Below are 71,403 nucleotides of genomic sequence, written 5' to 3' on the forward strand. Positions count from 1 at the left end.
TGATCATAATGAATATATATATTGTTCAGTATTTTCATAGAGTGAAATATGAGAGACAGAGCCGGACCTTATGTAAGGCGAGAGAGGCCATCGCCTCAGGGCCCGGCCCAATAGGGGGCCCATTTTTTTTATTAGATGTATATGTTGAGTTTGAGAGATGGGTTAACATGATTAATATTTTATTCCTTTTTCGGGCCCAATAGGGGGCCCATTTTTTTTATTAGATGTATATGTTGAGTTTGAGAGATGGGTTAACATGATTAATATTTTAGTCCTTTTTTGTATTGGTTTGAACCGTCAATTATTTAATATCATATGTACAATTCTAACCAACAGGCACTCCAATATTTTAGCCCCTTTGACCCAATTCTCAATATTTTTTTTAACTAAAATCTTCTTGATTTATTTATTTTATGTATAATTGCTTTGGCAACATAAAATTAAAAATTGTCGTGGTTGCATTTCATAGTCATAGTAAAATAATTTAGAATTTCTTTGTGTTCACCTGATTTTTTTTTTTTTTGAATTCTACATTAATCAATTTTTCTTGTTGGTTTTGGTAATGCTTTGAATTTAGTAATTTTTTATAACTTTTAGATGCAATATAAATAGACTTCGGGATTTTTGTTGAATTTTAAAAAGTTAAAAGAGTGAGTTTTTAACAAGTTGGATAAAGCCTTTTATGAAGTTTCATCAATTTTGAGTCATGCTATACGTTCATAAATTAATGAGGATGAGTTGTGTTTGGAGTTGATGTTCATAAAATGTTATTGAACATATTAGTGAAAAAGAGCAATTGATATGCTACCGTACGTGTTTGGAGAAACTGAATTGTTATTTCAAAATACTTATATTGCTATAATATTTTGTTAATCATATCAATAACAGTTGCATAAAAAAAACATATTGTTGATTAAGAGATGTTCCGAAAACTGGATTATACAGATTTGATAGATATTTTTCTTTCTAAAAACAGTTAGATGATTGTATTTATTTAATTATTTCACATATTTGTTAACAGTTAGATGATTGTATTTATTTAATCATTTCAAATATTTTTTAACTTGTTATTTGTGTAATATATTATCTCCGATATATCTATGTATTATTTGGTATATTTGTTATTTAAGAACTGAACTTTAAAACTATTTATCGCAATAAGAGGGCCCGGTCTTTATTGTTTGCCTGAGGCCCTATCGAAAACAGGCACGGTTGTGATGAGAGAGTGCTTTCGTAAAACATATAAAGGTAATATATGATATTTATTGTACATTTTCTTTATGCTATTGAATTCGCCCTCTCTCCTTTCTGATCAAAAATTCTGGGTAAACCACTACTTCTATGTACATTAATGAATGAGGAACAATATAGCAATGCACCTTCAATATTTTTGGCATTGAATTCCACTTTATCTTTTAGTTTACCCCAATTATTTGATATTGAGGCGGGATGATGGCATATGCTTGTGCATGAATCTACTTGTCCTTGTCTGCAAAATTAATGATCACTAAACTATAATGTTTCATATAGACAGGTTAAAATCAGGGGTTCATTGGTTGTATAAATATTCAATTCTACAAGTCCCCTTTAAACATGTTTCGGACTGTATGCCAATATAAGTAGAAGCTTGTAAAGAGGATAGAGTTTATATGTTTCTGTGGTTGGTTTCCTATGTATCTCACGACTTTATCATATATTGTAGAAAGTTGAAAATAGAGTGCGGATACTTTATGACTTGAGAGAACTTGCTTCATCTAAAAGTTCAGATTCGTTTACACTTGTTTACACAAATATTCTCGAACATCAACCTGACTGTCCTGTAAGTGCTAATGTATCTACAATTATTGATCAGTCAAGCCTATATAGAATTTTGACCTCTAAACATTTCTATTGCGAATTACTTGGAAAAATGAAAGACTGTTTGTGTCTATTTTTTAACCTTGCGTTCTCATGTATACAGCCTAAAGTAGTAGAAAAAATTGTTGGCTTACGAGAAGGAATACCTAGGAAAGATGCCAAAGAGGTGAAACATTACCTACCAATGTTTTCTTAAATAGTATGTTTGTTGCAAAGTTCATTTCTTGAATTGTCTTTTCTGATCCTGTTAACGGTAATAATATATTTGGTGTAGCGGATATGCGTGCTTAAAATCCATGTGTGATGTATTATCATAGTCACAGATCAAGGAAAATTAACTATATAATTGCGTCCATGCATGATTGTTAATTGTTTTGGTTGTGCTCCAAGAACTTGATTAGTATAGATTAATGCTTGAATTGTTGCTTTCCATAAGTACATAGTTTCACATAAATATCTAATATTAGTCAGTGGTTCTTAATTGATTTGGATCCAACATCATGGAGCATGTAACTTGGTTTAGCCCGTAAATAAATATTAGTTCTGCAAACCGTTGATGTTAGTTTTCTTTGACAAACAGATTGTTCACGAGTATAAAGAAATCTATGAAAATTCTCTCGTTGATGGGAATCCTCCAAAGGGCGGGTTTGTTTTCCCTAGAGCAAAGTGCTTATCTGCTGCAAAAACTTCTCTGTGGCGAAAGCTAACCTAGTCGGAATGCTTGTTGTGGTTCTATATTTTTTTGATCATCTACATTTATTAAATGTTGCAGATGAATTTGGTACCGGGTGTCTTGTTTTAACTTTTAGGAGTATGCATTTAGTGTATATTATTATTATGACTTTTGAACTAATTTTAAATTGAAATATTAATATATATGATGATTCTATGTGAGATGAATTATGTGTCGATCTATTAAATCGTAGTGAAGTTAAGCATCAAACCTTAATTTCCCAAGAAAGAGCAATTCAGGAAATATATTTTTCATCTGGCATTTTTCATGCATCTTATTTTAAAAGTCGATCTGTGTTTTAAACATAAACTATAATTATTAACATAGGCATGTGGGCGTAATCTATACAAGGATGGGTACGTACGCTAACACACTAACGTAAAGCCCCTCAAAGTTAGGCATGACCGCATGAACTATTCCTAAATGGATTTCTCCTCTTAAAAGTCTTGTATTCACATATGCTCTCTTATTCGAGGTAAACAAATAAATTTATTATGGTGAAAGTAACACTAGCAGCGAATATCTTTAGGAGGGAATTTAGAGGCTAAAACTTAAAGTAAGAAATGAGAAAGATACAGAGGCATTGAGGTCAACTCTTTGTAGTCGTTTTTTTAGTACACGCCCGTCATTTGTGATAGATGTCTAATGATTTTCGGGATTGAAAAAGAGAGAAAAAAACAGTGGTGTTATCATTATCAAATTTTTCAAAGTTTTTTTTACTCTTTTTTAGTCAAAAAATTAGTCGTATCCTTTCTAATCCCTACTTTATCTTCTTGCATGATTGCTTTAATACACATAAATAAATAAAAAGGAAAAAATAAAATGACGGGAACATCGTGCTTTATTTTAGATAGTGTTTGCAACCTCTAAATATAATTGATTATGGATTTTTTTTCACAAATTATTTCAAAAAAAAATTTCACAATCACTTATTTTTAGAGGTGACAAACATTGTCTTATTGAGGCCACTTAACATTATATTTGCAATATGAATGAACTGATTTTATCCGAATTTGAGCATGTGATTGAGTAGTTTTTTTTTTTGACCATGGGTAGTTTCGACCTTACTCGAACTTGTTTGTATTCAAACATATATTTCTATTATTATTATTATAATTATTATTATTATTATTATTATTAGTTGTATATATTAAATGTGAGAGGTTGGTACGTTGGTATGACCTCCTCTCATTTTTTTAACTTTTTGATAACTATTTAATTATGGAAATGTCACTTTTTTCTTTTTCTTTTTCTTTTTCTTTTTCTTTTTTTTTTATTTTTTCTTTTTCGGTGGATTATTATTTATGAAAACGTCATTTTTGTAATTTTTTTGATTAAAAAAACGAACCGTAAAAAAAACAACGCATGCACTCGAATATTAATATTTATAAGTATCAATGGATACACTAATGTTAGCCGACTGTTCCCAAACTCCCGAGTTCAGTAATTTAGTTCATGTAAATTTAAAATAAGAGTATTTTATTATCTAACTCCGGTCAATAATTTTTTTTTAAAAAAGACCTTCTCCAGTGTATTTCAAATACACTCCGGGAGGTTAATTTTTTTAAAAAAATGTTTGATAGAGTCTATTTTCACAAATATTCTTTTTTTTAAAAAAAAATTCCAACAATGATTTAGATTTGAGAAATATATTCCAGAGTCAGATAATAAAATACTTCGATACTAAACAATTGGCATTGAAGCCAAATTGATTGAATTTGGAAGTTCAAATTAGTATCACTATTTTCATGCTCGTTAGGTGTGTATCCAAATTCAAATGTGGATTGTAGTATCTAGAACAAATTGCTGGTTAGGTACTCTAGATAAAGAAACAATAATAGCACACATTGAAACATTAAAATGAAAGCACTCGTGACTCAATTAACAAAAATAGAAATCCTCTAGGAAAACCCACTAAAAACCAATTACTACATATATATATATATATATATATAATATATAATATAATATAAGACTCGTGATTGTATTGAAAACGGAATATTGACTAGGATTTGATGTTTGACCAAGTGTGGGTGTAGGGTGGGTCCTGATAACGGGGCGGGGTTTTGCTTGGACTGTCCCGTCACTTTCCACGACTCATTTTTTGGATATAACAAGTCACTTTCCTATTACACTCTATTATATTTTTGTCCAACACAATTTTAATTTCTTTTTATTTTTATTGATGGGCAACTTTTTATTATTTAATTGTTAATGTTTATATACAATTCACCACACCACACTATAGCATAGGCCCACATAACATATGGAGATATTATTACATTACACAAGTTTAAATATTATTATTGTTGATATTAATATTAGTTATTACTATATAATAATGATACTTGTAAGATAAAGTTGAAAAGGTGTTCGAATTGATTTATGTTAAATATAATGATAATGATATCTATCGCTTTTGTAATTTAAGTAGAAATTAATTACCTAAAATACCTTGGTTGGACTAATTAATTTGTTGGCATTTTCTATGTGCACGTGCGATTGTATTTTTTGATGTGACTTTTCACATTGTTTGGCTAATTAATTAATTAATTGCATCGTATTATATCATCTAATTTATACAATATACTTCACTTTGCTATATTGTTGCTATTATTATTATTCACTCCTTATCATTTAGGTTACTCCCCAATAATATTTGCCTATTTCTCCCGCAAATAAAGTTGATAAACAATGGGTTAAAGATAAAAAAAAAAGAAAAAAAAAAGAAAAGAAAAGTATTTCGTATTTGCTTTTGATCCATCAAAATAATTGACATATAAAAATAATATATATCATCATATATTCTTATATGTCATTGTATATTAAATCGATATAAGTTGAAATATTACAATCATAACGTATTTCAATTGGGGAGTCTCACTGAGGTATAAAATTAATCGTAGGAAAATTGAGATTGTAATTTTAAAAAAAAAGATTAGCGGGATGTTGAATTTGTTTCTAAAATAGTGATTAAAAAATAGTATTATAATAACTTCTCTAAACCTTTTAAAAATCTAAACAAGAAAGTTTAATCGGAAATATAGATAAATTATTTTCTCAAAATACTTATTTTCCATATGGTTCACATGGATTAAAGAGATTATAGACGTGTATTATAATATTTTGTATTTTCATCATGAAAAAAACTCTTGATATCTTAATTTGTAAGTAAAGCACAATTCTATCTTAGTAAGATAAATTTTCGATGTTTATATAATTTATAGTAATTAAATAGTAAGATGACGGCATAATTTGTTGAGTTTATAAATCTAATATCTAATTTAATAATGAATTGCATGTATATTTACACATGATCTAATTATTTATACAACTAATTAATTAGGATTAACAGTTAAGCAAGGAGTATTTAGAGAAAAAGATGGGGTGGAGGATTAATGGCATTGGTGGCATTCCCAGAGTCTCTTTGCGTAGAGAGCCAGAAGCCGTTTGATTTTTGCTCAGAACGCTACGGGCAGCATCTTCCCACCGTTCGGGCAGGCGACACACGCCCAAAAAGAAAAAAATAAACGATAATTATCCCACACATTCACATACTCTCTCACTTCCACAGTTCCCACTGCAGAGAGAGATTTCTAGAGAGAGGGTGAGCGAGAGAGGGAAAGGCAAAGTACATTGCAGAAGGTTAAAAGTTTTGCAGGAGTGCCATTAAAGGCTTCAAGAAATTAATAAAAGTGCCAAAGTACAAGGATTTACTATCTTCGGGAAACTAGTCAAGAAGCCCATTTCAGCTTCTTGACGTTGTGGGATGTGGGATTAGTTCTTGGAGAAGTGCAAGGTCGGGATGGATGGGTTGAATGAGGGTTAATGCATCTGGGTCTGGGTGTCTTTTATTTAAAGTTCCTGTCTTTCTTTATTTGGATCTGGAGTTTTTGTCTTTGGGCTGGTGAAGTTAGACTACTGTTGGATATGTAGATATAGTTTTTTTTAGATATATGTAAATGGGGATGAAGAACATGGGAAGAGAGGGCATGGTTTCGGTTGTAGTTTGGTTGATTCTGATTGTGCATCCGCTGAGGTGTATTTATGCTAATATGGAAGGTTCGTGCTTCTTTAAGTGATATTTGTGTGCCAATAGTTTTGATTTTTTCCTCGATTCTATTGGACACTTAGGTTTTGTACTTCAGGTTTCAGTATTTCATCTTGACTTTTTTGAATTTTTCTAAAAGTTGGGGCCTTTTGGTTGGGTGATGGAGTAGTTGTTTCTCAGTTCGATTGAAAAATGTGTGCTCAGATTTGTACTCGTTAATTATTTGCATTTTCTTACAGGAATGTTGGAAATGTTGGCGATGAGTTTGTACTCTTAATTCTGATTATTTCTGGGGAATGTTAAATTTTAGTCATTGATTTCTTTTGAGCTCACATTTGTGATGTATATTTGAACGATTTGAATGAATCTAAATTTTAGTTATCAATCCCCTTCTTGGCTCATTATAGTGTTCTTTTGGTAAAATTTTGTGCTTGATCAAGCACAGTTTTATTGGTCTTTTCTGCACAGAATGGAACGATTTTCTTTGCCAGCATTTATCTTCATTGTGATTTTAATGTTGCCATGGTTCTTGAGAAAAACTCGAGCCAGCTCAATGAAACTTTTCTTGAAATTCAATTGCACATGGTGTTGCAAGTATGGTATAAAAAATTGATCCTTCGTGTTGGAATCTGAAATATCCCCACATGAAGTTGAATTGATTTTGCATGTATTGTAATTCTAAAGGATTCCATTTGAAGTATCTTAATCCACTATATTTGCTTTGATTTAATTCAAAATTTATACTTTCTTGAAATTTTTGGATAGAACTTCATTTTATTGGGGAGTATTACTTGTAAGATCTAAGTTTTCCATTGGAATGGTCAAACAGGGGATGCTTTGCATAACCTTAGAGCAAACCTGGAAGATCCAAACAATGTGCTACAGAGCTGGGATCCCACCCTTGTCAATCCTTGCACATGGTTTCACGTCACCTGCAACAACGACAACAGTGTGATTAGAGTGTTAGCATCTACAACATAAATTTCCTGTCATGTTTTCTTGTTCCAGTTAGTCTGTTTCCAACAATAATTCTTTGCTTCCAGTGATCTTGGGAATGCTGCATTATCTGGTCAATTGGTTGCGCAGCTTGGCCTGTTGAAGAATTTACAGTACCTGTATGTCATGTTTGCATTATCTAAGAGTAGTTTTTGCTCGCTTTTCTAGCAAAGAATCTATACCTTTATTCTTCATTTCTGAAGTTTGATGTATATCAAAGCAACAATGGTAAGCTACAAAAATATTTTGAAAAGGAAACAATAAAAATTTCTTGAGCTTATATGACACATTTTGAGAATATTTACTAAGAGGTTGTAAGCTATCTAGATTTTGAGATGTATATCTGTTTCATCCAGCAATTAAATTTTCGCTTCCCGCGGGAAGATAGGAATGGCCATTTTCTGTGTCATTTTTTTTGCAACCAGTAACATGCACATAGACATCAAAACAAACTTTGAACATAATTATGACGAGATACTTTCCCTATCGTTGGCACAATGTGGAATCCTGCATCCAAGTAGTCCTGAGACTGTCTTTTGTGCCTATGCACTTCTCTTTGTGAACTAGAGCTGTTCACGTCTTACATTTTAGGAGGATTTGACATGCTCCAGTGTTTGTTGAACAAATTGGCTAAAGATTTTCTTTTGTGTAAACTTACACATCATTTCTGATTTCTTTAATGGTTTTACCTCTGACAGGGAATTATACAGTAATAACATAAGTGGGCCAATACCTAGCGATCTTGGAAATCTGACAAATTTGGTCAGCTTGGATCTGTACTTGAACAGTTTCACCGGCCCCATTCCTGGCACGTTGGGCAAGCTGTCGAAGTTGCGCTTCCTGTGTGTAAAGTTATCCTTGCATTATTATTAATTTACTGCATTTCATAGCACACTCCCCCAGCCCAGCCTCTGAAGAAACAACACTTAAATGAATTGTAATGCATCATATGATACATTATTTTTACGTAGGCAGTCGAGATTAGTGGATAATTAACTACGTGGGAATTTGGATTTTGGACAGAGGGTACGGAAACAAATTGAGAATGACAATCTCCTCTTTCTTTGGTTTTCCTGGCAAAAAAGGAATACCTGCCCATTTTGCTTGATTAGAGAAGGATCTTAGTCAAATACCTTTCCACGGACAAATATGATAGATGATGCCTTGAACTCCCTCAATTGTTTTCATTCTTGTTATATATCTTAACTAATATTGGATATAACTGTTTTCTGTTGTTATGTCATTGCAAGGATAGCCGGCTAAATAATAACAGCTTGACAGGCTCTATTCCCATGTCATTGACCAATATTTCATCGCTACAAGTATTGTGAGTGTTCATATTGGTCTCAACTATTTGACCTCCCACCCCCCCCCCACACACACACACACACACAACCAACAAAAAATTTTAATGCATACATGGGAATCGTGGAAGAGAATTATTGATTTCTTTTCATCACATTCTTATCCAGGGATCTGTCGAACAACAAACTATCAGGTCCAGTTCCAGATAATGGTTCTTTTTCTTTATTCACGCCTATCAGGTATTTGGCTGATGCGTTCAGTATTTTTCAGTTTGAATATAGACTCGTGGCTATAATAAGTATCTGAAATAGGTGCTTTGCCTTGTCACAGTTTTGCTAATAACTTGGATTTGTGTGGCCCTGTCACGGGACGACCATGCCCTGGATCTCCTCCATTTTCTCCACCACCGCCGTTTATACCACCTCCCCCAATTTCATCACCAGGTTTTTTTACTAGTTAGATGTTGTAGCTTGGTTTAGTCAGGAAAGAAAAATATGTTAGAATGCTTATTTGTTTTCACAGTTCAATTTTCTTTCTAATTGACTTTGTGAACTTATAAACTGTTGCTATCAACAGAGTTCACTTGTTCACTGTCAAAAAAAAAAAAAGGTGGATGAGTATTGTTGGGTTCCTTCAAAGGCTTGTGTCTGATTTTTGTTAATATGCAATGCCAGATAGTTGCATGTGAACAGATTTATTCTTTTTCTGAAGTTGCTAGTTCAACTAAAGTAGTGTGTACAGAGCTAAGCTAACAATAGTTGCAGGTCAAAACTAATAAAGAAGTTGTGTATTCAACAAAAAATGTTTATTCAAAGCAACCTGGATGATCGCTAGAGTTGAAATTTGTTTACAACCTGAGCTAGAATATTTAGAGTGCATTTATTACAGTGTCAAATGATAGGATTAAGTTATCCGATTTAAATTTTTTGAACCATCTCAATCTCTATTTTGTACAAAACATTATTAAGCTGTCAAAACTTTTTCCGGATTTTTTTGATTCTGAGCAAGTTTCTCGATCGTACTATCTGAATTTACCAAATATAACACAGGAGGAAACAGCGCAACTGGAGCCATAGCTGGTGGCGTTGCTGCTGGTGCTGCTTTGCTATTTGCTGCCCCCGCCATTGTATTTGCCTGGTGGCGCAGGAGAAAACCTCAGGAATATTTCTTTGATGTGCCTGGTTTGTGATTTGATTCTATACATACACCAAAAATATGAATGTTCTGTAGCTGCGTAGTAATTAGTAGTTTCCATGTCTTTCAGCTGAGGAGGATCCTGAAGTTCACCTGGGACAGCTTAAAAGGTTCTCTCTCCGGGAGTTGCAAGTTGCAACCGATACCTTTAGCAATAAAAATATTTTGGGGAGAGGTGGCTTTGGAAAGGTATACAAAGGCCGACTGGCAGATGGTTCCTTGGTTGCAGTAAAAAGACTCAAGGAGGAGCGGACACCTGGTGGGGAGCTTCAGTTTCAAACTGAAGTCGAGATGATCAGTATGGCTGTGCACCGTAATCTTCTTAGACTTCGGGGTTTTTGTATGACCCCAACTGAACGGTTGCTTGTTTATCCATACATGGCCAATGGAAGTGTTGCATCTTGTTTAAGAGGTGATTCATGCATACAAATTTTACTTGAGATCTTTTGGTTCCATGGGTTCGGCTAAAAATTGTTGAATATTTTTTGCTTCTAACGACTAAGTTCCAGCTTCAAGTGTAAACAACTCATCGATTATTCTATATGCAGAACGCCCACCAAATGAGCCGCCACTTGATTGGCCCACAAGAAAGTGCATTGCTCTTGGTTCTGCTCGAGGATTATCATATTTGCATGATCACTGTGACCCCAAGATTATTCATCGTGATGTGAAAGCTGCAAATATATTGCTAGACGAAGAGTTTGAAGCCGTGGTTGGAGATTTTGGATTGGCTAAGCTCATGGATTATAAGGACACCCATGTGACTACTGCTGTTCGTGGCACTATAGGACACATAGCTCCTGAGTACCTATCCACTGGAAAATCATCTGAGAAAACCGATGTTTTTGGGTATGGAATCATGCTTCTCGAGCTGATAACAGGTCAGAGGGCATTTGATCTCGCTCGCCTTGCAAATGATGATGATGTCATGCTTCTTGATTGGGTATGCCATAGTTTTGTCGTTGGTATTTTATGATAGCACGTGAGACATAAAAATTTATATTGTGGTTCCTGTTGAAGCCATTTCCAATTTTGGATAATAGAACTTGAAAAAGTGCTCGAAATCAGTTAGCACAATTAAATCAAACCGTATAGAAGATGCATGATAGATTTAATCATATCAAATCTGATTCTAGAATATCTTTATCTGATTTCTAACGCATTTAATTTTTTTTTCTTTTTAAAAAAATTTCTATTTCAGGTGAAAGGGCTACTAAAAGAAAAGAAATTGGAAATGTTGGTCGACCCTGATCTGCAGAGCAAATACGTGGAGGCGGAAGTCGAGCAGCTAATACAAGTCGCTTTGCTTTGCACGCAAAGCTCTCCGATGGACCGGCCAAAGATGTCAGAAGTCGTGAGAATGCTCGAAGGCGATGGCTTAGCTGAGAGATGGGATGAATGGCAAAAGATCGAAGTACTTCGGCAGGAGGTCGAGCTAGCGCCACATCCTAGTTCGGATTGGATTGTCGATTCAACAGAGAACTTGCATGCTGTTGAATTATCAGGTCCAAGATGACCATCCTGACTCAAGTAAAGAAAGGAATTTACTGCGGCCCTTGCTCTTTCAGCCTTTTAAATTGTAATTTTTATCTTTTATTTTAACCCCAAAAAAAAATTAACTTATCCCATGTATGCTGTGGTGAAATAGTATTCATTATATTTATGCATTGGAGTTTGTTAGTTCTGATGAAAATAGGAGGAGTTGGAGCATTTGTGTAACTTAGGAAGTGAGGTACATGTTTGCCATTTTGTGAAAACTAAAAGTTGTCCATATGATATATTCATCACTATCCATTTTCATTACATTTATGTTCTCTAATTAGTAGTTTTTTCATGTTTGGGATATGATAATTAGTTCTGTCCCAGTGAAATGAGACATTTGGCGTTTGAAAGCTAATCGACATAGCTAAAATCTACTTTCACAAGTTTGTTCTGATTGTATCCCCACCAAAAAGAGAAAAAAATAAAAGAAAAGAAAAAGAAAAACAGAAGCAAATATGGAAGAAATTTTTCACAAAAATAATTACCCGAAAATATGTTTCGAACAAACTAATGATATTCAGACACTGGGCACTGTTCATAGGACAGTAAATGGAATCACAGGACAATTGTCCCAATTGACTTATGTAAAGTACTGTTCATGTGGTACATAGTTACATCATGTCTGAGATAAGTTCCAATTGTTTTAAACACAAATGGTAAGGGAATAGGTGCAAACACACACCCCTTTTAATTTATTTGCCAATGCAGAATTTGGAAAAAATGTTGGACAAAACTTGTTCAGAAATGTCTTCCCCGCTAATTTGTCCGAGAGCCAAGGTAGCTTCTCTAAGATCAATAGTCCAAAAATCAAGGGCAATGCCTTCTTCAATTGATGCTTTCAACCTTATGAAAGCCTCCCTTGCACGAACAAGCTGCTCACATTGCCGCTGAGAAACGCCAACTTCATTATTAATGTGAAATAAAATACAGGCGATGGAATCGGTATTAAAAAAAAACTAACCTGGTTGATAGTCCATTTGCGACCCCCAGCAGGGATTTTATTCAAGCCTACTAACTCGATTATCGCAGACTCCAGTTCTGCTATCCCTTGACCCGTCATAGCACTGGTAAATATGTGCTTGCTGAAAGAGCTAGTAACGTTACTGTCCCAATCACAAGAAGATGACACACAGTCTATTTTGTTGATTACGAGTATAGTTGGAGAAGCAGATGAAGATGCGAGCTGGATTTGCAAAAACAGATAAACAAGAACGATTAGTTCCTTGCTCTTTGAACGAAATAGAACCAACTTAGCAATTAAATTTCATCCACCCCCCTCGAGATATAAACAGGAACGGAGGTACATGTAGCTATGATTTTTGGAGGCAGAATTTGCAAGTCTGAGTAAACTACAAGGGAGGAAAACATAATCTATTCTGATAACTCTAAAGCGTCTTTGCCTGACATAGCATGCGCCACATAATTTAGCGAAAAAATCTACAAGATAAATTTTACTAATGCTCAGATTGATCTGAGTAGGAGGGGCATACTAAAGAAACCCCAACCAAAAAGGCAACGAGAACACAGTGCTAGTGAGTAGAAAAGTCTATAAAACCTTATGACTCTGAATCCTCTCAAGTAGCTTGTCATCCTCCAAGGTCCATCCATCTACTGCACTCGTGGTCATGACAGTGATATCAGCGCTTGCAGCAACAACTTCAGACCTTTCAACACCTTTTTTAGAAAATAGACAAATCCGAACATAAAAACTCGGAAATATAAATACAATTCACCATAACATCATAATTGCACCAATATCATAAGTAAGAAACAGAAGTAAGAAAGGGGTTTTCAAGAACAGTAGAGCTCAAAAGAAGTTTTAACATAAAAAAAAAGTGGGGAGACTAAATGAGCAAAACGGATGAGGCTTGAAGAATCTGACTGTTTATTTAATGAACTTTACATCAGAAACCAAATAAGTGAATAACTATAGTAAAAAATAGTAATGTTGGTGACAAATTTGACACTATCGCGAGCAGCATTAAAATTAAGATGAATCTAATCATAATATTAGCTATATGAGCAAAACCTTACCAATTTTCTCCACCACATCATCAGTGTCCCTGATGCCTGCTGTATCAAAAAGTGTGACGGGAACTCCACCAATGGTAATATTAGCTTCCACCACATCACGAGTTGTGCCAGCAATATTGGTAACAATTGCTCTCTCAGTCTGTATGCTTAAATGTAGATCCGGTTATACAATTAGGTAGGGTGTGCGTCACAGAGATGAAAATACCAAGAAATTTAATACTGTGTTAGGATACAACACACTGATAGAACTTTAAATTCGGCATCGGCTACTCTGACATAGAAGAGAAAAGCTATTACGTGTCACATATATTTATATTATCACCCACTGGGATGGTTTATAAACCGAACATGTCCGAAAACAACAAAAGGGCTGTCTTCAGAGATGTAACCCCATAATCACGATGTAAATAAATGCATGAAAAGCATATTTCCATGACCAGGCACAATAAAACTTATGAACTAGCTGCACGTATTTACTGAAAACAGATTCCATATCCACGACCACAAATTCAAAGTAAAAGTTTCCTAGCTGAAATGTGTGTATCTTTCATACAGTTGCTAATCAAATACAGATTATTGAAGGTGCAATGGCTTTGAATTATTGGCCTGCATCTGGTCAAATAATTCATGATGATGAACTGGCCAAAGACCAGTTCGAGCATGCCAATAATACAACCGGCCATTTTCAATTCTTCCTCAGACCAATTCAGTTAAAAAACCAAATGAAAAGGTATTGTAACTCTGCCGACCAGGTCTGCATATGCAAACTGAATCCGCCATCTATTGAGAAGAGAAGGCCAAAGAGCTATATTTTGTAAATAAATCCCATCTTCTATCAAGGACCAAAAACAAGAAATGCTAAGACCCCAATAATAGCATGAATTGATAGGAAAAGTAGGAGCAACAACTATAATGACAAATGTTCAATGCAAACAAATCAAATTCGAAAGCATACTTTGCTCCAGGAATTAAGTAAGCTCGATTTCCCAACATTTGGCCGGCCAACAATTGCTACCTGAATGATATTAAAGCAAAAAAGAGTACAAAGTTAGGAAATATACAACCAAAGCTTGCCAAAAAATAAAAAGAGTGGTTGCAAGATAGAACCACTCTATTGTATCTCAAAAACTGAGTACATGATGGCCAATTTTTATGACAAATTATATACACTGGTACCACGGTCCCCGCAACTCAAACGGTTAAATAAGTAATGAGTATGAACAGCAAAACGGACAAGAAGATAATTTCGAAGCAGTTTGAGATAATATATATCACATATATTCATCTCACAATTTTGTCTTGATCATGAAAGAAGATGTAAAAGAAATGTACTTCAAAGGGTACCTGCAATCCAGTTTGCAGAAGCTTGTCATAATTGGAAGTTACCAGAGCATCATCCACTTCTTGCAACATCTCATGTAGCTTCTTTATAACCAAATTCAAGTCTAGGGGCGGCATTTCATCTTCAAAATCAAGGCGTGCCTCAATATCCGTCAGCAACTCAATGCACTGAGCTCTTAATGATTTCACCACAGAAGAAAAGCCTCCCTATCACAAGAACAAAATTTGAATACCTACATCAATTCGAAGGAAACTGAACAAATATTTACATCAATCATGAGTCAAAATAGGTTTACTTAACCAATACACATGACACAAAGAAACGTTTCATATTACCTGTATCCCTGCCAATGCAGCATCCGCAGCAGCCACTGACTTGGCAGATACTAGTTTGTAAACATTTTCAGCTTGCGACAGATCTAAGCGACCATTTAAAAATGCACGAAGTGTGAATTCACCTGGGATAATTGAATGGAGAAAACCAGTGAATTACCATGGATAATATAACAGTATAACACCTCTCATACACTCAGTGAGTCAAAATAAATATGAGGCCGAAATGTTACTTAAAGTACAATTTAGCAAAGTGGAAAAAACCTGGTTCCGCAAGCCGCGCCCCAGCGTCTATACAAGCCCTCAAGACACGGCGCAGGCACACTTCACTTCCATGACACTGAAGCTCAACCACATCTTCACGAGTGTAGGATTTTGGCCCCAACATAGGAACCACCAAAACCTGGACGAAAAAAAATAATAATACAATAATATTTCATGCAAAAACATAATGCAGTAGCATTCCAGTTCAAAGCAGTATCGCAGTATGCCATGAATTTGTGTATCCTTCTAGGCTTTGGTATCATTGGTTAAATTAAAATGTACAGAAGTACATCCAAAGAGGTTTCGGAGTGCAAAGAATGAACATGAAAATAAGCAAACAATCCTGATCCATCCTTTGTCGGGCACAAAGTTTATTTGCATATGATATGGACAGCGCTCATTTAATATCAGTTAAAATGCATACTACCTCATCAATGGCATTCCCGTTAGAATCGACAGCCACTCCATACTCAACCACATGAGTATCGGGCCACCAGCCAGAACCTTTTCTTTTCTTTCTAGACTTGGGTTGAAACAATTGCCGAACTATTGATACAGATAAGGGGCCAGATAATCTGACAATGCCCACTGCACCTGGTGGTCCACCCAATGAAGTTACAATTGCAGCAATTGTGCTCGAGCTCAAAATTGGATCATCGCAGTTCACTTCTCCATTTCCAATTCTTTCATCTTTCTTCAGTAACAAAGTGTTTTCTACGATAAGAGTCATAACTTGAGAACCCACAAACATAATATTCATAATATTTTTACGTATGTTATGTTTGACAAGAATATGGAGAAATGAATATGTTAACTTTCTACGGTCCACAAATCCATGTGGCGCTAATTCTTAAGCTTACACCCTTTTCAGTTTTCTTCTTCAATCACCCGTTTTCTAAGACCAAAAGGTGCAATCTTGAGCACCCACAAGCAATTTTGATGGCGTTTTTATGAGTTCTACCAAACGTTCCAAATAAACATCCCCAATCAATCAAACCAGCAAACATTTCAAAAATGCGAGCAAGAGTGTGTTCGAGCGACGGAATCAAGTGCTAACGTTTACCTTTAGCAGGTATACCAATGGCAAGGGGATCATGACTGATACGTTTAAAGGAGGAAAGCTTTCTATGCAGTGGAATCGAGCCTTTGAGTAAAATTGAAGAGGAATATAGGGAAGCAGTGCAGCGCGGCAAGTGAGAAAAAAGATAGCGCAATGCTGGCGACGCCGCCATGCTTCGTGACCCGCCGCACCGCAGTTGCTTTGACTTTGATCTCTTTGGAAACCAAATATACAGGGATGAAGCTGTTTCAAGCGTTTGATGCAAATAACCAGGATAAGCTCTTTTTCGTTTGGGATCCCTTTCATTGCGTATCGTGCGTATTTTGGGTAATCATTTTATGGAAATATTTAAGTTTTTTTTTTAATGTATCATATCGTGAAAATTAAAATTAAAATTAAAATAACAAGTAAAAGTATATAAATATGTGAAATAAGAACAGATATATTTCAAAAATATAATATAATCATGTAACCATGTTCATTTTTTAACCCTTAATTTATTCTCATAAACGTACACAACTTGAAAAAATTAAATTAATATGGTGTTTATACTTATATCATTTTTTGTACATGAAGATCTATACCTAAGATCTATTTTTATTTTATTGATACATATTTATGTCCCAAATTTTGCAACCGCTAAAGTTTTTGTATATTTGTGAACTGGCATATAAGTTGTTTAACTTATTGCGTGTATAATAATAATAATAAAATATAATAGATCATGATTGTCATTAACGCATGCAAATATTTTAGTAAGAAATTTAAAATTATTTGCTAGATCAAAATTATTGACTTGGATGAGACTGAGATTTCTACGAATCAAGTTGAATTTAGAAAAGTGAGGCTTTTATAAAGCTAATGAAGTCGAAAATTTTGATTGTGTTTGAGCTTAACCCATCCATTCCATATCAATAAAGTTTGGTTATGCTTATAAGATTCAAATCAATTTTATTTGTGATTTTTACAAAAATGACCAAAAGTATGGATTTCATTAATCTCTACCTAAATCCATTGATCCAAAACACAGCCCAACATTTTTCATGTTAGTTTTGTGTGTGTGTTACAAAAAACCAATCTTTATGAAGAAATATTGTAAGACATGACAACTAGAAAAAAGAGTGAAGAATACAGAGAGGCAGTAAAAGCAAACAGAATCACCATTTTGAGAACTTAGAGACTTTCAAGGTAGAAAAGATTATTATTGAGGATACGGAAATGGACATCAGATTTACAGATGGATATTCATAATGCAAGGTTCATATGAGATAGATTAGATACACACCCCAAAGTAACAGATGTAAACTCGCAATATTACACCTATGGAGAGTGACAAGGGTAGAAGCTGCAGATGGTTTAGGAGGAGCTCGACCGGCAATGGCAGGTGCAACTGCACGGGGGTTTTGTTGTTGTTCGTTGGTTGGCAAAGGATTTTGCGATGTTTCTGTCGAAGGTGGTGTCCATTGTACTTGACTTCCACTGCCAATATCTTGACCTGTCAGGAAAATTGTGGGTTCACACCATTACCAAAATATCAGCAAACATAATTAATAGTTATATATAAAAACAAGGACGTAAAGATTTGTTAGGTGATATGAATAGCCCAATTGTGTTCTGTATCTTTGTCTATGTGACACCGTACCTGAAAGGTGGTGATACCCGGAGGAGGAAACCACCTCAACTCATGGATGACCCTAATATAAAAGGAACATCCCTAATCAACCAGAACTGGTTCAGGAGCTCATCTCGTGAGCTCAACCAAGCTCCTCCACCATCACCTCCAGCTTGGGTCGGGAGCTCAGCCAAGCTCCTCCACCATCACCTCCAGCTCGGGTCGGGAGCTCAGCCAAGCTCCTCCACCATCACCTCCAGTTCGGGTCGGGAGCTCAGCTCGGGAGCTCAGCCAAGCTCCTCCACCATCACCTCCAGCTCGGGAGTTCGGGAGCTCAGCCAAGCTCCTCCACCGTCACCTCCAGCTCGGGTCGGGAGCTCAGCTCGGGAGCTCAGTCAAGCTCCTCCACCATCACTTTCAGCTCGGGTCGGGAGCTATGGAGTTCATCTCAGCCCCGATGTCAGTAGGGAGTTAGCTTAGTAGAGGGATTGGACAACCTTGATGAGCTAGCTAAGATGTTAGGATCAATGTTGTTAGGATCAGTATTCAGGTTGAGTTCAGGGGTTCAGCAATAACTCACTCATCCCTTTTCCATATGACCCCAGGGAGAGCAGCAGTATAGCGTCCTCATGATGACAGTTCAGCTCAGATTAAGTGTATTGTTATTTCCTTTGTCAGACAAGATTCGGGCGAGATCTCAGCCTAAATATTCGGGATTGTGATCCCGGGATTCGCGGATTCTTGATAAGGAAGGTAGGCGCTAAATCCGGAGCTCTCTCCTATAAATACCAGGTTCACTTTCATTATTTGAATCCTAATTTTTCACTCGTGTGCACACACCACTCGTGGTTTCAGGTCAGTAGCAGTTCGTCTTTTGTTGGAGGAGTTTCATCAGCTCATCCAAGGAGATTACGTTATTGAGGTAGATCAATTGGTGCCGTCTGTGGGAATTTCAAGCTAAGGCGTAGATATGGCAGGAAGAGGAAGAGGAAGGGGAAGAGGGAATGTGGCGGACATGACTGTGGATCAGCTCAGTCAGTTCATCACTCAAACGTGCAAGCGGCCATGGGCCAGAATCCACCTCTACCCGTAGGTCAGCCAAACCCAATGGATGCAATGTGGGAAGAGATCAGGAGACTGGGTCGGCAAGTCGGAGGTCGGCCTGGGCCTATACAGAGGGAAAGCCCTTTTTCTCGGGCTATTCTAGATGAAGAACTCCCTGCAAATTTTAAGCAGCCTACTTTAGGGGAGTATGACGGGAGCTCAGATCCGGAGGAGCATTTGGGGAGATTTGAAAATGCAGCCCTGTTGCATAGATATTCAGATGCAATTAAATGCCGGGTCTTCCTCACTACTCTGGTGAGATCAGCTCAGCAATGGTTCAACCTTTTACAGCCTGATAGCATTCGAAGTTTCAATGACTTCAGCTCAGCTTTTCTACACCAATATGCGAGTAGCAAGAGATATTTGAAGACTTCCCTCAGTTTGTTCAATATGAAGCAATCTGAGGTGGAACCGTTGCGGGAGTATGTTCAACGCTTCAATACAGCATCTCTGGAAGTGCCCACTGCCACTGCTGACACTTTGGTTAACTCTTTCACTCAAGGGTTGAGAGGAGGAGAGTTTTTCAGATCCTTGGTCAAGAAGCCTCCTTTGACTTATGATGAGCTCCTTAGTCGAGCTGAAAAGTACGTGAATTTGGAGGAGGCACAGAGGCAGAGGAGACAGGAAGGAACGTCTGGGAGCAAGCCCAGTGCCAAGGTGGGAGCAAAGGCAGAGGGGAAGACAGAAGGAGGAAGGAAGAGGGTTGCAGAAGAGATGAACAGGGTCAAAGGACCCTACCCCTATGTACCACTCTCAGTAAGCCTGGAGAAGGCAATGCAAGTATGTGAGGATAGGCGAGCACTTGTGAGGCCCCGTAATGCTGAGAAAGGCCCGCGGTTACCGCCATCTAACAAGTTTGGCGATTTTCATCAGGAGTATGGGCATATCACCAATGATTGTCAGAGGCTAGGTGAGGAGGTTCAAAGGATCATGTATGATGACCCTCGAATCAGAGCTGAGCTGACTCGAAGGGCAAATCCTCCTCGCCAAGGCCGAGCTCCTCAATGGAGGAATCAGGAAAATGAAGTGAGGGGAAATCAACCCGATCATCAGAGAAGAGCTCCGCGAAATGGTCAGGAAGACAGAGTTGAGCAAATTGCAAATTACCCTCATAGGGACATGATCAATATGATTTCAGAAGGCACTACAGATGGAGACTCAGGAAGGGCTCGCAAAGCTCACGGGCGCAGATTAGAAAATTTGGAGGTAAATTCTCAACTCAGCTGTCCTACTGATCCAAACATCAGTTTTGGAAGGGAAGATTTAAAGGATGTGGTGGTTCCTCATAATGATCCCTTATTGGTCACCTTGACCATAGCCAATTATGATGTGGCTCGCATCTTTGTTGATACTGGTAGCTCAGTGAACATTATCTTCAAAGAAACCCTTGACCAAATGAAATTGGAAGGATTTGAGTTGGACCCAATCACCACGGAGTTGTATGGATTCACAGGTCATGCTTTGCAACCGTTGGGACAAATAGTTCTCCCGTTATCTCTTGGAAATGGAGAGCATAGGGTAACCAAAATGGCCTGCTTCACGGTGGTGGATGCACCATCCTCTTTCAATTGAATATTGGGGCGCCCTGCCCTGAGTGATTTCCGAGCTGTGGCATCTACCTATCATCAGAAGTTGAAGTTCCGAAGTGGAAGAGAAGTGGGGGCCGTTCGGGGTGATCAAAAGGCAGCTCGGTTGTGCTATGTGAATGAGGTAAAGATTGATGCAAAGAAGAAGCGTAGGGAGGTAGGAATGGTCTCAGTAGGTCGGACACCGAGGGTGTTTGGACAGAAAGTGCTTCTGGTGTCTGAAGAAGGTCATGAGAAGGTGGAGTTAAGCCCGGGAGCTCAGGTCGTTAAATTAGCTGCTGACCTCAGCCCGTCGGTGAGGCAAAGCTTGGTTGATTGCTTGAAGAAGAACAAAGACGTTTTTGCTTGGTCTATATCAGAGCTCACAGGGGTTAGTGCAAAAATCATGGTTCATCGACTCAACATTTTTGCGGGAGCAAGGCCGATAAAGCAGAAGAAGAGACACTTTGGACCTGAAAAGGATAAAGTTATTAAGAAGGAGGTTGATGAGCTCCTTAGGGCAGGTCACATTAGGGAAGTGCAGTTCCCTACTTGGTTGTCGAATGTGGTCCTTGTCCCTAAGAGTTCAGGCAAGTGGAGAATGTATGTTGATTTTCGAGACTTAAATAAGTCGTGCCCAAAAGATTGCTATCCTCTGCCTCGAATTGATCAGTTGGTTGACTCTACAGCAGGTCATCAATATTTGTGTTTCATGGATGCATATCAAGGGTACCACCAAATTCCTTTGGCAGAGGAAGATCAAGATAAAGTAAGTTTCACCACCTCTCATGGAACTTTCTGTTACATAGTGATGCCTTTTGGTTTAAAGAATGCAGGGGCTGCTTATCAGAGATTCATGGACAGAGTGTTCGCTTCCCAGGTAGGGAGAAATGTGGAAGTTTATGTGGATGATATCCTGGTAAAGTCTAAAGATGATGAGGGTTTGATTACTGACTTGAAGGAGACCTTTGCCACACTCAGGTCTTACGGAATAAAGCTCAATCCTGAGAAATGTGTGTTTGGAGTAAGAGGAGGCAAGTTTTTGGGATACATGGTTACTGAAAGGGGAATTGAGGCTAACCCGGAGAAAGTGCAAGCTATCCGATCCATGTCTCATCCTAGAAATCTGCAGGAAGTTCAAAGGTTGGCAGGAAGGATAGCGGCTCTATTTCGGTTCATATCCCGATCAGCTCATAGAAGTTTACCTTTCTTCAGGGTTCTTCGGAGAGCTAAGAAGTTTGAGTGGGATGCTGAATGCGGGAAGACATTTGATGACCTAAAAAGCTATTTAGCTGAACTCCCTGTGTTGGCTAAGACAACTCCTGGGGAACCATTGTACATCTATTTATCAGCTATGGAAGGGGCAGTCAGCTCAGTACTTATTAGGCAGGAGAGAGCAGCTCAACACCCTATCTACTTCTTCTCACATGCCCTTAAGGGTGCAGAACTCCGGTATTCGGAGATGGAAAAGCTAGCGTTGGCCTTGGTTATGACAGCAAGGAAGCTCAGACCTTACTTTCTATCACATCCTATTGTGGTCCTGACCAACAGCCCCATTGGGAGGATATTGACTCGTTGATATTTCGGGAAGATTGGCGAAATGGACTATAGAGCTCAGTGAGTATGACATCCAGTATGAACCAAGGTCAGCCATTAAAGCTCAGGCGTTGGTTGATTTCCTGGCCGAAACGAGACATGTGCGAGCAGAGGATTTGTGGAAAGTATATATTGATGGCTCTTCTAATAATGAAGGATGTGGAGTGGGGGTGTTTTTGATCTCCCCTCGTGGAGATGAGATCAGGTTGGCAGTTAGGTTGGATTTTCGAGCTTCTAATAACGAAGCAGAGTATGAGGCTGTGCTAATCGGCCTCCGAGCAGCTAAGCAAGCTGGGGCAGCTCGGGTGCATCTCTACTCTGATTCACAGTTAGTAGCTCAGCAGGTGAATGGAACGTATGAAGTAAAAAATGAGAAGTTGAAGGAATACATGAGGGCGATAAAGGAAGCTTGGGGTCTCTTTGATGAGGTAATGTTTGAACAAATTCCGAGGGAGAGCAATGAAAAAGCAGATTATCTTACCAAGATGGCTAGCTCACTTCATAACTGGAAGAACAGAGAGGTAGTCGTGCAAGTGAAATTAACACCTTCTACTGAGCTCACACCATTAGCTCAGGAAGAGAGTGACTGGAGAAGAAAGCTCTTGGAGTACATGGAGAATGGCGAATTACCCAAGGATCCAAAGAAGGCATATCGGTTGAAGCAGAGCAGTCTCCGCTTTGTGATGGTGGAGGGAGTTCTTTATAAGAAGTCATTTTCTGGACCTCTTCTCAAGTGTTTAAACCCTAAAGAAGCTCATTATGTCTTGAAGGAGATACACGAGGGGTGTTGTGGAAATCACTTGGGGTCTTATTCTCTAGCCCGTAAGGTTCTCTTAGCGGGATATTTTTGGCCTACTATTTTGAAAGGTGTCATAGCTTTGGTGACTTCTTGTGACAGTTGTCAGCGACATAGCAGACTTCAGCATCAGCCAGCAGCGTTAATGAAAGGAATCGTGGCAGCGTGTCCTTTCGATCAGTGGGGAATGGATATTGTGGGTCCTTTCCCCCCAGCTCCAACTCAGAAAAAATTCTTGTTGGTCGCTATTGATTACTTCTCTAAGTGGGTGGAGGCGGAGGCCTTGGCTCGAATTACTGAAGGGGAAGTGCTGAAATTTCTATGGAAGAATATAGTATGCAGATTTGGGGTACCTAGGAAGCTTATTTCTGATAATGGAAGACAATTTCAAGGAGCTCGGGTGCAAGCATGGTGTAAAGAGATGAAGATCCAACAGCACTTCACCTCTGTCCATTATCCCCAAAGCAATGGCCAGGTGGAAGTGACTAACCGATCCTTAGTACAAAGTTTGAAGACACGCTTGGGAAAGGCCCAGGGAAATTGGGTGGAAGAGCTCCCTAGCGTGTTATGGTCATATCGTACTACGCCAAAAATTGGGACCGGAGAAACTCCATTTAGCCTGGTTTATGGAAATGAGGCGGTCTTGCCATCAGAAATTGGGAAAGAGTCGGCTCGGGTCATTTACTATGATGAGAAGAATGGAGAAAAGAGAATGGAACACTTAGACTTCTTGGATGAAAAGAGAGAAGGTGCTGCCATCAGAATGGAGGCGTACAAGAACAGGATAGCTCGGTCCTATAATCGTCGGGTGCGCAAGAAGGGCTTCCAGGTAGGAGATTTGGTGCTGAGAAAAGTTCAAGAGGGAGCTATAGGGAAACTCGACCCTAAATGGGAAGGACCGTACAAGGTGGTGATGAGGCTCAGTTCGGATGCTTACTACTTGGAAGATTCAAAGGGGAAGATGCTGAAGAGACCTTGGAGTGCTTACAATTTACGCAAATATTATTCTTAAATGTTGCAAGAACAATTTTCCTTTCAGTTGTAATTCATGCAGGCTACATTTTACTTTTATCTATAAGCAGTTGCTCTTTTGAAAATATTGATGTAGACATGCCTCAGCTCAGCACCTTAGTCACGCCTTTTAGGCCCCTGACTTTGGTTCAGCTCATCACCTTAGTCACGCCTCTTAGGCCCCTGGCTTTGGTTCAGCTCATCACCTTAGTCACGCCTCTTAGGCCCCTGGCTTTGGTTCAGCTCATCACCTTAATCACGCCTCTTAGGCCTCTGACTTTGGTTCAGCTCATCACCTTAGTCACGCCTCTTAGGCCCCTGGCTTTGGTTCAGCTCATCACCTTAGTCACGCCTCTTAGGCCCCTGGCTTTGGTTCAGCTCATCACCTTAGTCACGCCTCTTAGGCCCTTGGCTTTGGTTCAGCTCATCACCTTAGTCACGCCTCTTAGGCCTCTGGCTTTGGTTCAGCTCATCACCTTAGTCACGCCTCTTAGGCCCCTGGCTTTGGTTCAGCTCATCACCTTAGTCACGCCTCTTAAGCCCCTGGCTTTGGTTCAGCTCATCACCTTAGTCACGCCTCTTAGGCCCCTGACTTTGGTTCAGATCTTTACCTTAGTTGCGTCACCTCGACCCTGACTTTGGCTCAGCTCATTACCTTAGTCACATTTTAACTGAAACACATCTAGTACTTGGCACATCAACCAGTACAGGTCGGGAGCTCATTCAAGCTTTCGAGCAACATAAGCCAGGTCAGGTCGGGAGTTCATTCAAGTTCTCGGGTAACATCAGTCAGGGCAGGTCGGGAGCTCATGCAAGCTCTCGGGCAACATCAGTCAGGTCAGGTCGGAAGTTCATTCAAGCTTTCGGATAACATAAGCCAGGTCAGGTCGGGAGTTCATTCAAGCTCTCGGGTAACATACGTCAAGTCACATCGGGAGCTCGGCCAAGGCTCCTCAGCATATTTACCAGCTCGGCTTGGGAGCTCAGCTCGGCTCGGGAGCTCAGCTCGGCTCGGGAGCTCAGCTCAGCTCGGGAGTTCAGCTCAGCTCATCACCTTTGGGAGTTAATTTTTAAGTATTTATCTTGCCTCCCTTCAGGAGCTTAGCTCAGCTCACCTTTGGATGTTAGTTTATTTTTAAGTATGTATCTTGCTCCTCTCAAGGAGCTCAGCTCGGCTCAACACTTTCGGATGTTGGTTTATTTTTAAATGATTATTATGCCTCCCATTAGGGAGCTTAGCTCGGCCACCTAGAGCTCAGCTAAGCTCAACGCCTTTTGAGTGTTAGTTTATTTTTAAGTATTTATCTTGCCTCCCTTCAGGAGCTCAGCTCAGCTCACCTTTGGATGTTAGTTTATTTTTAAGTATGTATCTTGCTCCTCTCAAGGAGCTCAGCTCGGCTCAAAACTTTCGGGTGTTGGTTTATTTTTAAATGATTATTATGCCTCCCCTTAGGGAGCTTAGCTCGGCCACCTAGAGCTCAGCTAAGCTCAACGCCTTTTGAGTGTTAGTTTATTTTTAAGTATTTATCTTGCCTCCCTTCAAGAGCTCAGCTCAGCTCAGCTCACCTTTGGGAGTTAATTTTTAAGTATTTATCTTGTCTCCCTTCAGGAGCTCAGCTCAGCTCACCTTTGGATGTTAGTTTATTTTTAAGTATGTATCTTGCTCCTCTCAAGGAGCTCAGCTCGGCTCAACACTTTCGGGTGTTGGTTTATTTTTAAATGATTATTATGCCTCCCCTTAGGGAGCTTAGCTCGGCCACCTAGAGCTCAGCTAAGCTCAACGCCTTTTGAGTGTTAGTTTATTTTAAGTGTTAATTTTGCCTCCCTCTAAGGAGCTCCTCAGCTCATTTTAAGGTGTTAGTAATCGCAACTCAAATTGTGATAACCTAAAAGAATAATAATATAACTGAGCTTGCATAATCTGACAAAAATCTAAGTGTTTACATCAGCAATTACAAAAATTAATTTTCATTCTCCCCTTCACCCTCGCCTCCCTCAGCCTCAGCCTCGTCCTCCTTGGTTGCCTCCACTGAGGTGAGGGAGAGGGCAAATCCATCCAAGTCTAGAAAATCTACTGGGATCCCTTCAGGAGGATAACCTGCTGCCCTGAACTGCTGCGTACAACCCTCGAACCCTTTGGATAGGTAGCCATAGGCTTGGACAGCAACCTCATCCATAAACTCGTCCGACTTTAGGAAGCTTTCTTTGAAGCCTTCAGCTCCTTTGGTCAGCTCGGTTCGGGATAGCTCTAGCTCTTGGAGGGCTTGAGAAAGCTGATCCTGGGAGCCTTTAAGTTCACCCTGCAGGGCTTCCTTCTGCACCTCAGAGACTCGGAGGTCGTTCAGCTGCTTCAGCCGGTCAGCCTGGAAGCCCATCCGCATCTCCTCCATTTGGGCTCGGAGATTGGCCACCTCCTTTTCATGACCAAGCTTGGCGTCCTCCGCTAACTGATTAAGCTCAGCAAAATGAGCTTCGTAACCTCGGGTATCCTTGGAAAATTGCTTGCGAGCCATGGAAGCTCGGAGGGACATCTCAGCGTTTAGGACGGCGGCCTAAGAAAGAAAAAGAATAAGTAAATAAGAACATAAAAGAAGAACATGAAATAATGGAGAAATGAAAGTTACCTCAGCAGAGGCAGTGTTAGAGCGCTGCATCAGTTCACCCCTCCAAGGCTCTTCACATAATCGGCGTCAGCCTGGGAGATCATATCTCGGAGGACTGATCCGACCGTTGGAGTAGGGCCGACCCCCACGATGCGCAGAGCATCGTGGTACATTTCAAAGAAATTGGTCCTGCATCGGACCACGGGAGTCTGAGGTTTATCCGCCCTGAACTGGCGAAGGGGCACCACCTCAGGAATAGAGGACTTCCCAGAGTCCAGCTCTACCACTTCAGGGCGAGGGCTGGATGTGGCCCGCCTTTTTGAGCCCTTAGAGTGATGGGCAGAAGGCTCGGACTTACTAGCAGCTCGGGGTGAAGGGGCTTTAGGCTTGGCGGAGCTCCCTTCAGTCCTGCTCCCAGGGGGGGCAGCCGTTCTCTTCTTCTCCAGCATTCTTTTCATGGCAGCATCCATGACTCTTTTTTCTATATATATAAGAAAGAAGAGAGGTTAGTTCAGGAAATAGTGATAGTAATATGGCTAACATGTTGGAGCAAGGGCGGGGGAAGGGCCATACCTAGATTTCCTCGGACCGAGACATCGGCCGAGCTGAGCCCATGGTGGCAGAGCAGATCTTCTGCCAGAAGGGCAGAAGTATCAAAGCACCTTCCCCCTATAGCCCTTTGGGCTCCAGTAAACAATTCCCCTTAACGGAAGCCCGGGGCGGGAACAGGTAAGAGGGGGAGAGCATCCCTCCAAGTTGAGCATATATCCCAATCATCGGAGGGATGAACAAAAAAGAAAGAGTTTTTCCAATTTTTGTTAGAGCTGGGAGAGCCCTTAAAAAACTTGCAATTAGGTCGGCAAGAAAAGTAGAAGGGGCCATCCTCAGAACGTTTGGGAAGTAAAAAATTACAAATAGTAAAACAATTTACGTCATAGCCTAAAGTCCTAAAGAGGACAACGAAACTACACAGAGTGCGAAAGGAATTAGAAGTGAACTGCCCTAAATAAAGCTCATAGTAACGGCTGAGCTGTTGAAAAAGGAGGGGGAGAGGAAACCTAAGACCGGCCTCCAGCTGATCTAAATAAAAGGTATAATACCCCTCTGGAGGATGGTCAGCTCGGGCCTCAGGGTCAGAAATGATGAACTCATAATTCTCCGGGGCGTGAGAGAGAACTCTTATCCTGTCCTCATCCGAAGCATCTAGCTCGGATGGGTATTGCTCAAACCACGGCACCACGGGGATTTCGGGGTCATTGCCCAGGTCATATTCCTGAGCAGAGGTTGAAGCATGAGCAGGGTCCTGGCCTGAAGGCTCTCCTGCGGGAGTAAGAGCGAGGGAATCAAATCGATCCACCTCACGGAATACTTCGTCAGAGCTTCCAGAATGAGCTCGGGAAGAAGTAGCCATGAAAGGAATACTTACTTAGGAAGCTCGGAAACTTGGGAGAAAGGGAAGAAGGCGGAAAAGCTTGGAAGAGGGAATTCAAGAGAGAATTTACAGAAGTAAGAAGTGAAGAAAGTGAAAATGAAATTTTGACAGCAAGGGGCTATTTATAGAAAGATCAGGTTAAATCGAGCCGTTGAATTTGGACAGGTGTACGGCTCAGATTCGTTGGAATTCAAAAAGTTACCGTTAATGATTGTTAGAATGACAGGAGGGCTCAGCAGGCACCTCAGGTCGGCATTCTCTTAGGGTCATCTCATAATCAAAAACGAATTTCAAGTCTTTGACCTCAATTCGACTTTTATAGGAGGGACTTGTGATACCCAGAGGAGGAAACCACCTCAGCTCATGGATGACCCTAATATAAAAGGAACATCCATAATCAACCAGAACTGGTTCAGGAGCTCATCTCGTGAGCTCAACCAAGCTCCTCCACCATCACCTCCAGCTTGGGTCAGGAGCTCAGCTCGGGAGCTCAGCCAAGCTCCTCCACCATTACCTCCAGCTCGGGTCGGGAGCTCAGCCAAGCTCTTCCACCATCACCTCCAGTTCGGGTCGGGAGCTCAGCTCGGGAGCTCAGCCAAGCTCCTCCACCATCACCTCCAGCTTGGGTCGGGAGCTCAGCTCGGGAGTTCGGGAGCTCAGCCAAGCTCCTCCACCGTCACCTCCAGCTCGGGTCGGGAGCTCGGCTCGGGAGCTCAGCCAAGCTCCTCCACCATCACTTTCAGCTCGGGTCGAGAGCTCTGGAGTTCATCTCAGCCCCGATGTCAGTAGGGAGTTAGCTTAGTAGAGGGGTTGGACAACCTTGATGAGCTAGCTAAGATGTTAGAATCAGTGTTCAGGTTGAGTTCAGGGGTTCAGCAATAACTCACTCATCCATTTTCCATATGACCCCAGGGAGAGCAGCAGTATATCGTCCTCATGATGACAGTTCAGCCCAGATTAAGTGTATTGTTATTTCCTTTGTCAGACAAGATTCAGACGAGATCTCAGCCTAAATATTCGGGATTGTGATCCCGGGATTCGCGGATTCTTGATAAGGAAGGTAGGCGCTAAATCCGGAGCTCTCTCCTATAAATACCAGGTTCACTTTCATTATTTGAATCCTAATTTTTCACTCGTGACACACCACTCTCTATATTTCGCTATCCTAGCATCTGACTTGAGCGTCGGAGGGGATACGCCGGAACACCTTCGGCCCCCCTCCCCCCCCCCCTTAACACTCTTGATTAGTGGTTTCAGGTCAGCAGCAGTTCGTCTTTTGTTGGAGGAGTTTCATCAACTCATCCAAAGAGATCACGTTATTGAGGTAGATCAGGTGGCATTTGGCCCCCTTAAAAGTTTAACGATTTTGAGTTGTCTTGGTACATATATCTAGTTATCTAATGACATTCTACTCGTAAAAGCATGAAGGGTGTGTTTGAGAGTATGATAACAGTTCCAAGTCGAGTTAGGTACAAATTGAGAAGGACGTTTCTTGCATGGCAGAGCTTTGCGTCAATGTTGATTGTTATTTCTTGCATTTCCCTCCTCTCTTGAAAAGTACACATTTTTGTAAAATTCACTTACAATTAGATGAAGACCAGCCAAGCTTCATATTCTCCCAATCGAAAACCACGCGGTAACCCATCAAGAAATTTTCTGTGGAATAATCATGCATGGAAATATAATCATGCATGAAAACAATAGTCAATAAGAAAGCTGGAAAAATTGGTAGGGTGGAGAAGCACTCACGTCCAATGATACCAAGGTCTCCATCTATTAAATGTATACCCAAACAAAATAGGTCCCCCTGCACAAACATTTTCAGATTTTATAGCACGTCAAAAACTTTCTGGCGCCAAACGAAAACACTCTATGGACGAAGTATGAGAATCATATTCCATTTCCAGGAACTGAAAAGATGGCCACTGATGTGGAAAATTAAAGTTCTGAACGAGCCAACTGGAGTATACACAACAAATATGTCCTTCAATACTTTCTTGAAAATGTTGGAAAACAGCATAGTCTGAGACATATATTGTTGATTAATTAAGCTTAATCATGACATTTTCTGATCTATTTAGGTATGTGAGCCGATGAAAGACTCGCATCATTATTCAAAAATGCAAGAAGAATTCCCAGTATGATTAACACAATTTATTAAACATTTTACGAGAAAATTCAGTATACATCAGCAAAACGATTTAGTCAGCTATTTGATAGCAACATAAATTACTTGTTCAAGAGTATCGCCATTTCATGTAACATAAATAACATTAGTATGATATTTCAGACAAATTTTACAAAAGAACAAAGATTACGAATATGCACCTGATCATCTGCTATGTGGAACATCGGATTTTCAATTACAAAACTTTGGTTTGTGGCAAATATAAGTTTCATGCTTGGTAGGTTAGGTAATTTTAGTGAACTGCATCAGAGAGAATGGAAACTATCAGCTTAAACAGCAGATTTAATCCAATTACAAAACTGAAGAAAGATAACAGCCGGAAGAAATTGAAATACTCCTAGCTTTACCTCGACTCATAACAGTAATCGAATCCTTGAGTGCTAATCTTTGTACCATTGGCTCTCTTATCAAACTGTAACAAGAAGGATTACAATTCAAAAACTAAAGAAAAAATTCGACAATAAAACAAAATTCGAGAGGCAAAATATTATGCAGTGACAAGACCTCAGCAACGATATGTTTGTAGCTCTCGCTAGGAAGGTATGTAAATGATGAACCAGTATCAACTTGTACTTTGAACTCAGTTTGCTCAAGACACAAATTTGCAACACAAAAACTTTCCACTTGAACTATGTAGGCAGCGCTGAAACAACCAGTATCCAGTAATCAAAAAAGAGAAAGCCATACCTTGAAATCAATTTACTACTTTAAGTAGCCAGTAACAGAATGAACATAGTAATAGCTAATCTCACTTATTTCCATTAGCTGTCAAGAAAGGAGTAGATCTTTGAGATTCAGGCCCTTGGTCCCCAAAGAAGAGAGTCCCGGAGTAACTCTCGTCGAAGCAAAATGAGAATGAATGAGGAGCAAGTCCCGACTTTGCAAGCATACTTGGAATGGAAATGTCTCCTGGTCCCAGTCCCATAAGACCATCAGGAGCAATTCCATCCAAATAAATACCGCTCTGTTTGCTGCCACAGCTAAAATAAACACAATGTACAAATATAATAAATAAAATAGAGAAAAAAGATCGGATAAGTAGCGTAAATGTCTCAAACATACCCGATAATGACAGTAGCCTGGGTGGTGTTTTGTGGTTTATGTCCTCCAACTGATGCCAAATGCAACAGATCCTGGAAAAGAAATCCGGAACTTGACGTATCTTCTGACAAGTAACTTACACTATAAGGGCAATGTCCCGTTGGATTGGGGCAACTATGCCCCTTTTCACACAATTCATGGCTGCACGGCATGTTCATACTACTGCTCGAGTGGGATGGACGGTATTGACTAAGTTCTGTATCCTGCATAATAGATGCCCCACAAATGAGGGAGCACCTGCCAATCAATCAATGAAGAATTAACAGCTAGACCTGCTATCAGATAACAGGTACATCGGACTGCTTTGAACTTCTGAGAATAGTAGAGAGAGAAAAGTATTGATTATGTTCTGAAGTGCTGGATTGACAACGGAATGGCGACATAAGGGTTTCGAAAAGTGAAAGAAAGGTTTTTGAAGCGACATATGAAGCAAACATCATTCAGAATTTAACTTAAACTTAAGTTAAAATTTTTGAGATGCAAGAGAAAAAAGCCTTAGAACCCAAAATTTGCATCCATTCATCTATATGAGTTTGAAATAGTATGCAGCAAAGTGAACCCCTTTGTCATCATTTATTTAAGAGAAACCATGTAAATCATCCTAGCTGTAGAAATATGACATCATATAATAAAGTTATATTCACAAAGGTAAAAAATCAACAAGAAGAAACCAACTAAAGGATTTGATCCGGGAAACAGAGCCTACCAACACGTTGTAACTTAAGGTGAGTGGTGCACACTGTACACAGTCACAAGGAACCCAGGACAAATCACTTCCAGCATCCAATGCGACAAGGAAAGAAGTGTTTGGGGTCCCTATGTCAATCCAAGTATAATGCAGCCTACAAAAGAAATATTAAACAAACAAACCATCAACTGTCTTGTGCTGATGCAAGCAAAAAAATGCTTAATTGCATTGAAAAAACACATTAATAGGGAGCTTTAATTTTCTCAGGATTCATTCAGTTCTGAGTTCTGACAGGCAAACACGAAAAGCATGCAAGGTAGTAAAAAAGTTCCAATCCTCCAAGCCTCAGCTCCTAATTCTTAGGGTGTGGCATAGTATTCCATCTGGCATAGTATTCCATCTTGTTCCTTCCAATGCTAAGTATCTCACCACTCATATCTACCTCAAAACAAAGGTTGATGATAATCATAAAAAAGTGTATCCTAACTTCATCGTTCTCATTGAATCCTTGCAATGACCATAACTGGATGGAGCCCCACTACAGAAAATTCAGGAGCAGCACTTAAGATTGCTCTTGCTAAAAATAAAGAGAGATTTCTCATCCACTTTTTACTTGATCATCTCAAGTAGTCAAGTTACATGGCAAAATAAGAGAAACTTGAACGATGTTGACAAATATTGTCCATCCAAACTACGCAACCTATGACCCCTGTATACTTGTAAAAAAGAAAGATTCTTTACACACAAATATGAATCATCACAGATGAGAATTCTCTACAATGTGCAACTTAGCTGCGTACTTCTCACTCGTGCGTTTGGAATACCATAGAAATGATGAAGAAAGCCAAAAAAAGTTAGAGAAATTACCATGTTCATCTCCAACACACGGGGATTGCCGCATTAAAAAGCAAAACTTTTTGCTTCTCATTAAACAGACCCCTAAAATTTGGAATTTTTTTTTAAAGTAATGAAAGAAAGAAACAGAAAAGAGAAGACATATATGATATTCACGGAAAACCAAACCACATTACTAAGAAACGCGAATAAATAAGATAAACCAAAGCGGAAAAATCTTAAAAATATGCAAGATAATATAGAAAAAAGTCCATACCAACCCAAGTCATTGCCATAATCAACAGTTCTGCTGCCTTGAGAAGCAACCAAAAGTTGATTCTGGGAGTCGATCCTCAGTCTTTGCCGCTTCAAATCATTCCCCATCAGCATTCTCATATGCCTGAAGCTTTTTTTCTCGGGCCAATTCACCACTCCGCTGCCTCCGTTTTTCTTGAATTTGGAAGCCCACAAATCCTGTGCTTCGTCAGAGAATCTGTGAATCATCCTTGACGAGTAAATGGGCTTCGCAGCAAATGCATCAACGGCGAAGAAAAACACGGCAACTGAAAGAAGATTCAGAGCAAAACGACGCATTTCTCCCAAAGAGAAAAGGAACCCGTGAATATAACAGAAAAATGCAGGTAACCCTTTTGGAATTCCTCTCTTTTCGCCTTTTTCTGAAACTTTTTTCTTCACCTCAGTTAAGTAGTCGAGGTGCTGCCTACACGGTGGAGTTTAGCTGCTCAATGCCTTTTCTTTTCTTTTCTTTTCTTTTCTTGAACAATGATTCAGTGTGTGCTTGCTTGTGTGTCTCATTTCGATTTGAATAATTATTTTTGAAATTTAAAATATTCTTTAATTTGCATATTTTGAAAATCTAAAACTAAAAGATGTTAGGTAGATTTTAAGACACGAACAATTCTTATAAACTCGTGTTAAGATTTTTTAGCAGCTATAATGGCATTCGTCATAGATTTCTTTGGATTGATGACTGGGTGAAGATTTATATTAAATAATATTTTGAAAATATAAATAAACTAGATTCTCCATATTTATTGTTAAGTTGTCTATGGAGCATATTTCGTGTACTATGCATTGCATAGATCTATCGAAATCTTATCATAAAACTCAATAAGTGCCATAATTTCATTTTATTGATCAATTTTTTGTCATACGAATATTTTATTTAACTTGACTTATAAAAATATATAATTTTTATGTCAAAATTATTATTTCATTATAAATATGAGTCAGATCGATCAGTCTCATCCGTACTACTGTCTCACAAGAAACATACACGTCATAAAAAATTTTAAATTATATATATGACCTAAAGATTTCAAGTTTGAGATGGAATTTCTTTAATCTAGACTCAATTATAATGCAGTTCTACATCAACCAAAAAATTAAAAACCAATTAGACCCATGTATAACCCATATCTAATTAAATAAGAGTATTACAATCTCAAATTACAATATTAAAGTAAATAATAATTGTAAATTAATAAACTTATTAGTAAACTCTATTTTTTTTTTTTTTTTTTTGGAAGCCAAACAACACTAACATAACTTAAACAGACATGTTCCTTAGAACATGATGTTTCAACCACGAAGGAACAAACGAAACAAATTCCAACTGATTTCCATAAGAAAAGCCCAGGTGAGCCAAGAAATGTGCGACGCCATTTCCTTCACGATAACCACGAACAACCGCAGCCCCAGGAACTTGCATACACGCATAATGTATATCTTCAACAAGAGGAGCCTCAATGGCATAAGGTTCTGGATGATCAATAGCTTTAACAACCATAAAAGCATCGGTTTCCACAATCCAAGACTCTATTGAAAGTCGAAGAGCTGTCAAAATGCCTTCTCGAACAGCATACATTTCTGCTAAAAAGGGTGAAAACATCCAAGGAACACGCCGAGAAATTCCAAATAACACTACTCCGTTAGAATCTCGACCAATAACTCCAATACCAAAGTAAGACTTTGTAGGATTCACAGCAGCGTCTTCATTAATTTTGATGATGCCTTGAGGCGGAGGAGCCCATGATTGTAATCTAGGCTGAAGATTCACTAGACTTCTACGATTAATGGCAACCAAAAAATTATTCCAAAGAAAGCTTGCTCGATCAATTATGTCAGACGAAGACCGTTGCTTGTTCTAAAAAATAAGTTGATTACGATCAAGCCAAATACTCCAGCATATCATCGCAAAAGATCCTACGTCATCTCTGGTGCCATGCTCAAAAACCCAACAAAAAAGCTCAACTAGTCTACCCTTTCCCCGAAACGAGGCTAATAATGACCAAAGAGCAGAAAGTTTCCAAATCTTCTATACAGCTTTGCAAGACCACAATGCATGAAAAGTGTCTTCATATGGAATATGACAACGGGGACAATGAATATGTAAAGGCACCCCTCTCTTTGCAAGAGCAACTCGGGAGGGAATTGCGTCATGAATAGCTCGCCACAAATGAATTTTGACTTTACTAGGAATGGATAAATTCCATAATTTACGAAGACATTTCACCATTCCATTTTGAATTCCTTCACTCCCTTCTACGTCAGAAATTGATGCCAACCGATATCCAGATTTAACCGAATATACCCCTGAAGTTTCATAGTGCCAAACCAGAGTATCAGTACCATCCACATTGCCAACAGGGATGCGCCGAAGTTCATCATAATCTATCGGCCATAACACCCTTTCAATAACGGACCAATCCCACTCACCAGAATATAATTTAAGATCACTCACTCGCAAAGAAATGTGTTGCGATGATGGACAAGTGATGGGTTTAAAAGATCTAGGGCGAAACAACCAAGGGTCCTTAAATACCTGAATAGATCGTCCAGAAGCAACCCGCCAACGAATGCCTTTAAGAAGAAGTTCACGCCCTCATAATATGCTACGCCACACATATGAGGGATTGTGGCCCATCATAGCCTGCAAAAATGTCGAAGAAGGGAAATATTTGGCTTTAAGAACCCGACCAAGTAAGGAACTCGGGTTACAAATAAGATTCCAACCATGTTTAGCAAGAAGAGCCTGATTGAATAAAGACAAATCACGAAATCCCATTCCACCTTGGATTTTAGAGCGAAACAACTTTTTTCAATTTAACCAATGGATCCGATGCCCCAACCTAGATCCACCCCACCAAAATTTAGCAATCATAGATTGTAATCCATGACAGAGTTCGAGAGGAAGTTTAAAAACTGACATTGTATAAGTAGAAGTGGCTTGTGCAACCGCTTTGATTAAAATTTCTCTCCCTCCCATAGAGAAAATTGAACTCTTCCAGCCTTGGAGTTTCTGCCATACCCTCTATTTGACTCCTTCAAAAACATGTTTCTTACTACGCCCCACAAAGGCCGGAAGACCCAGATATGATTCATAAGATTCATTATTAGGCATACCCAGAGTAGAAAAGACAAGATTTTTCATAGTTGAAGTTGAATTCGGGCTGAAGGTAATATTGGACTTGTGAAGATTAATCACTTGGCCAGAAGCATGCTCATAAGTACTGAGAATATCACGAATAACATTATAGTAAGCTTCTGAAATCGTCCCGAAAAGAAGAGTATCATCTGCAAAGAAAAGATGACTAACTTGAGGTGCATTCCTTGCACAAGAAATACCCTTAATCCGACCCTGACTGATACCGTGTCTTAAAAGAGCTGAGAACCCTTGCGAACAAAGTAAGAATAAATAGGGTGACAAAGGACACCCTTGACAAAGTCCCCTAGTCGGCTGAACAAAACCAAACGACTTCCCATTAATTAGAAAAGAGAAACTTGTAGATCCAAGATAATCAAGAACTCGCCCTATCCAGTGAGTTGAGAAACCAAGTTTAGCCATTGCACTTAGGAACGTCCATTCAACTCTATCATAAGCTTTGCTCATATCAAGTTTCAAAGCCATCAATCCTTGGCGACCGTGAGTTCTTCTACGCAAAGTATGCATGCATTCAAAGGCTACCACGACATTATCCGTAATTAAACGTTCAGGTACGAAAGCACTTTGCTCCTCAGAAATGATGGTTTTGAGAAATTCTTTTAACCGGTTGGCCATAGTTTTTGAGACAATTTTAGCAACCACATTGCAAAGGCTTATGGGGCGATAATCAGAAACTGCTCGAGGATGCTTGATCTTAGGGATAAGAACAATATTGGTATGATTAAGAGTGCCTAAGGAGGACTTACCATTCAATACTGATAGACAGACATCAGTAACCTGTTTCCCCACTACCTCCCAGTATTCTTGAAAGAAACCTGCATGAAAACCATCCGGACCCGGTGATTTCCACGCACCCAATCCAAACAAAGTTGTACGGACTTCGGCTGGCTCGTAAGGGGCATCCAATCGGGACGCCATATTAGCTGTAATTTTTCAATCAATGCCACTCACCACTTTATTAATACAATCAAACGTTATAGCCGATTGCTGGACCAATTCAGGTGCTGATCATATTCAATGCCCTCTTGACCTTCAAGCTGCTTTGGAGTGGTGTGGTCTCCATCTAAAAAAGTGGGGTTCACGTGTGTTTGGTAATCTTTCCCAACAGATTCGCAAGACACAACATTTATTATCCTCCTTGTATGATTTGCCGAGTGATGATGGCCAATCTAACCAGGTGGCTTCTTTGGAAAGGAAATTAGATAATCTTTTGGCACTAGAAGAGTATTATTGGAAACAACGTTCTCGTGCGGAATGGTTAGCTGTTGGGGATCTGTTAGAAATGAGATTTGGACCTAACACACCTCAAAAGCTAGCTTAAGAGGTGAGGGTTGCCCTTGTCTATATTAAGGGCTCCCAGGATATAGTAACACAGATTCATTTTTAAGATAATAATATGTTAAATATGATTTAGGGTTGGTGATTAACCAAATTCGGGGTTTAATCGAACTTCAGAATCAAGAATTGGATTTTTATTTTCTGAGCCAGTTCGGACGGTCCGAAGAGGACTTCGGACGACCCGAACTCAGCACACCGGGGACTCCGAAGGTGAGCTTATTGACTTCGGAGTTAAGGCAAGTTCGGACGATCCGAAGTAGGATTGGACGGCCCGAACTTCACCTGTGCCAAGTAGGCAGGATTACTCAGCCATGGTTTTTGACAAGTGTCGAATTTAGGACACTTCGGACGACCCGAAGTGGTGATCGGACAGTCCAAACTCGACGTGTCTCGCATGCAGGCAGTGAGTTGGATCGGACGATCCGAACCCCAGTTCGAAGGGCCCGAACTCGACCAAAAATTTTCCTATAAATAGGGCTCGTTCGATTTCTATTTGAATTACAAATTTCCGAGTTTCCTTCTCCAGTTTTATAGTTTGAGTTATACACTTGAGGGCCCTATCGGTTATAATCGAGGTTCTAAAATAACCAAGGTGTGGTTATAGTCATCCGGGACCAGCGACTCCAAAGGGCTATCTACGGACGAAGGTATGGTCCGGGAATCTATTTAAATTTTGGGAGTACTTATTAGCTTAGTTAAGGCTTATACAACTTATGTAGTGATACGGTGAACTTTTGAATATAGGCTTGGAACCTAGGATCTACTATACTTGAACTAGCCTAGAGGTACGTACACATTGACTGAGATTGCCAGCGAGTATATGATGGGCATGTTTGTGTTGCATATTTTATTATCATTTTATTGTCATTTGTGCGTGCATTCATTTGTTTTAATTAAGTTTTTGTTGGTTTTTCATACATCGTGTCTACATTACACGCTCCCGTGTTTATTGTATAGGACGTAGCGATTTGTCGAGGAAAAGATGGAAAAGCTATTGCGCAAGAATGAATTACGGAGCAGCAATGATCAGAAAATGAGTATACATGTTTATATGTTTATATGTTGCATTTATTTGGCATTATTATATGGCATGATATATGATTTACCGTTTTTCATATTCATATGTCATGTGCATATACACGTTGAGCCTATACCTTGTTATACCTGATTATAGAGTCGCTCAGCTCTATACTCGATAGTCTGTCACTGAGAGTACCGCGATGGTGGGGACATGTATGTCTGACTACTTTGGTGTACTAGACGAGTGTGGTTGCACCCAGAGGTTGATCCGTGCGGTGGCAGCACTCATGTGACGCCGGTAATGAGTATGACTTTTCAGATGACCTTTTACTAGTCATCATGTTGCATGCATTATATACATATGTTTACTCATGTTTATGTACTGGGCGTTAGCGCTCACGTCCTATTGTTATCTTGGACACCCTATTTCACGGGGTAGGTCGCAGGATGGACGGAGCTGATAGTTCAAGGCAGTACTAGGGAGCAGGAGCCTTGAGGAGTTTATTATACAGCAGGATTCGATATAGCTGTATAATGTTTACTTTTAAGTTTTTTCGATATGGTTGTATCACTACAATATTAAGCCTGGATATATTTTACTAAGCTGATACGTAATTTATGGATTATGTTTCCGCACGTTTTACTCTGTTAAGTATTTTGCTGTATTAAGTTTAATGCATGCTATTAGTTGTCAGCTAGTAGGTGATTCCATGCAGGGTCACTACATTTTTGGTATCAGAGCATGCTTAGATTTTGGGAATTAGTACTTGGGATTTAGTTTAGTCTTGAGTAATTCTTGCGCATTTGGGATTTTAATGTGCAATTTTTTTCAGGATATGACTGACGAAAGTCATGGTAGTGTTGGCCAGGGAGGTGGTCATCATCGTCATCATCGCCATCATGATGATCGATATCATCCTCATGAGGGTAGACGTCGTTACTTTATCAATAAGTTTATGCAAGTAGGACCAATACCCTTGGTGGGAGGCGAGAATCCTGAACAGGCAAGAGGCTGGATGTCTAAACTCGAGAGTGCTTTTCGAGCTTTCGATTGCACTGAGGAGCAGAAACTGGAAGTTTTAGAATTCGTTCTAGAGGATCGAGCACGCTTATGGTGAGATGCCAAAGCTACTCAAGCACGTACTGAGAGAGGACAGGTGACTTGGGGGGATTTCTGTCAGCAGTTTCAGAAACTGTATTTTCCTCAAGCAGTTCGACAGGCACGATCTATGGAGTTGCTGACTCTGAGGCAAGGATCAATGACTATTGATCAATATCAGCAACGATTTCTTGATCTGCTACCTTTTAGTCCTCATATCAATGACAGTGATGAAAGAGTGGGTGCCCGATTAGCCAACTTGTGGCTAAGGGCTTTTATGACTCTATGTATAAACAATCTTTGTTTAATATAATTTACATTCATTAATGACATTTTCTTTATCTTTCTTCATATTGTTATATTGTGATATACTATTGTTGTTTTGATAAAGACCTTGAATATACTATAGTGTAAGTAAGATGAGATAGTGAATAAAGAGAGATCACTATTATGAAACACATCTTATAGTCACTGTAAATTCTAAACAGTTCCTAGTCAATTGAGCCGTCCGCTAATAAGGATAAGGATCGCTCGAGATTGAGACTAGCATTTGTGATGCCAAGTACCACGTTTCATTGGTAATGAACATGGAGATGTTCAAAGCATGCAAATGGATATTCATATGATGAATGATCGAACTACTCTATTCGGACTTTCCAAGTGGTTATTATTATTATTTGAGTGGATAAGTCCGCGGTTTTGGTTGTTCACCATTAGTCCTTACTACTTGAAACATCATTGAGACTCTATATGCTAGTACTGTACTTTGACTCATTTACCGACTCTATGGGGTCATCAGGTGTCGGGATTGGGTACAGTTACGACACATATAGAAGTCGATGCTTTTTTGTCAAGGATTCACCACATGCTTGCGAGTGTGGATATCCTATGCGATCTGAGGAGATATTAGTGTGACAAATCTCTGACCAGAGTACATGATGTGCTTTAGGTTACTTGGTTTCCTAGTAGCAAATGCGATGTTACTATTTGATCTTCAAGATGCATTGCATAGTTATCGAATCTCGAACGACTCTCGATGTACCAATGGTTGTTGATTCGATCGGGATATATGGATGAAGGGACTGTACTGTACGCTAACCAAAACCTACTGGTTCTTGCAGGCACTATCAGTGATACCTAGGGAATCATGGGGCGATGTTGCTAGACGCTCTTACCATGATTCGATGGGTAAGTCGAAAATTGTTGTTCCGAGTCACAAGGAGTTGTGAGCCCACGGCTAGCTGTATCCCTGAACTATTGAGGGTCACACAAGTAATGGATTACTAAACTCCGTTGAGATAGTTAAATTTAAAGAGTTAAATTTAACGAAAGAGAAGTTGGACTTCTTAACTAAAGGGAGTGGAATTTCCTAAAATGACATAGGGATGGGCATTTTTGGAAATCACTGAATTCGGATTCAGAAAAATTATCTTGACTTTAAAAGGTGCAGAAATGGTTTCTGTGCACATTAGTGAAATCGGTTTATCAATCAGAGTCATGATGAATTTTATATTAATTTCTATAATAACAAGCTTGGCTTGTTGGGCTTAAGTTATGGATTATGGGCCCTAAGAAGTTAGTGTCCTAATAGAGTTATAACTTAATCCAGTCTAGAAATTATATATATATATATATGTGTGTAGGTTTCAAAAATCACAACTTTTTCATCAAGCAATTTTCGAAAATCACACTTTATATTATAAGGGGAACTTCGAATTCTCCTCTTCCCTTTTTGAGAAAATTCGGTCTGTGATTTTTTTGAAAAGTCACTTTCTGAATTGACAGATCAAATCTGTTTATTCTCTACGATAAACATCTGATTGATTTCTAGTGCAATCAATCAGAGGGTTTCTGTTTTCTATTCGTGGACCTGATTCCGGAGATTGATCGAGCAAGTCATCGGTTCCCGAGATTTACAAGAAGAGCAGATTAAATTCTTTTGGAGTCCATAATCAAGCCATTGCTTGAAGAGGTAAAAATATTTAATTGTGATTTTTTATTTTTTACTTGCAAGATTTTAATCGTTTGGATATGATACCCACAATATGGAATCGTTCCATATCGAAAATAAAATTTTTAAACTTCCGCTGCTCCGAGTATCACATCCATGTGATCAGAGAACGAGTGTTCCAACAGTGGCGTCAGAGACAGGTTGTTCTTTGATCAAACGATTAAAATTAATCGATTGTACAAAATTTTTAGCCTCGGTTTTTGAAAATGAAACGAATTTTTAAATTAAAATTTTGAAGGAAACAGGGCATCACGGGCAGCGATTTGATCGCTGCCTAGGGGCAGCGACTTGATCGCTGCCCAAGGGCAGTGCACGGCTCTACCCAGGGCAGCGATTTGATCGCTGCCCACGGGCAGCGACGGGCTGCCCACCTCCACGTGGGCAGCCTGTCCCACGTGGAGGCGGGGCTGCCCGGGAATGTCCCGGGCAATCCGAAAAAAATTAAAATTTTAATTTTTTAAGATTTTGAAATTTTAGTTTTTGGTCCGATTGAAAATTGTTTTTGATTGGTCCACGAGACGTCGGGTCAAATTGTTTGAGTCCGAAATTTTTAAAATTGATTTTTGGATAAATTTGAATTTTTTGAAAATTTATAAATTTTATCCGTTAAATTAGATTTTATAAAATTAATTATTTTGGTACAATTGATGATAAGATATGATCTTATAAAAGGATAAGATAAAATTTGATTTTATCTTTTTAATTATGATTTCATTGCATGTTATCCAATTATTTAATTATTGAATTAATTATTGGATAAAAAGATGATCGATTATCATGACCAATATTGTAGGTGTATGTTAGGTTGTTTACATTTGGTTTTATTGTTGTTGGGTTTTATTAATGGGCTTGGTTTATGGCCCAATTTGAATTGTCATTTGTAATAAAAAGTGGGCCTGGTTTATGGCCCGTTCCCACCCTTAAATATGTATCCCCTACTTGTCATCGAAATTTATTGTAAATTTATTAGACGTAGTGGGAGATAAATATTTGAAGATAATGGTGGGCCCAACAGACAATAAAGACCGAAGAAATGTAAATTGGAAGCTCAATGTAATAGGATTGCATTGCATACCTGCATATCACCTAGGATTGGACTTAGACTCGTGATTGGCAACCACGGGTCGATTAGTTATTGAGGTCGATCATCCTTTAAATAATATATGATATTATTGTTGTATTGTAGTAGCCCGTACCCAAAATCAGTGATTTAGCGTTAATAAAATCATTAATCCAATTAAGTAAGAGTAAACGTGATTAAGGAAACTCTTAATGGGTTATCGGAGTCCGGAATTGGATTCAGAACACTTGAAAATGGTTTGAAGATTATCAAGTTCGGAGGCTCCGAAGTTAAGGATCGGACGGTCCGAAGTCAGGGATCGGACGTTCCGAAGAGTGGTTCGGACGCTCCGATCTTGCTGCCGACAGTCGTCATGGATGATGTCATCATGCTGACGTAAGCAATGATGTAATATTGGGATCGGACGATCCGAAGTCGAGATCGGACGCTCCGATCGTGTTCGGACGCTCCGAAGTCCAGTTCGGACGATTCGAACTCCATCTATAAATAGGAGGGCCGAGATTCAGATTTAGACGCACCAATCACCTCTTCTCTCTCAATTCCTTAGCCTTCTAGCTCAGATCTAGGAAATTCTAGGCGTCCCGTGGGGAATTCGGAAGTGGCATAGCGATCCAGGCGTCGTAGCGGAGCTGTGGCCTAGTTTTGAGGCACTCGACAGCAAAGGGCTAACAATGAACGAAGGTATAGCTTTTTCTTCCTAAAAATATTTAGGAGTATGCTTTAGCTTTGTTAAGGCTTTTAGAGTGCTATAATGATAGTAATATCATTTGGCAGTGTAGAGCAGACTATAGGCGTGGACCTAGAGTTGGTAGAGCTTGCACGGATTTGAGGTATGGAAGTACTGTTCGAGATATCCTGACTGAGTATGCATGTATTATGTGACTGCATGGTTTATATGTCATTGATTTATGCTGCATTCATTTGCATACTGAGCTATCTCCTTCGAGATGTCTGTTAGTAGGGTTTTTTCCCTATCCTGTTAGTGGTTGGACTTTCATCGATTTGGGTCCGGCATATCCACTGGTATTATGGTATGGGAGCCACCTTCTGAAGCGACGGCACAGCGTGCTACATACCAGGGCCCGGTCTGTCTCTGTTATCTGATCCTTGACCTCGAGTTTATAGGGAGTTCACTTTGCATGCATGTATACTCATACTCTCGTGCTGAGCGTTTTATTCTCACGTCTCGTACTCTGTGTTTCTGGACACCCTATTCCATCAGGTTTGCGATTGGACGAGGCTGGTGGATCCAAGAGGGGCTAGGCAGTGGTTGGCCAGCTGGAGCTTTGTCTAGGTTTTATTTCTGTTGTTTTGGGTTGATACAGCTATTCGATTTGGTTGTATAATATTTGGATAAATTACAGATTCCTTTCCTTGGGATTGTATTTATTTATGGTTTCCGCAAGTTTATTCTGATATCTATTTTATTAAGTTAATTGCATGCCTAAGTTCTGTTTAGTAGGTGATCCGGGTAAGGGTCACTACATTTATGGTATCAGAGCATGCAAAAGTATTCTTGGGATTTAGTCTCATCATGAGGTATTTTTGTAGATGGCAAACTATGATGATGAGAGTAGCCATGGAAGTGGAGGCGGTCGTTGGGGCGATGCCGACCGAGAGCGTCGTCAAGAACGGCGTCATCGTCATCATGACGATGAGCGTTTCACCGTGCGTCGATTCTTAGCTATGGGTCCTAAGCCCTTAGTTGGAGGTGAGTCTCCGGAGGATGCGGAAAACTGGTTAGACCGCATGGAGACGACTTTTCAGACTTTCCACTGCACCGAGGAGCAGAAGATAGAGACCCTGGGTTATCTTCTGGATGGATGTGCACGCAGGTGGTGGAGGATTACTTCTGCACCTTTGGTTTCGGCTAGAGGAGTGGCCACCTGGGCCGAGTTTTGTACAGCTTTCTATAAGATGTATTTCCCTCCTGCTCTCCGACAGGCAAAAGCAGGTGAGCTTCTGAGTCTGCGTTAGGGAGCCATGAGTATCGAGGAATATCAGCAGAAGTTTCTCGATCTGTTATCTTATTGTCCGGAGATTGCTGACAGCTCCCATATGAAGTATAACATGTTCCTTCAGGGCCTTAACCCTGAGATCCATGACCGTGTGGCGGTTGGCGACGACATGTCCTACGAGGGTTTGGTGAGCCGTTGTTACCAGGCGGAGGACAGTATTCGGCGGAACAGGTCTTTCTCTCAATCGAGACCTGCTAGTTCTTTGGGTCCCCGTGCCCAATCTTTCAAGAAGTCTGAAACTACTTCTTCTTCCTTTGGCTCTGCTGGTGTTGTCCGTTTCGGTAGGAAGGACAAGTGTGATCACTGTGGGAAAAACCATCCATCCGACAAGTGCCATAGAGCTTCTGGAGCTTGTTTCCGTTGCGGCGAGGTGGGTCATATCCGGAGGGATTGTCCACTATCTGGGGGAGGCGGTTCAGGATCTGGTTCTCAGGCCATCGTTCAGCAGAGGTCGCAGGGACAGCCTGCTAGGAGTTCTCATTTGAGACCACGAGCTTCTGGCCAGGTGTTTGCCATGAGACATGATCAGGCAGTGGAGGAGAATGAGAAAGTCATCGCAGGTACATTTCTGCTTTATGGTATACCTGCTCTTGTACTTATTGACACTGGTGCATCTCATTCCTTCATTTCTGCACATTTTGTTAAGAGGCACAAGTTACCATGCATTGCACTAGACGTAGTGATGTCTGTTTCTACTCCGACGGGCCAATCTGCTTTGGCTAAGCGTCTAGTGATGGGTTTCCCCTTAGAGTTCGAAGGGAACATTCTGTTAGCAAATCTCATGGTCCTGGCGATGGACGACTTTGATTGCATTCTAGGAATAGATATGTTGACTACATATCGAGCTTCAGTAGACTGCTATCAGAGATTAGTACGCTTTCATCCAGAGGGGAGTGAGAGCTGGTTTTTCGAGCGCGACCCCCGATGCCTTTGGTATCAGCTTTGAGAGCCTGTCGAGCTCTAGAGTCTGGCGGGGAAGGCTACCTTATCTATGCAGTTGATTTGTCCGCTGAGAGCATTGGGATAGAGAGTATTCCTGTTGTGGATGAATTTCATGTTTTTCCTGATGAGATTCTGGGTTTTCCTCCTGCTAGGGAAGTCGAGTTTGGCATAGAGTTGATGTCGGGTACTTCACCTATTTCTCGAGCACCGTATCGTCTGGCTCCGTCAGAGATGCGTGAGTTGAAGAATCAGCTACAGGATCTTTTGGACAAGGGATACATTTGTCCTAGTGTATCTCCTTGGGGAGCTCCTGTTCTCTTCGTGAAGAAGAAGGATGGGTCGATGCGGCTGTGCATTGACTATAGGCAGCTGAATCGTGTTACAGTGAAGAACAAGTATCTGTTGCCTCGCATTGATGACTTGTTTGATCAGCTGCAGGGCACGTCAGTTTAATCCAAGATTGACTTGAGATCTGGGTATCATCAGTTGAGAGTCCATGATCAGGACGTAGCCAAGACTGCATTCCGTACTCGCTATGGGCATTACGAGTTCCTAGTGATGCCATTTGATTTGACTAATGCGCCGGCTATGTTCATGGATCTGATGAACCGTGTCTTCAGGGAGTATTTGGACAAGTTTGTCGTGGTCTTCATTGACGACATCTTGGTATATTCGCGTAATACGGAAGAGCATGTTTCTCACTTGCGGTTGGTACTGCAGACCCTTCGAGATGAGCAATTGTACGCCAAGCTGAGCAAGTGTGAGTTCTGGATGGATCGAGTGGACTTTCTTGGCCATATCATATCCAGGGAGGGGATTTCTGTTGACCCAAGCAAGATTGAAGCGGTACTTAATTGGTCGCATCCGATGACAGTTGCTGAAATCCGTAGTTTTCTGGGTCTGGCAGGGTATTATCTTCGCTTCATTCTGAACTTCTCTCAACTAGCTCGACCTTTGACGCAGCTTACCCGCAAGGGTGTGGATTTTGAGTGGTCCTCCGAGTGTGAGGAGAATTTCTGTGAGCTTCGACAGCGGTTGACTTCTGCGCCGGTGTTGGCATTACCGTCAGGATCTGAAGGGTATGTGGTGTACACTGATGCTTCTCTTCAGGGGTTAGGTTGTGTCCTGACTCAGAATGGGCATGTGATCGCATACGCTTCTAGACAGCTAAAGCTTCACGAGTACAACTACCCAGTCCATGATTTGGAGTTAGCAGCCATTGTGTTCGCTTTGAAGATCTGGCGTCATTATCTGTATGGCGAGAAATTTGAGATCTTCACCGACCATAAGAGTCTCAAGTATTTGTTCACTCAGGCGGAGTTGAACATGAGGCAGAGACGTTGGATGGACTTGCTTAAAGACTATGATTGCGAGATTAAGTACCATCCGGGAGCTGCTAATCTCACTGCTGATGCTTTGAGTCGCAAGGTGCGATTATCCGCGCTTCAGACTTGTTCGATGTCTAGTGCGATCAGTGATTATTGTACTTCAGGATATACCTTCAAGCATAAGAAAGGTATGCAGAGTATCCAGATGTTTGCGATACTATCTGAGCCAGCTTTGTATTCGCGGATTCGAGATGCTCAGATGTCTGATTCAAAGACCCAACGTTTAGCTCGTCTAGCTAACGAGGGTAGCTCGTTTGGATTTCATTATCAGTCAGATGGCTTTCTATGTTTGTCTGGTAGACTTGTGATTCCGCAGGATGAAGAATTGCGAGAGGAGATTTTGTCTCAGGCACATCGCACTAAGTTGAGTATTCATCTTAGGAGCAACAAGATGTACAAGGATCTACGTACTCGTTTCTGGTGGAAGGGAATGAAACGCAGTGTTTATCAGTTTGTTTCGAGATGTTTGGTGTGTCAACAGGTCAAGGCAGAGCACCGACGACCTGGAGGATTGCTTCACAGTCTGCCTATTCCTGAATGAAAATGGGAGTTTATCACAATGGACTTTGTGACTCATTTGCCGGTATCCCCAAGGAACTGTGATGCTATCTGGGTTATGGTGGACCGACTCACCAAGTCAGCGCATTTCATTGCCTATAGCCGAGAGTACTCTGTGGATCGCATGGCACGGATGTACATTCAGGAGATCGTTCGACTTCATGGAGTGCCTGTGAGCATTGTCAGCGATCGGGACCCCAGGTTTACTTCTAGATTCTGGGAGAGTGTTCAGCGTGCGATGGGTACTACTCTCAGTTTGAGTACTGCCTATCATCTGGAGACTGATGGTCAGTCAGAGCGCACTATCCGTACTTTGGAGGATATACTTAGAGCATGCGTCATGGATTTTGGTTCAGCCTGGCAGGATCATTTGCCGTTGATCGAGTTCGCGTACAACAACATCTATCATACTAGTATTGGGATGGCACCTTTTGAGGCGTTGTACGGACGACGTTGTCGTACTCCACTCTTCTGGGAAGAAGTGGGGGAGAGACAGGCTGAGGGACCGGAGTTTATCCAGCAGGCGATAGACATTGTTGATCAGATCAAGAAACGGATTAAGACTGCACAGGATTGTCAGGCCAGCTATGCTAATATCAAGCGTAGGCCTTTGCAGTTCGATGTCGGGGAGAAAGTATTTCTGAGAGTGTCACCTTTCCGTAAGATTCTCAGATTTGGTCTTAAGGGCAAGTTGTCTCCCAGGTTTATCGGTCCGTTTGAGATCTTGGAGAGCATCGGCGATTTGGCTTATCGACTAGCTTTGCCACCGCATCTATCCAGTATTCACGACGTGTTCCACGTATCTCTGTTGCGACGGTATGTGGCGGATGAATATCATATTCTGCAGCGGTCTGAGGTTCAGGTGAACAAGGATTTGACCTATGTTGAGAAACCTATTCGTATCCTGGATTATAAGGATAAGGTTTTGTGGAACAAAGTCATTCCTTTGGTTTTAGTTCAGTGGCAGCGCCGAGGCACTGAAGAAGCTACTTGGGAGCTTGAGGACAGGATGCGTGAAGACCATCCTGAGTTGTTTTGATTTCATTCTTAAGAAGTATTCAGATGCAAAATTTTGTAAACGTTTGATTTGAATAAAGAATGTTTCTGATTTCTGTTTTACATTCAGTACTTAAGATCTGTTTTCGAGGACGAAACATCTTAAGTGGGGGAGAATGTAGTAGCTCGTACCCAAAATCAGTGATTTAGCGTTAATCAAATCATTAATCCAATTAAGTAAGAGTAAACGTGATTAAGGGAACTCTTAATGGGTTATCGGAGTCCGGAATTGGATTCAGAACACTTGAAAATGGTTTGAAGGTTGTCAAGTTCGGAGGCTCCGAAGTTAAGGATCGGACGGTCCGAAGTCAGGGATCGGACGTTCCGAAGAGTGGTTCGGACGCTCCGATCTTGCTGCCGACAGTCGTCATGGATGACGTCATAATGCTGACGTAAGCAATGACGTAATATTGGGATCGGACGATCCGAAGTCGAGATCGGACGCTCCGATCGTGTTCGGACGCTCCGAAGTCCAGTTCGGATGATCCGAACTCCATCTATAAATAGGAGGGCCGAGATTCAGATTTAGACGCACCAATCACCTCTTCTCTCTCAATTCCTTAGCCTTCTAGCTCAGATCTACCCGTGGGGAATCCGGAAGTGGCATAGCGATCCAGGCGTCGTAGCGGAGCTGTGGCCTAGTTTTGAGGCACTCGACAGCAAAGGGCTAACGACGAACGAAGGTATAGCTTTTGCTTCCTAAAAATATTTAGGAGTATGCTTTAGCTTAGTTAAGGCTTTTAGAGCGCTATAATGAAAGTAGTATCATTTGGAAGTGTAGAGCAGACTATAGGCGTGGACCTAGAGTTGGTAGAGCTTGCACGGATTTGAGGTACGGAAGTACTGTTCGAGATATCCTGACTGAGTATGCATGTATTATGTGACTGCATGGTTTATATGTCATTGATTTATGCTGCATTCATTTGCATACTGAGCTATCTCCTTTGAGATGTCTGTTAGTAGGGTTTTTTCCCTATCCTGTTAGTGGTTGAACTTCCATCGATTTGGGTCCGGCATATCCACTGGTATCATGGTATGGGAGCCACCTCCTGAAGCGACGGCACAGCGTGCTACATACCAGGGCCTGGTCTGTTTCTGTTATCTGATCCTTGACCTCGAGTTTATAGGGAGTTCACTTTTCATGCATGTATACTCATACTCTCGTGCTGAGCGTTTTATGCTCACGTCTCGTACTCTGTGTTTCTGGACACCCTATTCCATGGGGCAGGTTTGCGATTGGACGAGGCTGGTGGATCCAAGAGGGGCTAGGCAGTGGTTGGCCAGCTGGAGCTTCGTCTAGGTTTTATTTCTATTGTTTTGGGTTGATACAGCTATTCGATTTGGTTGTATAATATTTGGATAAATTACAGATTCCTTTCCTTGGGATTGTATTTATTTATGGTTTCCGCAAGTTTATTCTGATATCTGTTTTATTAAGTTAATTGCATGCCTAAGTTCTGTTTAGTAGATGATCCGGGTAAGGGTCACTACATGTATGCATGTTTAGACTAAAATGTATGAATCCCGCAAGCATACAAATACTAAATGATGAGACAGTTTTCAAAATTAAAAATCCCTTATTTTAAATATGATTTAAAATTTATATCAAGATAAATAAAGGGAATTTAAATATTGTTTAAATGTTCCTACCTTTCATCAACGATCAATGTATGAGATGCTACCCGCGGACACGATCCGACTCATATTATTGGGGGGCTCGTTTGTCGGAAAGTTGTACATTGGATCGACACAAGTTGTAAGTTGGGTGGAACTCCCATGGGATTGGCTCATATTATTGGGGATCCACATGGCGACCGTCCATCACAACTTAATATTGATGGGTTATCTTGACATGTCACAATAAACGACGTCATATTATTGGGCCCTTATTGGACATGAGTTAAAAACATGGGGATTGCTTTGGAAGCAATTGGGCTCTACCTTTTGAAAATTATGGTTGACTGATATTATTCGGGACTATAGTTTGTCAATTGGACTCCATGTTCCCACTAAGGAAACAAGTTTCCCGTTTTCACTAGAGGATAGTGAAATCGTTAAAATAGTGGGAGTGAAATTCATAAAATTAAATCTCGCCATATTTTATGTCTTAGTAAATTAATTAAACAATCACTGATTATTGTCTGTTTATTTTCAGTATTTCATTACAATGAATTCGCGCAATCCACTATACTCAATTCTCGAACAAAACAAATTGACTGACGCAAACTATACGGAATGGTTCCGTAAATTAAATATTGTTCTAAACTCGGAGAAAATTTTCTACGTGTTAGAAAAGAATCCTCCAAAGGAAGCACCGGCTAATATAAGTCCGAAAGAATTGGCAAAACTTGATCAATAGTGGGACCATGATATCAAGGCTAAATGCTATATGCAAGCTTCAATGTCTGATGAACTCCAGAGGCAATTTGAGGATGCCGTGAATGCTGCTGACATACACATGCACCTCAAGAAACTTTTTGGAGCTCAGTAAAGGTCGGAGAGGTATGTCACCGTCAAAGAGCTCATGACATGCCGCATGCGAGATGGGACTTCTGTCCGTGAGCATGGGGTACACATGATTGGGCTAATTGAGAAGTTGGTAACACTCGATTTGACATTGGAGCATGAATTGAATACGGACTTATTGCTTCTTTCACTTCCTTCGTTGTTTGATGGATTTGTGGTGAACTTCAATATGAACAAGATAGAGGCCACCCTTGAAGAGATGGTCAATATGCTTGTGTCTTATGAGGCCACATTAAAGAAAGAAAAACCGGTACTCTTGGTTGGCTCCTCTTCTTATTCCACGAAGGGGCCAAGTGGAAAGGGTAAGAAACGTTCTGCCCCACCCAAGAAAATTGTACCAAAGAAGAAGGGTAAGACAAAAGCTTCAAACGTGAACATATCTGGAGATGTTTGCCATCACTGCAAGAAACCCGGTCATTGGAAACGTAACTGCAAGGAATATCTCGAGCAGTTGCGTACTGCAAAGGGTATGTTTTACATTGAAATAAATGTTTCACTTAATACTACTTCTTGGGTATTGGATACCGGATGTGGATCTCACATTTGCAATGATTTGCAGGTGATGACAAGAAGTCGTAAGCTTAGGATGGGTGAGACCCAGCTGAGGCTCGGAAATGGTTCCAGAGTTGAAGCCAAAGCAATGGGAGACGTTTATTTAGTTTTGCAGAACGATTTTAATTTACTTTTAAGAGATGTTTTATTTGTGCCAGATTTGATTAAAAATATTATTTCTGTTTCTATGCTTGATAGAGATGGTTTTTCTTGCAATTTTGTGAATGGGATTTGCAATATTTACAAGAATGAATGTTTAATTGGAAATGGACAACTTGAAAACGATCTATATAACTTAAAATTAAAAGACGTTCCAATTAATTATGTTGATAAACCGGTAACAACAAATAAAAGGAAAAACGATAGTCAAAACCCAGCAAACCTTTGGCATGCTAGGCTAGGTCACATTTCCTCAAGGAGGATGAACAAGCTAGTGGGAGAGGGAATGTTTGATATGTCTGATATTAACTCTCTACCTACTTGTGAGTCCTGCCTAAAAAGAAAAATGACTAAATCTCTTTTTAAAGAAAAACCTGAGCGTAGTCAAAATCTGTTGGATTTGATCCATACAGATGTTTGTGGTCCATTTAGTATTGGTATTAAATTTGGACACAACTACTTCATTACCTTTACTGATGATTTTTCTAGGTATGGGTATTTATATTTGATGAAATATAAGTCTGAAGCATTTGAAAAGTTCAAAGAATTCAAGGTTGAAGTAGAGAACAAACTAGGAAAAAGTATTAAAACACTTCGATCGGATCGAGGTGGAGAATACTTAAGTACCGAGTTTTTGTACTATCTAAAAGAGAATGAGATTCTCTCTCAGTGGACTCCTCCTATGATACCTCAGCTCAATGGTGTTTTGGAGCGTCGAAATCGAACTTTGTTGGACATGGTTCGATCTATGATGAGCTTCACTGAGCTCCCACCTTCGTTTTGGGGCTATGCGCTTGAAACGGCGGTATTATTGTTGAACAATGTCCACACTAAAGCAGTAGATAAAACTCCATACGAGTTATGGAATGGCAAAGCTCCTGAGTATTCGTACTTAAGGATTTGAGGATATCCTGCTTACGTGAAGCAGACAGTGGGAGATAAGTTGGATAGTCGATCCAACTTATGTTATTTTGTAGGATATCTGAAGAATTCAATCGGATATTATTTCTATCATCCTAATGAAACAAAAGTGTTTGTTTTGAGGAATGCCACATTCATGGAGAATGAGTTCTTACTTGATAAGAAAGGCAAGATGATGGAACTCGAAGAAATTCGAGAAGAACCAGAGATACAAAATAACGATCCCACACCTAAGGAACCATTAAACGACACGCATCTTTCTAGAAAATCCTAGAGGATTTCTAGACCTCCTATTCGATATGGTCTGCTTCTTGAAGGGGATCAAAATGAACCCGACATTGGATGTGATCCAAGAAACTTCAAGGAAGCAATTTTTGATGTAGATTCGAATTTATGGCTTGAAGCTATGCAGTTGAAAATAGACTCGATGCATACAAACCAAGTTTGGTCTTTAGTAGATCCTCCCGGTGGAATTGTTCCAATAGGGTGTAAATGGATCTACAAGAAAAAACTTGGGCCTGATGGTAAGGTATTGACCTACAAGGCACGATTGGTCGCAAAAGGTTATACTCAAAGACAAAAGGTTGACTATGATGAAACCTTTTCACCAGTTGCAATGTTCAAGTCCATAATAATCCTTATTGCCATAGCATCTTGGTATGACTATGAGATATGACAAATGGATGTGAAGATTGCATTTCTTAATGGAAACATTAAGGAAGAGATCTATATGATGCAGCCCGAGGGATTCACATCTATGAGAAGCGAGCATAAGGTATGCAAGCTTCAGAGATCAATATATGGTCTCAAACAAGCATCAAGAAGTTGGAACCAGAAATTTGATGAAACAATAAAGGACTTTGGTTTCATCAAAAACCCGGAGGAACCGTGCGTGTACAAAAAAGTAGTTAAGGATGCGGTGACGTTCTTAGTGCTTTATGTTGATGACATCCTACTCATTGGGAATGACGTAGGGATGTTGCAGTCAACGAAGATATGGTTATCAGGTAGATTCTCGATGAAGGATTTGGGTGAGGCCTCCTATATTCTAGGGATACAGATCTATAGAGATAGATCTAAGAGAATGATAGGACTCACTCAAGCAACCTACATCAACACTATATTGAAAAGGTTTTCAATGGATGAGTCCAAGAGAGGACATCTACCTATGTGTCATGGAGTTTCTCTATCCAAGTCTATGTGTCCCAAGACTGACGAAGAGATAGAAAAAATGACACACATACCATATGCGTCAGCCATAGGTAGTATTATGTATGGGATGATATCTACCAGACCGGATGTAGCCTTTGCTCTGAGTGTCACGAGCAGATATCAGGCCAACCCCGGTCAAATGCATTGGAAAGCCGTGAAGGATATTCTTAAGTACTTGAGAAGGACTAAGAATATATTCATGGTTTATGGAGGAAGAGAATTGAAATTGGAAGGCTATACCGACTCTAGCTTCCAAAGCGACGTGGATGACTCGAAGTCAACCTCTGGATTTGTATTCATGCTCAATGGCGGTGCTGTCTCTTGGAAGAGTTTCAAGCAGGACACCACAGCGGATTCCACCACTGAGGCAGAATACATTGCAGCATCAACTGCTGCTAAAGAGGCCGTTTGGATGAGGAATTTCGTCCAAGAGTTGGGTGTAAATCCTGAAGTTGTTGGTCCAGTTCCGGTGTACTGCGACAACACTGGTGTCGTTGCTCAGGCAAAGGAACCAAGGTCTCATCAAAGATCCAAACACGTACTGAGGAAATACCACATCATCCGGGAGATTGTGAAAAGAGGAGACATCACTGTCGAGAGAGTGGCCTCTACAGACAATATCGCTGATCCACTTACTAAGCCCTTGTCAGGACCATTGTTTGAAAAACATCGCGAAGCAATGGGATTACGTAGTATGACTAGTTGGCTTTAGGGCAAGTGGGAGATTGAAAGAGTGGGTGCCCGGTTAGCCAACTTGTGGCTAAGGGCTTTTATGACTCTATGTATAAACAATCTTTGTTTAATATAATTTACATTCATTAATGACATTTTCTTTATCTTTCTTCATATTGTTATATTGTGATATACTATTGTTGTTTTGATAAAGACCTTGAATATACTATAGTGTAAGTAAGATGAGATAGTGAATAAAGAGAGATCACTATTATGAAACACATCTTATAGTCACTGTATATTCTAAACAGTTCCTAGTCAATTGAGTCGTCCGCTAATAAGGATAAGGATCGCTCGAGATTGAGACTAGCATTTGTGATGCCAAGTACCACGTTTCATTGGTAATGAACATGGAGATGTTCAAAGCATGCAAATGGATATTCATATGATGAATGATCAAACTACCCTATTTGGACTTACCAAGTGGTTATTATTATTTGAGTGGATAAGTCTGCGGTTTTGGTTGTACACCATTAGTCCTTACTACTTGAACATCATTGAGACTCTATATGCTAGTACTGTACTTTGACTCATTTACCGACTCTATGGGGTCATCAGGTGTCGGGATTGGGTACAATTACGACACATATAGAAGTCGATGCTTTGTTGTCAAGGATTCACCACATGCTTGCGAGTGTGGATATCCTATGCGATCTGAGGAGATATTAGTGTGACAAATCTCTGGCCAGAGTACATGATGTGCTTTAGGTTACTTGGTTTCCTAGTAGCACATGCGATGTCACTATTTGATTTTCAAAATGCATTGCATAGTTATCGAATCTCGAATGACTCTCGATGTATCAATGGTTGTTGATTCGATCGGGATATATGGATGAAGGGACCGTACTGTACGCTAACCAAAACCTACTGGTTCTTGCAAGCACTATCAGTGATACCTAGGGAATCATGGGGCGATGTTGCTAGACGCTCTTACCATGATTCAATGGGTAAGTCGGAAATTGTTGTTCCGAGTCACAAGGAGTTGTGAGCCCATGGCTAGCTGTATCCCTGACCCTTACAGTAATGGATTACTAAATCCCGTTGAGATAGTTAAATTTAAAGAGTTAAATTTAACGAAAGAGTAGTTGGACTTCTTAACTAAAGGGAGTGGAATTTCCTAAAATGACATAGGGATGGATATTTTTGGAAATCACTGAATTCGGATTCAGAAAAATTATCTTGACTTTAAAAGGTGCAGAAATGGTTTCTGTGCACATTGGTGAAATCGGTTTATCAATCAGAGTCATGATGAATTTTATATTAATTTCTATAATAACAGGCTTGGCTTGTTGGGCTTAAGTTATGGACTATGGGCCCTAAGGAGTTAGTGTCCTAATAGAGTTATAACTTAATCCAGTCTAGAAATTATATATATATATATATGTGTGTGTGTGTGTGTGTGTAGGTTTCAAAAATCACAACTTTTTCATCAAGCAATTTTCGAAAATCACACTTTATATTATAAGGGGAATTTCGAATTCTCCTCTTCCCTTTTTGAGAAAATTCGGTCTGTGATTTTTCTGAAAATTCACTTTCTGAATTGACAGATCAAATCTGTTTATTCTCTATGATAAACATCTGATTGATTTCTAGTGCAATCAATCAGAGGGTTTCTGTTTTCTATTCGTGGACCTGATTCCGGAGATTGATCGAGCAAGTCATCGGTTCCCGGGATTTACAAGAAGAGCAGATTAAATTCTGTTGGAGTCCATAATCAAGCCATTGCTTGAAGAGTTAAAAATATTTAATTGTGTTTTTTTATTTTTACTTGCAAGATTTTAATCGTTTGGATATGATACCCACAATATGGAATCGTTCCATATCGAAAATAAAATTTTTAAACTTTCACTGCTCCGGGTATCACATCCGTGTGATCAGAGAACTTGTGTTCCAACAAGTGATGCGTCCAAGTATGATATCTTTCTGCAAGGCCTGAATCAAGATATCTACTCACAAGTTGTCGTATGTGATAATCCGACATCTTATGAGACTTTGGTGAACCGTTGCCGTCAAGTGGAGAACAGCAATAGGCTGCACTGTTGATGATGTCAGGACAGCCTAGTGGATCTTTTGGGCCTAGGGCTCAATCTGTTGTGCAATCTGGACCTATGTCTTCTTCTACTCCTACTACTTTGTCTGGTTCTCGTGGTTCACGAGGTACTTTCCGCTTTGGGAAGAAGAAGAAGAAGGAGGAGGAATTTTGCAACCACTGTGGTGGGAAGCATCCTGCAGCTTCGTGTCGAAAAGCTACTGGTGCTTGTTATATTTGTGGTGAGCAGGAACATCTGCGGAGATATTGTCCTCAGCGCATGGGTTTTGCTGGTGGATCGGGATCACAGGTTGGATCTCAGGCTTCTACTTTTTCATGTCAGCAGACAGCACCACAGAGTTCTTCTGGTTACCGTCCACAGACTCAAGGGCAGGTATTTGCTCTGTCTCAGGAGCAGGCTATTGAGGGAAGCGATCGCATGTTGGCAGGTACATTTTTGTTATGTGGTATTCCTGCACTTGTTTTAATTGATACTGGAGCATCGCATTCCTTTATTTCTAGTCGCTTTGTTAAGAGACATAGATTACCTTATGTATCATTAGATATGGATTTAGTTGTATCTACTCCGCTGGAGCAGGAGGTAGTAACTAAGCGTCTAGTGATGGGTTGCCTTCTAGAGTTTGAGGGTAATGTGTTATCGGCTAATTTGATGATATTAGCGATGACAGATTTTGATTGTATTTTGGGAATAGATATGCTGACTTTGTATCACGCTACTGTGGATTTTTATCAACGTCTGGTACAGTTTCATCTGGATGAGGGTGATAGCTGGTACTTTTATGGTGAGGGTGCGCGACCTCCAATGCCACTTGTATCAGCTCTGAAGGCATGTCATGTCTTGGAGTCAGGTGGGGAGGGCTACCTCATTTATGCAGTTGATATGTCCACGAGTAGTTCGAGTATTGATCAGCTACCAATTGTCAGCGAGTTTCCTGACGTATTCCCTGATGAGATTCTTGGTTTTCCTCCGGTTCGAGAGGTTGAATTTGGTATTGATCTAGTACCAGGAACGACGCCTATATCCCGAGCACCTTATCGTCTAGCACCGTCAGAGATGAGGGAATTGAAACAGCAGTTGCAGGATCTGCTTGATAAGGGATATATTTGTCCGAGTGTTTCTCCGTGGGGAGCACCTATTTTATTTGTCAAGAAGAAGGATGGATCGATGCGATTATGTATTGACTACAAACAGTTGAATCGTGTCACCATCAAGAATAAGTATCCTTTGCCGCGGATTGATGATCTGTTCGATCAATTACAGGGTACTTCTGTTTATTCGAAGATAGATCTGAGATCTGGATACCACCAGATGCGGGTACGAGACTCAAATATTTCTACGACTGCTTTCAGGACCAGATACGGCCATTATGAATTTCTGGTGATGCCACTCGGTTTGACGAATGCACCGGCAGTCTTTATGAATCTGATGAATCAGGTATTTCGAGAATATCTGGATAGATTTGACATTGTCTTCATTGATGATATTCTTGTCTATTCTCATGACAAGAATAAGCATGCACAGCACTGAGAATTGTTTTACAGACGTTACGAGATAAGAAGCTGTATGCAAAATTGATAAACTGTGAATTCTGGCTTGATCGGGTAGTGTTTCTCGGTCATGTGATTTCTAGTGAAGGAATATCTGTTGATCCAAGTAAGATAGAGGCAGTGCTGAACTGGTCTCGTCCGACGATGGTTGCTGAGATTCGAAGTTTCTTGGGTCTAGCGGGTTATTACCATCGGTTCATCGAGAATTTTGCACAGTTGGCCAGACCTTTGACATAGCTTACACGGAAAGATGTTGCCTTCATATGGTCCTTGGATTGTGAGGAGTCATTTCACGAGCTGCGTAGACGTTTTATTACTGCACATGTGCTAGCTCTACCTTCTGGATCAGGAAGTTATGTTGTCTATACTGATACCTCTGGTCAGGGGTTAGGATGTGTTCTTACATAGCATGGACATGTTATTGCCTATGCTTCTCGACAGTTGAAGACGCATGAGAATAATTATCCAGTACATGATCTCGAGTTAGCTGCCATTGTATTTGCACTCAAGATTTGGAGGCATTATCTTTATGGCGAGAAATTTGAGATATTCACGGATCACAAGAGTTTGAAGTATTTATTGACTCAGGCGGAGTTGAATATGCGACAGAGACGCTGGATGGATATTTTGAAGGATTATGATTGTGAAATCAAATATCATCTAGGTTTTGCTAATCTTACTACTGATGCCTTGAGTCGACAGGTGAGACTTTCTGCACTTCAGACTAGTGAAATATCTCATTTGGTTCAAGAGTGTTGTTCATTGAGTTTTACACTCAAGCACAAGAAAGGAAGAAATGAAATTCATTTATATACTATATTATCTGAGCCAGCATTGTATTCTCAGATCAGAGATGCTCAGATATCTGATGTTAAGACTCAGCGTTTGACACGTTTAGCCAATGGGGGTAATACATCTGGACTCCATTTTCAGGCAGATGGTTTATTGTGCTTATCAAATCGAGTGGTTGTACCTGATGTTACAAAGCTCAAGAATGATATTCTATCTCAAGCTCACAGGAGTCGATTGTCTGTTCATCCTGGAAGCATGAAATTGTATAAGGACTTGCGAACCAGATTCTGGTGAAAAGGGATGAAGCGGAGTGTACATCAGTTTGTTTCAAGATTTTTGGTTTTTCAACAGGTCAAGGCTGAACACCGACGACCAGGTGGATTATTGCAGAATCTTGAGATTTTCGAATGGAAGTGGGAGCATGTGACTATGGATTTTGTCATCCACTTGCCTATGACTTCACGTCAGTGTGATGCTATCTGACGAAATCAGCACACTTTATTCCTTACAACCAGGAGTATTCTTATGATCGCATGACACGCTTATATATCCAAGAGATATTGCGATTACATGGGATTCCAGTGAGCATAGTTAGTGATAGAGATCCACGATTTACCTCACGTTTTTGGGGTAGTTTTCAGCAGGCGTTGGGTACCACTTTGAGTTTGAGCACTGCATATCATTCGGAGACTGACGGGCAGTCAGAGCGAACTATTCGTACGCTGGAGGATATGATACATTCTTCTGTCATGGATTTTAGCTTATCTTGGCAGGATCAGTTACCTTTGATCGAATTTGCCTACAATAACAGTTATCATCGTAGTATTGATATGGCACCTTTCGAGACATTGTATGGTCGACGGTGTCGTACTCCGTTATTCTGGGATGAAGTCGGGGAACGACAAGTCGAGGGTCCTGAGCTGGTGCAGCATATTGTAGATAAGGTAGATTTGATCAAGCGAAGGATCAAAGCTGCTCAAGATAGACAAGCCAGTTATGCTAATATTCTTCGCAGGCCATTGCAGTTTGAGCCTGGTGAATATGTGTTCCTACGAGTATCACCTTTCAGGAAGGTGATGAGATTCGGTGTGAAAAGCAAGTTGTCACCTCATTTCATTGGACATTTCCAGATACTGGAGAAGATTGGAGATGTTGCATATCATTTGGCGTTACAGCCATCTCTTTCCAGTATACATAATGCTTTTCATGTGTCGTTACTTCGACAGTACATAGCTGATGAATCTCATATTATCCAGCATACTGATATTCAGCTATAACCAAATCTGTCTTTTGTTGAGCGACCACTCCGTATCCTAGACAGGAAGGAGAAAATTCTTCTGAACAAGACTATACCACTTGTGATGGTACAGTGGCAGCGCCGAGGCGTTGAAGAAGCAACTTGGGAAACCGAGAGCTATATGCGGGCTGAATATCCTGAGTTGTTTGCTTTGTACTTTTGATTACCATGTAAAGATGTAATTACAGTTGTTGTAATAAAACATGGTTTGATGTTTCATATTGTTATCTTGATTTGTCTTTAGATTTTATTTCGCAGACGAAATATCTAAAGGTGGGGAGAATGTAGTAACCCGGATTCTATTTTAAGATAATAATATGTTAAACATGATTTAGGGTTGGTGATTAACCAAATTCGGGGTTTAATCAGACTTCAGAATAAAGAATTGGATTTTCATTTTCTGAGCCAGTTTGGACGGTCCGAAGAGGACTTCGGACGGCCCGAACTCAGCACATCGGGGGCTCCGAAGGTGAGCTTATTGACTTCGGAGTTAAGGCAAGTTTGGATGATCCGAAGTAGGATCGGACGGCCCGAACTTCACCTGTGCCAAGTAGGCAGGATTACTCAGCCATGGTTTTTGAAAGTGTCGAATTTAGGACACTTCGGATGACCCAAAGTGGTGATCGAATGGTCCGAACTCGACGTGTCTCGCATACAGGCAGTGAGTTGGATAGGACGATCCGAACCCCAGTTCGGAGGGCCCGAACTCGACCAGAAATTTTCCTATAAATAGGGCTCGTTCGATTTCTATTTGAATTACAAATTTCCGAGTTTCCTTCTCCAGTTTTATAGTATGAGTTATACACTTGAGGGCCCTATCGGTTATAATCGAGGTTCTAAAATAACCAAGGTGTGGTTATAGTCATCCGGGACCAGCGACTCCAAAGGGCTATCTACGGACGAAGGTATGGTCCGGAAATCTATTTAATTTTTGGGAGTACTTATTAGCTTAGTTAAGGCTTATAGAACTTATGTAGTGATACGGTGAACTTTTGAATATAGGCTTGGAACCTAGGATCTACTATACTTGAACTAGCCTAGAGGTACGTACACATTGACTGAGATTGCCAGCGAGTATAAATGTTTATATGTTGCATTTATTTGATATTATTATATGGCATGATATATGATTTACCGTTTTCCATATCCATATGTCATGTGCATATACACGTTGAGCCTATACCTTGTGACCGGCTAAATCGGTGTGATATAAATCTACTGGCAAGCGTACCAGGTCAAGTAATAGTAAAGTGGACAGAGAGTTCAAGTATCGATCCCACAGGGACTGTCGTCAATTCTTAAGAATTAATTATTTTACTTAATCTAGACAAAATAATAAAAAGCAATTTGATTTAAATAAAATAAGAAAATAAAATAAAAACTGCTTAAGAAATAAGAATAAAAATAACTGAAGATAAAAATAATTAAAACAAAGACAACCAAGACAAACGTAGGTACCGAAAAAATCATGTAACATGTAGTCGATTCAAGACTCAGATTTAATCTTAATTCACGGGAATTCTCCTAATTTGTTCAAAAGTCTATTTCTAGAACAATCAAATCAATTCAAATATTGATGAACTAATCTTTCGTAATTCTAATCAAATTTGAATGCATTAAATATTTATGAAAATTCAGTTTACACCCAAACCGCATAATGAAACCGAATTCTATTTCTAGTCGGTTTTACAATATGTTGATTATCAGAGTGATCGAAATCAATACCTCCTCTGTCGACTTGGAATCGATTAACATGCAAGCAAACAGTTGATCAGACTATTCACAAGACAAATATAAATCTGACGATCAATAAAATAAAATCAACTCTGAAAAATCCCAAACAAACATCCAAATTTTGTACATAAATTTGTTCGGCCCAATCACGCCGTCTTGGTTGAAAATAAACTACTCAATAATTAAAACTATAAATAAAAAGAAAAAGAATAAAAGAAAAAGAATTATCCGGATGTCGTAGCCGCCTCCTTCTCTGTTCTGTAACTCTGGAACTGGGAACTCGGAACCCTTCAAAAATATTGAAAACTCCTATTTATAGTATTTTTAAATTCCTGACGTAATAATAATTCTCGGAAATTTTAATTTTCGCGACACGCGCGCGTGCGCCATGAAGTCCTCGCGCGCGCACAGAAATAAAAAACAATGGATTTTCCCCTCTAGCGCGCGATAGCGCAACATACTTGCGCCAATCTTCTTCCCGGCTTGCGCTGTTCACCTTCTTCGTAGCGCGATAGCGCTTTTTCCTAGCGCCAACCACCATCAGCACAACAAGTCTGCGTGATTACTCTTCATTTTAGCACGATAGCGCTTCCTTGAGCGCCAAACTCAAGTGTTAGCGCGCTACAACACTTACCATCAGTGAAACTTTCAACATGATCCGAGCGACAAATTTGAAAAATTCATATCTTGAGTTATAGCCGTCGGATTGACCTGAAATTTGGACAGCAGCTTCAAACATCTTGAACTTCTTTCTGAACGGTGGAGATCGGATTTGGATCTCTCTAAAATTAAATATGATTTTTCGATCAAGGCTGCTCCGTAATTAATTCTTCAAAAATCCATTTTCCTACAAAATTAACCGGGAGAGTGAAATACACACACATGAACTAAAACACATAAAAACAATATGAATGCACACAAAAATATATATAAAAATATCACAAACTAATGCATACAAAATGCACTTATCAACACCCCCATACTTAAACTTTGCTCGCCCTCGAGCAAGACATGCAAAAACAATATGCAAACAAAAACATAAGTAAGGACGATTCATAAATGTGCACAGCCTCCGAGAAGTTCAATCACAAAACCAAAAACACAGACATGCTCTCAACTTTTCATAATACACTTTCGGTTTAACGTGAACGTGTGTGTGTGAAATGTCATTCCGGTTTCATTCAACTTAGATCGAATTCGTCTCAAATCTGTTTAGAGACCTATGACAAATCAGTGCAAGTATCACAATCTAGTGCACATTCCTTCCAACGACCACTAGACTAAACCCACCTCCCTTGAGATAATGAATTATACATCTCCGGATTTTGCACCCGGTATTGCTTTAGCCCCAATAATTACCCGCTGACTTAGCTATAACTGGATAGGATACGAAAAATCATTTTATTTTTTCTTTCTAATCCCCTCGTCTATAGCCCGGATGGAGCATCAATCTCATTTAATACGCATACTTAGCCTTAAATTTAGTCTTTTATAGGATTTTAATCCTTTCAAGGCCCGGATGGAATTGAAATTTTTTTTTTCTAGGTGCGTCCAAGATCATAAGTGTAAACTAGAGCCTCATAAAAATTCATAGAACACAATCAAGATCCACAAACCACTTATTGTCGTGCAATGGTCAAACAGACAGAAACTTTATCAAATCTTTCGCTACAATTCACTGGTCTAACATTAGTGCTTAAAAATATTCACGGTTCAACCTACAGTTTTTCATGTCAAGTCAAGAGCAAATTTTTTTCAAAAATCCATTTTTTTCAAATAAACTTCATCATCATTGGCTATTATGACTCATCCTACTCATAAAAATGCAAACAACAACAAAATCAAACTAAATGCAAACAAACACAAAACATGACAGATGCAACACAAACATAACAAACAATGCAATATACTAGTCTACCCCCCCCCCCCCCCATACTTATCCAAAGCATTGCCCTCAATGCTTCAGAACAATGAACATAATGCATAACAAACACACAAATGCAAAGATGAACAAAAACACAATGAGAACAAAAATAACACTCCCCTGGTTTTCAATTCATCCTCTTCCTTCTTGATAGTATCAGCTGGGACAGCAGTAGCAGTCTCGATATATCGGCAGGCATGACAAACTGGCATGGAAAAAAAACAAAAATCAAATAAAAACAAAAACAAAAAACCAAAAATAAAATAAAATAAAAGCAAAAAGAAATAACACTGGGTTGCCTCTCAGTTAGCGCTAAGTTTATAGTCTATAGCCCGACTATGCAGAAGCAACCATCAAAGAGCGGCTGCCGCCCATAGTAAGAATCATACGACTCTATATATGGGTCTTGATTTTCTTCGCCCTCAAGCTTGGCGTGATATTGACATGGAGAGCTCGTCGGTCCAGCAATAGTTGCCCTAAAATTTTTCTTTTGGAAGGAGATTCCGATTCTAGGCTGAAGCTCATGGAGGATGTAATACTGTGGAGGTGACGTCAATGGCAAGAAAAAATCTTCTAACGGTGTATATGGAACGACCATTGACGAGGTCAAATCTGTTTCCTTGTATGTTTCTTCCCTCCTCCAAGTTCACTATTGGCTCTTCTTTACCAGAAGATTCCTCAAAAATTATTTATTCATGCTCTGGCTCAGTTACTTCACTCTCTTGGCAGATCTCAAAAATTGGTTCTCTAAGAAGCGCAATCTGTTCATCCAAAAGATTCCAAGACTTGATATGGCTTTCTAATAATTGATTTGTCTCTGTCTGTTGCCGCAAAAGATTTTCCAACTGAGCCACATAATCTTCAGAACGCCCTATACACTTTTCTTGATGCTCAGGTGGTTGGTTCGCAAAATTTTAGGAGTTGATATCTGGAGGATATTTGTGACTCCAACCCTGCAGTGAAGGATCACAATGCCAGTGGTAGTCAAAATCTGTCATATCATTTAACAAGTGCATCGCACTATCTTCATCTCTTCTAAACAATTGACTGCCACTGGCCAAAGCTCCATAATCCACCCAACTTCTTGTAATCTCATCCAAACCACCATAAAAAATTTTAGTGAGGGTGTAAGTCAAAAATTGATGGCATTGAAATCTGTTCGTTTATTCATTGAATCTCCCCCAAGCAACATAGAATGGATCCAAGTATTGCTGGCCAAATCTTGTGAACACCTATCTATGGATCATCTCCAAGTACCTCACAAGTAAGAAACAATAAAATTAAAAATTAAACAAATGCAGGAAAAAAAATTTCTAGCCTCAAGCAAATAATCTATCCTAATATTAACTAAACAGTCCCCGGCAACGGCGCCAAAAACTTGACCGGCTAAATCGGTGTGATATAAATCTACTGGCAAGCGTACCAGGTCAAGTAATAGTAAAGTGAACAGAGAGTCCAAGTATCGATCCCACAGGGACTTTTGTCAATTCTCAAGAATTAATTATTTTACTTAATCTAGACAAAATAATAAAAAACAATTTGATTTAAATAAAATAAGAAAATAAAATAAAAACTGCTTAAGAAATAAGAATAAAAATAACTGAAGATAAAAATAATTAAAACAAAGACAACCAAGACAAACGTAGGTACCGAACAAATCATGTAACATGTAGTCGATTCAGGACTCAAATTTAATCTTAATTCACGGGAATTCTTCTAATTTGTTCAAAAATCTATTTCTAGAACAATCAAACCTATTCAAATATTGATGAACTAATCTTTCGTAATTCTAATCAAATTTGAATGCATTAAATATTTATGAAAATTCAGTTTACACCCAAACCGCATAATGAAATCGAATTCTATTTCTAGTCGATTTTACAATATGTTGATTATTAGAGTGATCGAAATCAATACCTCCTCTGTCGACTTGGAATCGATTAACATGCAAGCAAACAGTTGATCAGATTATTCACAAGACAAATATAAATCTGACAATCAATAAAATAAAATCAACTCTGAAAAATCCCAAACAAACATCCAAGTTTTCTACATAAATTTGTTCGGCCCAATCACGCCGTCTTGGTTGAAAATAAACTACTCAATAATTAAAACTATAAATAAAAACAAAAAGAATAAAAGAGAAAGAATTATCCGGATGCCGTAGCCGCCTCCTTATCTGTTCTGTAACTCTGGAACTGGGAACTCGGAACCCTTCAAAAATATTGAAAACTCCTATTTATAGTATTTTTAAATCCCTTAAAATTAAATTCCTGACGCAACAATAATTCTCGAAAATTTCAATTTTCACGACACGCGCGCGTGCGCCATGAAGTCCTCGCGCGCGCACAGTAATAAAAAACAGTGGATTTTCCCCTCTAGCGCGCGATAGCGCAACATACTTGCGCCAATCTTCTTCCCAGCTTGCACTGTTCACCTTCTTCGTAGCGCGATAGCGCTTGTTCCTAGCGCCAACAACCATCAGCGCAACAAGTTTGTGCGATTAATCTTCATTTTAGCGCGATAGCGCTTCCTTGAGCGCCAAACTCAAGTGCTATCGCGCTACAACACTCACCATCAGCGCAACTTTCAACCTGCTCCGAGCGACAAATTTGAAAAATTCATATCTTGAGTTCTTGTCGTCGGATTGACCTGAAATTTGGACAGCAGCTTCAAAAAATCTTGAAATTCTTTCTGAACGGTGCGGATTTGGATCTCTCTAAAATTAAATATGATTTTTCGATCAAGGCTGCTCCGTAATTAATTCTTCAAAAATACATTTTCCTACAAAATTAACCGGGAGAGTGAAATACACACACATGAACTAAAACACATAAAAACAATATGAATGCACACAAAAATATATATAAAAATATCACAAACTAATGCATACAAAATGCACTTATCACCTTGTTATACCTGATTATAGAGCCGCTCAGCTCTATACTCGATAGTCTGTCACTGAGAGTACCGCGACGGCGGGGACATGTATGTCTGACTACTTTGGTGTACTAGACGAGTGTGGTTGCACCCAGAGGTTAATCCGTGCGGTGGCAGTACTCATGTGACGCCGGTACTGAGCATGACTTTTCAGATGACCTTTTACTAGTCATCATGTTGCATGCATTATATACATATGTTTACTCATGTTTATGTACTGGGCATTAGCGCTCACGTCCTATTGTTATCTTGGACACCCTATTTCACGGGGTAGGTCGCAGGATGGACGGAACTGGTAGTTCAAGGCAGGACTAGGGAGCAGGAGCCTTGAGGAGTTTATTATACAGCAGGATTCGATATAGCTGTATAATGTTTACTTTTAAGTTTTTTCGATATGGTTGTATCACTACAGTATTAAGTCTGGATATATTTTACTAAGCTGATATGTAATTTATGGATTATGTTTCCGCATGTTTTACTCTGTTAAATATTTTGCTGTATTAAGTTTAATGCATGCTATTAGTTGCCAGTTAGTAGGTGATTCCATGCAGGGTCACTACACAGGAATTCTATCCTTCCAATGTGGGACAATATTTCAATACACCCCCCACACGCCCAGGAATGAACATCTGGAGCGTGGAGATATTAACGGGTGGCCTAACTATAGGCAGCCCACTGACACAGAGGACCTGGGCTCTGATACCATGTTACAGATATAGATCGAATTCAGAAATAAGATTGAGAATGAATTGAATCTTCATCCCTTCATTGATTGATCGAAAGAAAAGTAAAGTCCTTTTTACAAGTGCTAGAATTTATATACATGAGATATAACTGCCATTAACTAACTAATTACATGTAACTAACAAAAGCATCAATGTTTGCACATATGTGTTTGGATGCACCAGAATCCACTATCCAATATGTTGGGGACTTTAAGAGCTTTGGAACTGAGATTGAAAAACAAGTACCTGAGATATTGTTACCTTCCTGGGATTCACTATTTATGTCACTTGCTGAGATGTGTTGTATAAGCATATTCAGCAACTGATCCATATGTGTTTTGTCCAGATTTTGAAATATGTTTGAAGATGAATTTGTAGCTCTTGAAGATGTATTAGTGGAAACTTGATTGACAGAAGAGTTGGAAGCCCTATTGGAAGTGGAATTGTGATGTTTGAAACCCGGTGGATATCCATGTATTTTGTAACATGTGTCAACTGTGTGTCCCTGAGCTTTGCAAGCTGTACAATAAGGTCTTCCTCTGTGGAATTTCTGCCTAGTGCGAGATGATTGTGGTTTCTGAGATGGCTCACCTTTGAGCATAAATGCCATCTCATTTTTCAAAGAATTTGGGGTGGATGAAGCACCAACCATTCTTTGGCGTTCCTCTTGCATAACTAAAGCAAATACCCGAGTGATGGGAGGAAGTGGCTCAAGTAACAAGACTTGACTTCTAACATGTGCAAAGGAGTCATTGAGACCCATGAGAAAAGTCATATTGTAGTCCATGTGGAAATATGCATCGATGTTCTTGACCCCATTACAAACGCATTTTCCACAATCACATGTCGGTCGAAAATGATTTAACTCGTTCCAGAGTGACTTGAGTTTGGTGAAGTAGATACTTACAGAGTCCTGATCTTGGCGAAGGGAAAGCAATTCACGGCGAATCTGAAAGATTCGAGGGCCATTACTCTGCTGGAATCGATCTTTGAGATCATTCCAGATATTAAGCGCAGATTCAGCAAATAGGATGCTCGCTGAAATATCTTTGGAGACAGAATTCAATAACCATGAGATTACAATGTTGTTGTTGCGAGTCCAGGCATTGAGCAAATTCACATCGGCAGCAGCTGGTTTGTGAATCGATCCATCTATGAAACCTAATTTATTTTTAACAGATAGAGCAATCTTCATGGATCTGCTCCAAGATGCAAAATTCTCACCTGTGAGTTGCTGCGAAACAAGAATCAATCCTGGATTGTCAGAATGATGAAGGAAGAATGAACTCATCGGATCATCCATGGCAGATCGTGGCGGCAGATTCCAAGCTGGGGGATGTGTGTTCGCCATTGAAGGAAGATTAATGCAGAGATCAGCGGAAGAAGATGAATCACGAAGAAATTTTCATTTCAACTGATACTATGTTAGAAATGAGATTTGGTCCTAACTCACCTCAAAAGCTAGCTCAAGAGGTGAGAGTTGTATTTTCACCGTAAGACAAATATTAGATTTAAGAAGAAGAGTATCCCTGGTATTCTGAATGTTAACAATGATTGGATTACTGATCTTGCTAGTGTGGCAAACATTAGTAAACTCTATTTGATTAACTCTATTTGATTAATCTAAACAATCGACATCCTCGAAAATATACGGCCCACATCTGATAAATAGTACTCCGTAGAATTAAGGCCCTTTTAGACAGAGTGGCCCAATGGGCTTATAAATAGGAGACGAAAAGAACGAAGCTCAATTATTAAACCCTAAACATATATTTGCATTCTCATCAGTTTCTTCCCATAGTAGGCTTCAATTTCCCTGCCGCCGCCGCTCATTCACTTCTCCTTTTCGGAACGCCGCCGCCATGGTCGCCACTAAGAAGACGGTGAATCTCTCTTTTATGTGTATTCGTTCAGATACTGCGAAATATAAGATTTATATGAATATGCTATGCTCTTTGATCAATTTTTTTGATGGAAAACTAAAAGTCAATTGAAAATGGGAAAATGCAGAAGAAGACTCACGAGAGCATAAACAACAGGTTGGCTCTCGTGGTGAAGAGTGGAAAATACACTCTTGGTTACAAGACAGTTCTGAAGACACTCAGAAACTCCAAAGGTTCAGCTATTTATGAATTATTATTATTATTTACTTTATGAGGAACATGTTTTATGTACCGCTGTATTTCCGAAAGTAATTCAATGTGTTTGGGGATACTGGAAATGCCAGGTAAATTGGTTCTGATCTCTAACAATTGTCCACCTTTGAGGAAGTCCGAGATCGAGTACTATGCCATGCTCTCCAAAGTTGTGGTTCATCATTTCAACGGAAGTGAGTTTTTTGGGTGGTTTCTTTGTTTTATTTTTATTTTTCATTTCGAGATCTATAAAATTGCATTTCTCGTGTGTCTGTTGGTGTGAGATGGGTAATAGCATTTTATTTGTACTGTGTATATACGTGGATGGTGTACTTAATTGTCGAGTGTGCTTGTGGGGATTTGTACCTGCATATGGTCTTGCTGGAAGGGAAATTTGATCACAATTGATTTTGAACTAAGTGGTGTTTCTCCGTTGTGAGGATGCTAGTTTCTTCATTGTCCCTTCCCAATTGAAAGATCTGAAAAAATCTTCATTGTTTATCCTGTCATTTTATTTTCTTTTTCCCCTGGTGGATTGAGTTTGTGAGTTCTTTTGAAATTTTAGGTTATCGATGTTATAATGAATGAATTTTTATTAGAGATTCAGTGCGTGTTTCCTTCATTTTTTGATGAAAGATCCAGAATTTCTTAATCATGTGATTGTAGTACTACTTAAAGCTTTCGATGCCACTGAGCAGATGTAAATAACCAGAACCTGTCTTGTTACTTGGCTTCTCCAGACCCTGTCATTCCAATTCATTTATAACCTATTCGGACAACAGTTGGAAAAAACCTGTCTTTCTTTTCTTTCCCTTAATTGGTTTCCATGTATTCTTATTGATTCTAGCTTCTTATGGCGGTTCTATTTTTTGTAGACAATGTTGATCTAGGAACTGCATGTGGAAAGTATTTCCGGGTGTCATGTCTCAGCATCTTGGA

General features: G+C 39.8%; 5 protein-coding genes across 7 annotated transcripts in view; 2 read left to right on the forward strand and 3 right to left on the reverse strand.

Moving 5' to 3' along the window:
• The first annotated feature begins 5,995 nt into the window (after positions 1-5,995).
• Positions 5,996-11,920, forward strand: LOC140883581 (somatic embryogenesis receptor kinase 2). The gene is made up of 11 exons (XM_073290114.1): positions 5,996-6,652; positions 7,471-7,603; positions 7,685-7,756; positions 8,336-8,479; positions 8,893-8,964; positions 9,110-9,181; positions 9,273-9,385; positions 9,992-10,123; positions 10,207-10,548; positions 10,685-11,079; positions 11,338-11,920. Exons 1-11 carry the CDS (start codon positions 6,553-6,555, stop codon positions 11,650-11,652), a joined length of 1,890 nt encoding a protein of 629 aa, XP_073146215.1. The 5' UTR covers positions 5,996-6,552; the 3' UTR covers positions 11,653-11,920.
• Positions 11,921-12,172: 252 nt separating this feature from the next.
• Positions 12,173-16,998, reverse strand: LOC140882893 (uncharacterized). Its single transcript, XM_073289135.1, has 10 exons — positions 16,714-16,998; positions 16,078-16,364; positions 15,651-15,789; positions 15,390-15,511; positions 15,057-15,260; positions 14,668-14,727; positions 13,713-13,851; positions 13,234-13,352; positions 12,640-12,861; positions 12,173-12,565 (listed from the first exon to the last, which is right to left on the reverse strand). The coding sequence occupies exons 1-10, from the start codon at positions 16,880-16,882 to the stop codon at positions 12,371-12,373; spliced, it is 1,656 nt and encodes a 551-aa protein (XP_073145236.1). The 5' UTR covers positions 16,883-16,998; the 3' UTR covers positions 12,173-12,370.
• An 885-nt stretch (positions 16,999-17,883) lies between these two features.
• Positions 17,884-34,019, reverse strand: LOC140881539 (aspartic proteinase-like protein 1). 3 transcript variants are annotated; one of them, XM_073286927.1, is made up of 10 exons: positions 33,518-34,019; positions 32,425-32,560; positions 31,680-31,921; positions 31,370-31,588; positions 31,122-31,260; positions 30,965-31,029; positions 30,758-30,857; positions 30,179-30,236; positions 30,014-30,085; positions 17,884-18,205 (listed from the first exon to the last, which is right to left on the reverse strand). In XM_073286927.1, the coding sequence occupies exons 1-10, from the start codon at positions 33,832-33,834 to the stop codon at positions 17,970-17,972; spliced, it is 1,584 nt and encodes a 527-aa protein (XP_073143028.1). In that variant the 5' UTR covers positions 33,835-34,019; the 3' UTR covers positions 17,884-17,969. The 3 variants fall into 3 exon arrangements, with proteins under 3 accessions (XP_073143028.1, XP_073143027.1, XP_073143029.1); XM_073286926.1 differs by having other exon boundaries at positions 31,370-31,597; XM_073286928.1 differs by lacking the exons at positions 30,014-30,085; positions 30,179-30,236 and having other exon boundaries at positions 31,370-31,597.
• A 34,437-nt stretch (positions 34,020-68,456) lies between these two features.
• Positions 68,457-69,680, reverse strand: LOC140878307 (uncharacterized). Its single transcript, XM_073281908.1, has one exon. It carries the CDS (start codon positions 69,678-69,680, stop codon positions 68,457-68,459), a length of 1,224 nt encoding a protein of 407 aa, XP_073138009.1.
• A 411-nt stretch (positions 69,681-70,091) lies between these two features.
• LOC140883207 (large ribosomal subunit protein eL30) overlaps positions 70,092-71,403 on the forward strand; it is a 1,667-nt gene continuing 355 nt past the window's right edge. Inside the window, exons 1-4 of the mRNA XM_073289585.1 lie at positions 70,092-70,212; positions 70,340-70,445; positions 70,557-70,658; positions 71,340-71,403. The exon at positions 71,340-71,403 is cut by the window's right edge and continues 5 nt beyond it. Of these exons, the coding sequence (XP_073145686.1) occupies positions 70,192-70,212; positions 70,340-70,445; positions 70,557-70,658; positions 71,340-71,403 (293 nt within the window). The 5' untranslated portion in view covers positions 70,092-70,191. The remainder of the gene's footprint in view (positions 70,213-70,339; positions 70,446-70,556; positions 70,659-71,339) is intronic.

This window comes from Henckelia pumila, chromosome 2, assembly GCF_033568475.1.
Source record: "Henckelia pumila isolate YLH828 chromosome 2, ASM3356847v2, whole genome shotgun sequence".
NCBI lineage: Eukaryota > Viridiplantae > Streptophyta > Magnoliopsida > Lamiales > Gesneriaceae > Henckelia > Henckelia pumila.

Excerpts from the sequence above, each read along its gene's own strand:
- LOC140883581 (XM_073290114.1), top strand. The coding sequence starts at position 6,553 with ATGGGGATGAAGAACATGGGAAGAGAGGGCATGGTTTCGGTTGTAGTT. Across the intron at positions 7,604-7,684 it reads GACAACAGTGTGATTAGAGT|TGATCTTGGGAATGCTGCAT; the intron begins GTTAGCATCTAC and ends CTTTGCTTCCAG. Across the intron at positions 7,757-8,335 it reads TTGAAGAATTTACAGTACCT|GGAATTATACAGTAATAACA; the intron begins GTATGTCATGTT and ends TACCTCTGACAG.
- LOC140882893 (XM_073289135.1), bottom strand. The coding sequence starts at position 16,882 with ATGGCGGCGTCGCCAGCATTGCGCTATCTTTTTTCTCACTTGCCGCGC. Across the intron at positions 15,790-16,077 it reads ACGGGAATGCCATTGATGAG|GTTTTGGTGGTTCCTATGTT; the intron begins GTAGTATGCATT and ends TTTTTCGTCCAG. Across the intron at positions 15,261-15,389 it reads CTGCATTGGCAGGGATACAG|GGAGGCTTTTCTTCTGTGGT; the intron begins GTAATATGAAAC and ends TTCTTGTGATAG.
- LOC140881539 (XM_073286926.1), bottom strand. The coding sequence starts at position 33,834 with ATGCGTCGTTTTGCTCTGAATCTTCTTTCAGTTGCCGTGTTTTTCTTC. Across the intron at positions 32,561-33,517 it reads TATGGCAATGACTTGGGTTG|GCTGCATTATACTTGGATTG; the intron begins GTATGGACTTTT and ends TTTCTTTTGTAG. Across the intron at positions 31,261-31,369 it reads TTGACAGCTAATGGAAATAA|CGCTGCCTACATAGTTCAAG; the intron begins GTGAGATTAGCT and ends TGGTTGTTTCAG.
- LOC140878307 (XM_073281908.1), bottom strand. The coding sequence starts at position 69,680 with ATGGCGAACACACATCCCCCAGCTTGGAATCTGCCGCCACGATCTGCC.